This window comes from Enhydra lutris, unplaced genomic scaffold, assembly GCF_002288905.1.
Source record: "Enhydra lutris kenyoni isolate GAN:26980312 unplaced genomic scaffold, ASM228890v2 scaffoldscaffold25, whole genome shotgun sequence".
Classification (NCBI taxonomy): Eukaryota; Metazoa; Chordata; class Mammalia; order Carnivora; family Mustelidae; genus Enhydra; species Enhydra lutris.
The window spans coordinates 23,505,152-23,564,281 of record NW_019154109.1 but is presented as its reverse complement, the minus strand read 5'-3'; the positions used below and the strand labels follow the sequence as shown (position 1 = coordinate 23,564,281).

Genomic DNA, 59,130 nt, shown 5'->3' with positions numbered 1-59,130 from the left:
AGTCAAAAACTTACTTCCTGGCACCCTTTTTCTCACACCCAAATCCAATCCATCAGACAATCCTGAGCTCTCTTTATATTAATGGTTTTATTGGAAGGTAATTAGCATATTATATATAATAAGCTGCATATAATAACTTGTGTGTAACAAACTGCACACATTTAAAGTGTACCGTTTGGGGGCTGACTGAGTCTGGATGACTCAGTCAGTTACATGTCTGCCTTCAGCTCAGGTCATGATCTCAGGGTCCTGGGATCAAGCCCCACCCCACATTGGGCTCCCTGCTCAGCAAGGAGGCTGCTTCTCCCTCCTCCTCTGCCATTCCCCCTGCTTGTGCTCTCTTGCTTTCTCTCTCTCTCTCTCTCTCTCTCTCTCTCTGCCAATAAATAAATAAAACCCTTAACAAAAATTAAAAAACAATAAAGTGTACAGTTTGTACTGTAGACCTGAGTCTACAGATACTGATACCTGAGACCATCACTATGATTAAGATAATTAACTATATCCATCACTAATAAAAGTGTCCTCATGCTCCTTTGTAATCCTTCCCTCCCCTTTCCTGCCTGTCTCCAAACAACCTTCTGTTGCTATAGATTGATTTATAATTTCTGGTATTTGTTATAAGTGGAGTCATATAGTATGTCTTCTTTTTTTGTCTGTTTTCACTCAGCATAAGCATCGGAACTACATCCAGAATCTAACCACTCTCACCACCACCTATGTGAACACTGTATGACCAGGCCACCATTATCTCTCACCTAGATTACATTAGCTTCTGACTATTCTGCCTTTGCCTCCCAAGGTCTACTGTGTCAACAGCAACCAGAGTAATCATTTCATGTCATAAATTTGGTCATCTCTCTCCTCTGCTCAAAACCTTCCTACAGCTTTCCACTTCCAAGTAAAATGCATGGACAGCCCTGTCTTTATGAAGGACTACATTGTCTTACTTGATCTGACCTCGCTAATCCCTTTTACCCCCACTTCCTAACACTCTCGTCTTGCTCAGTTGGTTCTACTCAAACTCACTAAGCCCCACTCTTGCATCAGAGCATTTGTACTTGCAATTCATCAACCTGGAACGGTTTTCCCAAAGAGTCCACCGGACTAGATCCCTCACTTTATCAAGTGTCTGTAGCAAGACCATTTCTTGTTAGGCCTTTCTTTATCACTCTCCATAAAATAGAGCTCCTTCCAAGAATATGGAGTTCACCATCCAGCTTTGTTTTTCTTTAGAGTACTTCCACCAGCCTTACATTTGTCTATCTGACTGCCTTCCCCCACCCCAAATATAAGTTTTAGGGAAGCAAGGAATTTACTTTGTTCATTCCTAACATAAATGCCTAGAAAAGTGTCTGGAATGTATAAGATACTCAACAAAAGATTTGTGGGATCAACTCATGATAACTCACATAGTATAAATATTTTATATCATTAACCTACAGGGAGCCTCCATATGTTAATAGCACCAAGAGGAAACATGCTATAATAACAAGGCATTTTGTGTCTTCCCCTCAGCAGCATCCTCAACACCTGGAACAGAATCTGGAATACATTTATTGTTGATTGAGGGCATATTTATTATAGAGGGAGTGAATTAAATTGCAGTGTATTTTTTCCTATGTATTACTGGAATAGATAAAGCAGATAAAGGTAATTCTAATTTTTCTTATTTCTTTTTGGGATAGAATTAATGACAATTCATTGGTGGAAAAGCCAAAATTACAAAATGATCTAATTCAATATTATTTCACTAATATTTACTTTGACTAATATTCAGATATGCTTTTGTATGAAGGGTGAGAGCTCTCAGTTGCTGAAGAACTGCCTACTTAGCTTGTTGATTTTCTGGGATTTTCATTTATCTACATTCATTATCATTTTTGTTGTTATTATTATTATTGCCTTAAAGAAATATTAACAAGTTCAGTAGACAGAAAAAAATTCTCAGCTGACCACAATGAGGGTGGTTCTGCCAGTATATATGTATGTGTGTGTGTGTGTGTGTGTATATATATATGTATATAATGTATGTATGTGTATATATATATATATAATATATATATATAAAATTATAGTGGATGAATCAGCATTCATCATTAATAGCATTTGAGTATGTGGCCCTGATGCTTAACATAAATTCTAATCCCAGGTATATTATTTGTTAACACCTCAAATGGAATTTTTACTGGGTAAGGTTGAGTAAGACTTAAAAAAATAAATGTGTCTAGTTGGGGGGGTATAAAAAATAAGACTTGGAGGGTTTTTGCCCTTAAAGAATTGTCAGTCTGCCTGAGAAGGAAAGACAAATGCATTTGAAACAAAGAGGAAACAGAATAATAATATATATAATTGTAAACTCCATGGTGCCTGCCCAGAAACTTCTAGAAGGTGTAATACTGAAGTTACCAGAAAGAACACAGTCTACTGCCAACAATGAGGCCACTCAGAGTCCAGAGAATGGTGTAAAATATTTATTGAGGACAATGGCTTCCAGGCGAGATGGAGTAACGGGCAAGATTTACCCTCCCATGTTAAACATATGAAAAAATTGGGCAAAATATATGAAACAATAATTTTTAGATGTTGGACAACAAGCAGTGGTCTCTACGAAAAGTGGAACAAATGAGGGGAGTGCTATGATTTTCTCAGCTTACTCTCTGGATGAATTTTCCAGGCTACAGCCAGAGAAGGACATGCAAACAGGTGATATCCTTGAGTTGAGGAGAAAGATTTGAAAGTTTGGGGAGGTCAAGGCAGCTAGGGAAGAGAACAAGTGAAAAGAGAGGTGCATGGGAAAGACAACTGCACAGAGCTCCAGAGAACAGCGGAGGGTTCTGTCAAGTCTTCAACTGAACAATGATAAGCACCTGTGTGCAAAGAACTACCTGAAACCAGTGAAAGAATCACCAGAGAGGGTAGGAAGAAAACCGTTGGAGGAAAGAACAGTTTGTGCTCCACCAGCAAGAGAGGAAAATCTATAATAAACAGGGCATCTCGTAGATTGTTCAGCAAAGGGGAAACTGTCAGCTTACAACTAAAAGCTACCCTAACAAAGCTTTAAAACAAGCTTTGAAAATATCAATATATTTGGGCCACCTGGGTGGCTCAGTTAAGCATCTGAATCTTGGTTTTGGCTAGGGTCATTATCTCAAGGTTGTGAAATCCAGCCCCACTTCAGGCTCCACACTCAGCAGGGAGTCTGCTTCTCTCCCTTTCCCTCTCCCACTACCCTGCTCATTTGCGCTCTCTCTCACTCTCAAACAAAGAAAGCTTTAAAAAGAAAATATAAAAATACTTCCAAGTAAATTAACTGCATTCAAGAACAAAGTTGAAGAACATTTAAGTGCAGAACTGAAAAGGTAAATTCACAATGTCTGGAATCCAATAAAAAACTATAAGGCATTAAAAGAAGCAGGAAAATACAACCTATAATAAAAAGAAAAATCAGTCAACAGAAACTTTCACAAATGACACAGATGAAAGAATTATTACACAAGGATATTAACACAGTTCTATTCTGTATATTAGAGATGCTATAGAAAAGCATGAGCATGCAAAGTAGAGTATATAAAAATGACCCAAATTAAACTTGGTGAACAAAAAAATGGTTGAAATGAAAAATACAATGGATGGGATTAATAACAGATTAGACACTGCATAAGAAAACATTACTGAGCCTGAAGACATGGTAATATAAACTCTCCAAAAAGAAATGGAGAGAAAAAGAGACTGAAAGAAATGAATTGGGCACCAATGTGCACACTTCAGTCCAAAAGATGTGTAAATGAGGTCCCAGAAGGAGGTGGGAGACAGAAATATGTTTGAAGAAATAACAAAAGCATTCCAAATTTGCTGAAAACTCACAGATCAAGAAGCTCCACAAACCTCAAGCACAAGAAACGTGAAGAAAACAACACTAAGACACGTTAAATTGCTTAAAACCAGTGACAATGGAAAAAAAATGAAATTCATTTAGAGAAAACATACTATGTACAGATGAGCAAGGATAAAGTGACAAAAGACTTCTCATTGGAAAATGGAAGCAAAAAACCCCAGCTGTTTGACATATTTAATGTGGAAAAACGACACTCTGGAGTTGTATACCAAGTGAAAATATTTTTCAAAGATGAGGTGAAGTCTTTCAACACATGATGCTGGGACACCGGGATATCTTTATGCAAAAGAATGAAATTGAACCACACCTTACACTACAAACAGAAATTAACTCAAAATGGATCATAGACCTAAATGTAAGAAGTAAAACTGTAAAAATCTTAGAGGAAAACATAGGGAGAAATCTTGGGAGTAGGCAATGATTTCTTAGATATGACATCAGAAGCACAGCAACCAAAGAAAAAATAGATAAATTGGACTTTACCAAACTCAAAACTTCTGTTCTTCAAAGGATATGAGGAGGGAGAAGATTGGGGCACCTGGGTGGCTCAGTCACTTAAGTGTCTGCCTTCAGCTCAGGTTATGATCTCAGGGTCCTGTGATCAAGCTCTACACCAGGTTCCTTGCTCAATGGGGAGCCTGCTTCTCCCAACTCCCTCTCTCTCTCTGCTCCCTCTGTTCTCTCACTCTTCCTGTCAAATAAATAAATAAAATATTTTTTAAAAAAGAGAGAGTGAAAAGATAACCACACAGAAGGGAGGAAAATACCTGCCATTCCTATGTCTGACAAGGGATTTGCACCTAGAAAATATAAAGAACTCTTAAAATTCAGTAATAAAAAGACAACCTAATTTTTAAAAAAATCCAAGGCAAACTATTTGAATGGACATTACTCCAGAGAAAATATACAATGGCCAGGAGGGTAAAAATGTAAGCCACCTTGGAAAACAACCTGGCAATTCCTCAAGAGGTTAAAAATAGAGATAACATACAACCAATTAATTCCACTCCTAGAAAAATAACCATAGAAATAAAAACATATATCCAGGAGCCTAGGTGGCTCGGTCAGTTAAGCATCTCCCTTCAGCTGGGGTCATGATCCCAGAGTCCTGGGATTGAGTACCACACTGGGCTCCCTGCTCAGCAGAGAGCCCCTCTCCAGCTCATGCACATGCTCTCTCTCAAATAAATAAATAAAATCTTAAAATATATATATATCCACACAAAACTTTATACACAAATATTCACAGCATCATTATTCATAATAGTCTAAGCTATAAACAATACAAATGTCCATCAACTTAATAAATGAATAAATAAAATGTGATATATCAATACAACAGCAATAAAAAAGGAATGAAATATTGATATATGCTAAAACAGAAATGTCCTTTGAAAACATTGTGCTGAATGAAAAAGCCAGCTACAAAAGACCATATATTACATGGCTCCATTTATATGAAATGACCAGAATATTTAAATCTATAGAGACAGAAAGTAGATTATTGGTTGTCTAGGGCTTAAGGAGATAAGCGTATTGGAAAGAGACAGATAAAGAGTACAGGATTTCTCTCTGGGGGTGATAAAAAATGTTCTAAAATTGATTGTGGTAATGCAGAATTCTGTGAACATATGAAAAACCATTGAATTATACACTTCAGATGGATGAATTGTTTAGTTATGTGAATTATATGTAACACTATTACAAAAAAATAGATTCCCATCACAAAAAGCAAATATGCAAAACAAAGCAAAAAGATGTTGGAATACATTTTCAGACACACAAAAGCTAAAAGAATTCATTACTACCATATCTATACTGCAAGAAATGTTGAAGCTCTTTAGGCAGAGAGATATTACTGGATGGAAATCTGAATCTAACAAAGGAAGAATATAAAAAGTGTATATATGTGGGCAAATATGAAATATATATCTAAAGTACACACAATAAAATAATGTAAAATACTTTTTTCTTATTTAAAAAATCTCTTTAAAAGATAATTAATGATTTAAAGCAAAATTAATAACATATTGGGAGGTTCATAACATATATACAAATAAAATGTATGATCACAATTGCATGAAAGCAGAAGAGGAGAAATGGAAGCTATAACAGAAGTGATAAAATATCACATGAAGGTATACTGTAATAAGCTAAATGTGTGTATAAGCTAAAGGTACTATGGAATACAAACAACAACAAAATCACAGAGTTAGAGCTAGTAAGTCTACAGAGGAGATGACACATGCTTAATTAATCCAAAGGGAGACAGAAAAAGAGGAAAGGGGGAACATAGAACAGAAGATACAAACAGGAAGAAAAATGGTAAGACGACAAAGTTAAATCTAATCATATCATTAATTACATTAAATGTAAATGGTCTAAAAATTCCTTTAGAAGGCATAGATTTTCAGATTCAATTTTAAAAAGGCAAAACTGGTAAGCCTGGTGGCTCAGTTGGTTAAGTGTTTGCTCTCAGCTCAGGTTATGATCCCAGGGTCCTGGGATCGAGCTCAATGTCAGGGTTCTTGCTCCGTGGGACGCCTGCTTCTCCCTCTACCTATTGTTTCTCCTGCTTGCTCTCTCTCTCTCTCTCTGACAAACAAATAAGATATTTTAAAAATAAATAAATAAAAATAAAAAGGAAAAACACAGGGTGTCCAGGTGGCTCAGTTAAGCACCTGACCCTTGATTTTGACTAAGGTCATGATTTCAGGGTTGTGAGATTGAGCCCCGCACTGGGCTTCATGTTCAGAGGGGAGTCTGCTTGATATTCTCACTCTCTCCCTTGCCCTCTGCCCCTCCCCACTCTCACTAAAAAATAAATAAATCTTCAAAAAAAACTAAAAAGCAAAACTTAACTATATGCTTCCTACAAGAAAACACAATTTAAATAAAAAAGATAAACTAAGCTAACGCTAATCATAAGGAAGCTGGAATAGCCATATTAATATCAGACAAGGTAGATTTCTTTTTCTTTTTAAGCTTTTATTTTAATCCCAGTTGGTTAACATACATTGTTATATTGATTTCAGGTGTACAATATAGTGATTCAATAATTCTATACATCACCTGGTGTTTATCACACATGCACTCCTTAATCCCCATCGCCTTTTAACCCATCCCCCCCAAAACCACCAGTTTGTTCTCTCTAATTAAGACTCAGTTTCTTGATTTCTCTATCTCTCCCTCCCCACTCCTTTAAATAGTCACTTCTCTTCTTTGCCTTCGTTCATTTGTTTTGTTTCCAGAGAAAGTATATTTCACACCCAAGAATGTTTACCAAGGATAAAAGAAAACATTTCATAATTTTATGGAAATCAATTCATCAAGAGAATATAACAATTTTAAATGTTTATATACCTAATAAGAAAGCTTCAAAATACAGAAAGCAAAAACAGATGGGAGTACTGCACAAATTCATAATTATAGTTGGAGACTTCAATATCCCTTTCTCAGTGATTAATAGAACAAGTAGCTAGAAAGCCAGTAAGGTTGTAAAAGACTTAAACACCATCAGTTGACTTAATTGACGTCTATAGAACACTCCACCCAACAACAGCAGAGTATACATTCTTCTTGACTATGGAACATTTATCGTGATCATGGACCATAAAGCAATACATTTAAAAAATTTCAAAACAGGTGAAGCATGTTTTCTTACCACCTGGAATTAATTTAGAAATCAGTAACAAAAAAAAATCTAGAACATCTCCAGATTCTGGAAGTTAAGTAACAAACTTTTATTTTTTTAAGACCTTATTTATTTATTTGAGAAAGAATGCAAGTCGGGGGAGGGAGAGGGAGAAGCAGACTCTGCACTGAGTGCCAAGCCTGACTTGAGGCTTGATCCCATGACCCTGAGACTATGACATGGGTCCAAATCAAGAGTCAGGTATCTAACTAACTGAGCCACCCAGGCACCCCTAAGTAACAAATTTTTAAATAACTCAGGAGTCAAAGAACAAATCAAATTAGAAATTAGGAAGTATTTCATAGCAAATAAAAGTGAAAACACAGCATGTCAAAATTTGTGGGATATCATAAAAGACTTTTAGAGGGTTAGGAAACCAGAAAAGTTTCTAACCAACAACCTCAGCTTCTACCCTAAGAAACTAGAAAAAGAAGAGCAAATTAAAACCCAAGCAGAAGAAAGGAAATGATAAAGATAAGCTCAGGGGTTAAAAAAAAAAAAATAGAGAAAATCAATCAGACTCAGTAGGAAGGAAAAAAAAAGAGATGTGACACTAATTATCAATACCAGAAATGAGAGAGAAGACATCACGGCAGATAGTACAGACATTAAAAGAATATGGAGGGAGGGGCACCTTGGTTAAGTGTCTACCTTCAGCTCAGAACATAATCCCAGGTTCCTGGGATGGAGCTCTACATTGGGATTCCAGCTCTGTGGGGATCTGATGTGCTCTGCTTCTCCCTCCACCTCTGCCTCTTTCTTTCTCTCTGTCCCTCTTTATAATGAATAAATAAATAAATATCAAGGGAATATTATGAACAACTTTATGACAGTAAATGATCCAACTAGGATGAAACAGACAAAATCCATTAACCTCAACCCTTACCACATAACATACAAAAATTGACTGGTAATACATCATAGACCTAAATATAAAATCTAAAGCTATAAAACTTCTAGAAGAAAACATAGTTCTTCTATGTTTCCACGTTTCCTATGTTCTTGATCTTGGGTTTGGCAAATTTCTTTTTTTTTTCTTTTAAAGATTTTATTTATTTATTTAAGAGAGAGAGAATGAGAAGGGGGAGGGTCAAGGGGAGAAGCAGACTCCTCCTGAGCAGGGAGCCCAAGGCAGGACTTGATTCTGGGACTCCAGGATCATGATCTGAGCCAAAGGCAGTCACTTAACCAACTGAACTACCCAGGTGCCTCTGGTTTGGCAAATTTCTAAATACACACAAAAAACATGAACTCTAAAAGAAAAGAAATCAATACACTGTACTTAATCAAAACAAAAACTTTTGCTCTCACTTCTATATTCACTGTTAATGAAAATGTAAAGGTAAACTGCAGACTAGGAGAAAATTTTGCAAAACACATATCCAAAAGAATTAAGCCTAGAATATATAAATAACTCTTATAACTTACAAATAAGAAGACAACCCAATTTCCAAAAAGAGGGCACGATGTTTAAATACACACTTCACCTTACAAGATACACACATGGCAAACATGTATATGACAAGATATCCACCATCATTAACCATTAGGAAAATACAAATCAAAACCACAATGAGTACCTTTGACTATCCACTAGAATTACTAAAATAAAGACTAATCATACAAGTGTTGACAAAGATGAGGAAAATTGGATTTCTCCTGACACTGCTGGTAATAATTGGCAGTTGGGGGCAATTTCTTTAAAAATTAAACCACATCTACCATATGAACCCAGTTTTTCCACTCCTGGGTATTTAATCAAGAGAATAAAAGTTATGTCCTCACTAAGACTTGTTCACAAATGTTCATATTAGCTTCATTTGTAATAGTAAAAACAAACCAACCAACCCAAAAGCCAGCTGTCCATTGGCAGATACACAGGTATTAAATTTTGGAATATTGTTCATCAATAAGAGGCTATTGGGGTGCCTGGGTGGCTCAGTTGGTTAAGCAGCTCACTCCTGATTTTGGCTCAGGTCAGGATCTCAAGGTCCCAGAATCCAGCCTGGTGTGGGGCTCCATGCTCAGTGAGGAGTCTGCTTGGGATTCTCCCTCTCCTTTGCCCCTCTCCCCCAACTTGCACACATGCTCTCTCTCTAAATAAATAAAATCTTTAAAGAAAATAATAAGGAGCTATTGATACTAGCAATGGCAAGGAGATTCTGAGTGAAATAAACCACACCAAAAAAACACATACTTAAATAGGACAGGGAGACAAGGAACACAAAGAAACTTGAAGATGCTGGTTATGTTCCTTCCCTTGTGGTGATGGTCTCAGGTGTACATGCCTAGGTCAGAACTCAGAAAGTGAGAAAATTTAAATACTTAAATAGAATTTATTTATTTTGAAATAGCATTTATATCTCAATAAAGTAAAAAAATTATATGGGGAAAAGTAATTGACAGAAAGTAAAGTGTAATTGATAGAAAGAGATGAAATATGGTTATCTTTTTTGTTTGTTTTTTGGACTTAGTGTGTTGCTTTTATTCAGTGGTCACACCAGTAGGTGTAGGGGGAGTAAAGCTGCCTGAGCCTGTAAGCCCCCCAACCCCAACTCCCCCCAACCCCCCCTCCACCCCCCAGCTCCATGGGGCAAGGTAGTTACAGAGAGACATTCCATCAGATGACTTTTCTCTTGGGTGTTAATTTTTTGGTCCACAAACTGGAAAGGAAGGCTCAGACTGAAATAAATACATTTATTTTGAGTAATGGCCTTTACTGAGCACTATATGGTTATCCTGAAAGGTAACTGGAGAGTCATAAACCAGGTAAATCCTAGTAAAGGTCTTAAACATGAAAACACTGTGATTGGTTACAATATAGTGAGTCAGAAGAGCAACAAACACATTTTTGTTTTATTCTGTCAGGTTAGCTTTTGCACAGTATCATTTCCTGCTGGACACCCTGAGTTCTCTCTTCCCAGATTTCTGACTTTTTGTGTCCAGTGTCATGCGTTGTGGACAGTGTCCAGGAGATAGGTCTACTTGTTATACCTGTGCCCAAGGAGGCCCAGTCTTGGCTCCTACCTTCAAGGGTGCAGGAGGACTCTGGATCCTATTATATTCTTTAGAGTGGAAACTCCTAAAAGATAAACAAATCGCTCTTGTTAACACCAGTCACTTTTCTTTTAAGTACGGGGTGGGGGATGGGAGGCAGACGGCGAATCCAGCCACATAATTATTGCTAAAATGAAGATGCATTTTCACATTCAAAACAGGTACAAATACTAAGCACCAAAGAATTAAAAGAAGGAGGATAGTAAATGATAGTGGTGGAATTTGAGTTAGGTCTTGTGAGTAGGTAGGATTTAGATTCTAAAAAGAAAGGAACGGTAGGTGAAGAAAGTGACATGAGAGAAAAGACAGCAGAATGTTTAAAGGACAGTAAGGGGATCTAATATTTCCAGAGTGAAATGATCCTAGTAAAGAGTAGTGGTAGCTAAATTTGGGCAGTTGGAGGAGGTCAGATTATATAAGCCCTTGAAAATCAAGCACAAGAATTTAGACTTAATAGAGTTAAGAAAGAGAAAGCTGCCGTCTGGTCAAGGAAAGTGATCATAACTGAAGTGGAATGTAAGCAAATATCCTGTTCTGAAAGCCAAGGAGGATGGAGTTCTGTGTTGGGCACGGCCAGTAGGGTTTGATTCTCCCCCACAATCAAAAAGCCATGTCCAAGTCATGTCAAAGGGTATTTTGTACTGGGAGTGAGTCATATACAAGGCAACTATACCTACCAGCATGTACTATTTGCCTAGTCCTGACAAATATTATCCTAATTTCTATTGTACGGAGAGAGAAACTCAAACATCTGAAATGGCCACTAGAATACAGTCTTCTATGTAAGTTCCTGTTTCCGGTTCTGCCTGATTTACCCTGGCATCATTTTCACAGAAGTCAAATATTTGATGTTTTGAAACAAATGCAGAACAGATTCCAGGGTGGGACCTGTTCAACCCAAGATCTACCACGTAGACTCTCTGGCTTCATCCATTTATAGTTTTCAATACAAATTACTTCCTTGCTAAGACAACAGCAGATGCAAGGGAAGTAATCAGAAGCGCTAACCTAGGTAAGAGAGGTCTAATTGTGTGGCCCTAGGCAAGTCATCAATTTTTGAGTCTAAGATTCTTCATCTATAAAATTGGGGCTGATATCAAAACCATAGTGTTTCTTTAAGAATCAAATCAGATAATATATTAAAAGGTGGCCCCTTCCTGTTGTTTAAATAATTAAACAGCAACATACCTGGCTCTCAGCCAACAGAGCCAATTAATGGTACCACAAGAGTCTCCACTTCTTTGTGACCGTCACAAAGGACACCTTTTTTGATACTAACTTCCCTAGAAACTTTTCTCTTCTCGGTAAAAATCCACAGGGCAGGTAACAGTCTCCCGAGTTGTGCTTGGCAGGTCAAACGCGCCTCCTGGAGGAGACCTTAAGTACTGAGAGGGAGAAAATACATTCTGGGTAACATACTATCACAGCAGTCCTATTACATACAGATCACTCAACAAGACAAAGCAAATCTCCTGAATAATCAGCATCTTAAATAATACAGGCAGAATAAAACTAGGAACAGGATCATAAATACCTTTATGAAGACTAATCAAGTGTGAATACCGAGCAATTGCATATAGAAGGGGTAAGAGTTCTCTGCAACTATGAAGGCTCATTCTATTTAAATCTATATGGGATATGAAATGGTATGGAATACATAAGAGGATGAATGAATGACATTAAACCAGAGTGATTAAACAGAGAATCTAAACATAATCTGATATTTCCCTTATGTCTCACGAATTCTCTAGATATGTTGTCCAGTAGCAATATGATGCCAGCTACAAGTATAATTTAAAATTTCTACAAGTCGGGGTGCCTGGGTGGCTCAGTGGGTTAAGTGACTGCCTTCGGCTCAGGTCATGATCCTGGAGTCCCAGGATTGGGTCCTGGGATCGAGTCCTGCATTGGGCTCCCAGCTCATCAGGGAGTCTGCTTCTCCCTCTGACCCTCCCCCTTCTCATGCTCCCTCTCATTCTCTCTCTCTCTCACATAAATAAATAAAATCTTTTAAAAAATAGGTAAAGCAAAACAAATGAAATCAATTTTAATAATACATTTTATTTAAAACAGTATATCTAAATTATTATCATTTAACTTGTAATCAATATAAAAATGATTGAGACATTTTACATTTATTTCAGATGAAATCTTTGAATTCTGGTGTGTATTTTATACTTACAGCACATCTCAATTCAGACTAGGTACCTTTAAAGACAGCAACGATCTAGAAAGCAGAGATTAAAAATTAACATTAGATCCACACCATATAATTGTACACTTTTGTCATACACTTAAAGAAAAGCAAAGCTTAAAATTCTGTTACAGGATATAAAAATTTTTGGCCAAGCCCTTTTGGAACTTTTGCAAAAAGAGAAAGAATTATGGTGATTATCTCAAAACCCCCAATATTTTGTTTCTTTGGAGTCAGAGGTTGAGATTTCTGTTGGAATATCTAAGAATTTCATTGCTTCTTCAGATGAATCTGAAATCTTTAATGAAAAGCATAAACTATGATCATCATTAAGCTCCTACACTAGTCATGCTTTTATCATTTATTTATTTTTATTTTTTTTAAAAGATTTTATTTATTTATTTATTTGACAGAGAGAGATCACAAGTAGACGGAGAGGTAGGCAGAGAGAGAGAGAGAGAGAGGGAAGCAGGTTCCCTGCTGAGCAGAGAACCCGATGCGGGACTCGATCCCAGGACCCTGAGATCATGACCTGAGCCGAAGGCAGCGGCTTAACCCACTGAGCCACCCAGGCGCCCCTCATTTATTTATTTTTTAAAAAGATTTATTTATTTTAGAGAGAGAAAGAGCATGAGTGGGGGGGAGAGGAAGAGAAAGAATCTTAAGCAGACTCCCCACTGAGTGCAGAGCTGGATTTCACGACCCATGAGATCATGATCTGAACCAAAATCACAAGTCCGACTTGAGCCATCCTGGTGCCTCTTTATAATTTATTTCTTATAATTATCTTAAACACGTTAACCATTCTTGACAAACATAAAGAAACCAAGAATGATGTTTATATGGGTAATACAACAATGAGACTGCACAAGAGCCCTTATTCCTTCATTTAAATTGTAGAAAAACACAATTATGGGGAAGTAAGGGACCAGAGCATGTTACTAGTTTAGGCAATGTTTCTTGCTAGACTCTCTCAGCATTTTGGGTGGGGCAGTCCAACCAGCTGCAGGATATACAACCTTGAGTCTAGCCATGAAATTTCAGTAGCATTTTTAGTCATGGCAACAGAATAAAAAATTGCCCCCATGCACTCCCAAACTCCCCTTGGTAAGAATGGTACCACCCTCCTACTTGAGATGCACTGCTTAAGACTTTTGTTAAAATCTGATCAGTTAGGGGTGCCTGGGTGGCTCAGTGGGTTAAGCCTCTGCCTTCGGCTCAGGCCATGATCTCAGGGTCCTGTGATGGAGCCCTGCATCGGGCTTTCTGCTCAGCAGGAAGCCTGCTTCCCCCTCCCCCTCTTCCTGCCTCTCTGCCTACTTGTGATCTCTCTCTCTCTCTCTGTCAAATAAATAAAATTTAAAAAAACTTTAAAAAAACATTTTAAAAAAATCTGATCAGTTAAAAAGCACCCATGTTTGGGCACCTGGCTGGCTCAGTCGGTGGAGCATGTGACTCTTGATCTTGAGGTTGTGAATTTGAGCTCTACCTTGGGTGCAGAGGTGACTTAAAAATATAATCTTTAAAAAAATGCACCCATGTTTACAAAAATTCTATATTTTGTGTTTTGTAGTTTCATCTGCTAAAAGAAAGATTATGCCCTCAACCTAAAAAAAAAAAAAAAAAAAAAAAAGAGTCACTACAGATCTAATTGACTTTGCTCTACAGTTTGGTTGTCATTAAAGGTAATACCACCTTCATAGACATCTCATATTTCTGAATTGAATTCATATTTTTCTTCATCCAAGAAGGGTTGTATATTGTTCTATTTCCACCTTCTCACACTTGTTCCCTCTTCTACACTGTCTTATCTTAAATTTAGATCTGAATAAACTGTATTGTTTTTCTTTGTGTTAATAGTCAAATCATGGGCACATGTTGAATTATTTGGAATGGATGTAGAAGGTTTTTATCTTAATGAAAGAACTTTTTTTTTTAAAGATTGTATTTATTTACTTTGGAGAAAGAGAGAGTGCATGAGCTAGGTGGAGGGGCAGAAGGAGGGGAGGGGAAGTAGACTCCCCACTGAGTGTGAAGCCTGACACAGGGCTCAATCCCAGGATGTGAGATCATGACTTGACCCAAAACCAAGAGTTGGACACTTAACTAACTGAGCCACCCAGGTACCCCAAGAACATGCTTCTTAATTAAAACTTAGGGGGATATAGGTTGAGATGACACATGAAGATGTATTAGGATAATAATTATAATAAATGTATATCATCTTCATAATGGCTAATCTCATTTACAGAATTATAACCAAGTTTCTCCACAATAGAACAGTACAATTACTTGTCAGCATTAACATCTACTGACTGTATTTAAAGTACTCAGATGAAACACTAACTATCTAGTCCATGACAGTCATAAGGACTGAGGTGTATGATGGTATCAGTAATTGTGTTTTAGTAGGTCTCTTTTTGGATGCAAAAATTAACACTAGTGTGAGTATGTATTTTTAAAAACTATATATATATATATATACATACAATGTACTTTAAAATATAATATAAATATATTTAATATATACTTTATATATATTAATGATATATATCATATATAATAATATAATAGATATTTGATAGATATTTAATATAAATGTATTTATATAAATATATATATATAAATACTTTAAAAACTATATACATGTATATAATGTGTGTGTGTGTGTATATCACAGCCAAATCTCTGTTGTGAGACTAGACTTCCATTAGTACTCTAAAGCAACAGTTGGCAAACTGTGGCCCACGGGCCAAATCCAGTTTGCCACCTGTTTCTGTGAATAAGGTTTCACTAGAACACAGATAAGCTCATTTGTTTATCTGTTCAAGAGTGGTGATAGAAACTGTATCACCTGAAAAGTCATAAAATTTGTATTAACTCTTTACAGAAAAAGCTGCTGATCCCCACCATAGATGAAAAGTTTAAAAAAAATCAGCAGAAAATATGCACAAATAATTTTTTAAAGATTTTATCTATTTACTTGCCAAAGCAAGACAGAGTGCAAGCTGGGGGCGCGGCAGAGGCAGAGGGAGAAGCAGGCTCCCCTGCTGAGCAGGAAACCTGATGCAGGACTCGATCCCAGGACCCTGAGATGTGACCTGAGCCAAAGGCAGAGGCTTAACCGACTGAGACACCCAGGTGTCCCAGTTTTTCTTTTTTATGGCTAGAATGGGTTTATGAAATGAGATGAAGGAGCTGGTATTTTCTGAGACCAATGTCTCCTCCTCGTAAAAGGTGTATGTTTAGGACTAGAAAGCTTGACACTGTGTCATGTCAGAGGTGGAAAAAAACCTAGTGAAGTTATTTTGATAAGATTTAAGAAATGTCTTTTCTAGAGAATTTTGAGGTGTATCTAATTTTTGGCACACAGATAATGACAGTTTTTCAACATAGGTGGGAATAATGTCTTACTCCATGAGTCGAATGTGCTCATTATTATGTGTAATAATTTTTTTAAGATTTTATTTATTTATTTGGAAGGGGGAGAGAGAGAGAATGTGCACACACACAGACATGCACATGGGGGAAGGAGCAGAGGAAGAGGGAGAAGCAGGCTCCCTCCTGAGCAGGGAGCCTGACATGGGGCTCGATCCTAGGACCCTGGGATCATGACTTGAGTTGAAGGCAGATGCTTAACAGACTGAGCCACCCAGGTGTCCCAATATGTGTAATAATTTCACAACTATCATCTAACATATGAAAATATCATAAGAGGCTGTCTACTGGATTGTAAGAACATTTTATAAACCTAACATTAACTTCTATTTTTTTGCTGATTTTAGATCTCATACTCATAAAGGTAGGGGTAAAATATATGGTCAGTTCAGTCTGATTGCCTTACAAGTTTTGGCCAGTTTATTTTCCAGAGACCTATTTTGAAACATATTTTTTAAGTTGATTTTGGACTCCAACAACAATGAAATTGTTGTTCAATCTGTGAGACATTACATTACAAGCTTTCTATGTTTAATTTGGCCTAAGTGGGTGTCTATCACTATGATGAACAAGGATATAAGGAATGTAATATTTTTATTTTGAATTATGATAGAGTAACTGCATTAGACTTACTTTTTGCCACAAAAGAGTATAAAACTAGACAAACTACTTAGAGCAAATATTTTCAGGCATTGATAAATAAGCAGGCCATGATTGTCATATCTGAGAACAAAACACACAAGGTAAACTCCATAATTAGGGAGGTGAAACTCAAGTAAAGTAGTGGCCTGCCTGAGAAGAGGATAAAGTTATCAGAGGTCAAAGTTTCTGAAATGGCTGGAATTTTGTGGGTTAGAATACCTGAGTTGTGTCGTGTGTGTGTGCGCACGCATACATGTGCACGTGCGTGTGTTAGGGTGGCGGGACACAAATGTGTCAGGAAGTTTGCCTGTTACAGGAGGAAGCCTGAAGAGTGATACTAAAAATCATGCAGTGCTAAGAGACATTGGATTTCCAGCCCGACCTAAGAGCAGCAACCTCACTAATACTTCAGGCACTCAACTGAGAATCCAGAACCAAGCCCTAAGAGAAAGAACTATACAAGGAGAGACACATGCTAGGGCCAAGTATAAAACCAAAATGGACACATGCTGCTAATAATAGTACCAAGGCTAACAGAACAAAAAAACCCACCAGTAATTAATTTTCATTATGCACAAATATAATACCCTTTAAAGGAAGACAACAAAATCCAGACTCCCTATAATGTATTCTCTACAACTATCTAATGTATAATTATTTATTATCAAACATACAAAGAAATAGGAAAATGGAAACCATATGAAAGAAGTAGTCTATAAAGAAATTTCTGTGAGATGACCCAGATTTGGGGATTAGGGGAAAAAAATTAAATAACACTCATAAATATTTTCAAGGACTTAAAGGAAGACATAGTCATAATGAATGAACAAATAAGGGATGTCAACGTATAAGTGAAACTTTTTAAAGAAAAAAAAAAATTCCAAGAACTCAGATATACAGTAATTAAAATGGAAAAATTCACTAGATGGGCTTATCAGCAGATTGAACACTGTAAAAATAACAAAAAGTTAACTGGAAGACAGATTAGTAACAATTATCTGGTTTAAAGATCAGAAAGAAAAAAATAAACAAAGACTCAGTAACCTATCAACATCAAGTGAACTGACATACATCTAAATGGAATCCCAGAAGGAGAGGAGAGGGATAATTGCATGGAAAAAAAAAAAAAAACAATACTTGAGGCAATAATTGCTGAAAATAATGCAAATTTAGTGAATAAATTATACACATATAGGAAATTCAGTGAATACCAAGTAGAACAGATAGAGAACAAAAACAAGACCCATACTTAGACACAGTAGAGTCAAACTGAAAATCAAACAGTGAAAAATAAAGTCTTGAAGGCAGCCAGAGAAAAGTGATACATTACACACGAGCAAAAATAAAAAGAATGATAGCAGACTTCTCATTAGAAACTAGAGATCAAAAGAAAGGTACCTGGCTGGCTCATTTGGAAGAGCATGTAACTTGATCTTAGGGTTGTTAGTTTGAGCTGTACATTGGGGGTAGAATTTACTTTAAACAAAAGAGCAAGATCAAAAGACAATGGAAGGGCTTAAAGTATTGGAAGACAAAAACTGCCAATTCAAAATTTTATATCCAGAAAAAAATATCCTTTAAGACCGAAGGCACAATAGACATTTTTAGGTAAATGAAAACAGAAAATTCAATACCACAGACCTGTAGCATAAGCAATGTTAAAAAATTTCTTCAGGATTAAAGATGATGACATACCTGATGGAAACTGAGATATATAATGTTTTAATTTCCTCTACTGTGTAGTGAATTTAGTGGTTTAAAAGGACATTTATTATTTCTCCCTATTCTGTGCCTTAGCTAGGCTTCACTGGCTGGTTCTTCAGATTTGGGTGTTATTGACCTTGGTCACTCAGGTGGCTGCATTCAGATGGGAAGCTGGCTAGGGTTGAAACTTCCAAAATAGTTTCATTCACATGTCTGGTGACAGATGTGGTGGCTGAAATGGCGGGACAGGTCTTTTTCTTTCCAAATGTTTCTTGTTATTCAGTAATCTAGCTCAAACTTATTTACTTTCTGGCTGGATTTCTAGAAGATAAAAGTACAAAATGCAAGGCTTCTTAAAGTCTGTATCTAGAGCGGCCACAGCATCACTTTTGGCATATTTTGTTCATCAAAGCAAATCAAAAGACCCACCCAAATTCAAGGGATGGAGAAATAGACTCTACCTCTTTATTTATTTTTTTAAGAGAGGAAGTGGGGAGGAGCAGAAGGACGGGAAGAGAGAGAATCTTAAGCAGGCTCCACACTGGGTACAGGACTCACTCTCACAACCCTTAGATCATGACCTGAGCTGAAATCAAGAGTCAGACCATTAACTGACTGAGCCACCCAGATACCCCTAGACTCTACCTCTCTTTTTTTTTTCTTTTTAGGTACTTTTTTTTTTTTTTAAAGATTTATTTATTTAAGAGAGAGAGAGAGAGCACATGCAGCTGGGAGAGGGAGAGAGAGAGTTCCAAGCAGAGTCTGCACTGAATGCGGAGCCCAATGTGAGTCTCAATCTGATGACCCTGAGATCATGACATGAACTGAGACCAAGAGCTGGATGCTTAACCAGTTGTACCACTCAGGCCCTTCTTGACTCTGCCTCTTAATGGGAGAAGCTACATGTACATGCAGGCAGGCAGGGATGGGAAGGATTTCTGGCAGTTATTTGAAGATAATCTATCTGAAGGAATGAAAGCACTGGAAATAGTAAACAAAGGTAAATATATAAGGCATTATATATATATATAAAGAAATGAAGAGATATGTATTGCCATATATATGTATATATATGTACACATATGTGTATATATATGGCAATACATATCTCTTCATTTCTTTAAAGTACCTGTGACTGTTTAAAGCAAAAATGATAATGAGTATAGATGTAACATATAAGACAATAAGACACAAAGGACTTAAGGGTGGTGGTAAATAGAACGATATAAGGTAAGACTCCTTATTTTATGTGAAGTATTACAATTTTAACTCTAAGTAGATTGATAATTTAAGAATGCTTATCATAATTCCTAAAAATATTGCTAAAAGAATAACACAAAAAGATAGTTAAAAGCCAACAGAGGGATTCAAATGGAATACTAAAACATTTGATTAATCCAAAAAAATTGGCAATTAAGCGAGAGCAGAGGAACACAAAACTAATAGGACAAATTGGAAACAAGTATCAAAATGATAGACTTAAATTCAACAATATAAATGATTACAATTAATATAAGTGGACAAAACACACCAAATAAAAGGTGGAGATTGTCAGACCGGAATAAAAATAGGAAGATCCAACTAATTACTGTCTATAAGGGAATCACATTAAAAAACACACATAAGTTGAAAGAAAGATGGAAAAATATAGAACATACAAACAGCTAAGAAAGCTGCAGTGACTGCATTATTGTAAGAAATTTCATTTAAAGATAAGGGTTTATTGGGGCACCTGGGTGGGTTCAGTGAGTTAAAGCCTCTGCCTTTGGCTCAGGTTCTGATCTCAGGGTCCTGAAACAGAGCTCCACATCTGGCTCTCTGCTCAGCAGGGAGCCTGCTTCCCCCTTCTCTCTGCCTGCCTCTCTGCCTACTTGTGATCTGTCTCTCTGTGTCAAATAAATAAATAAAATCTTAAAAAAAAAAGATAAGGGTTTATTGGCAACAGACAATTTTTCGTAATGATAAAATGGTTACTTAATCAGGAAGACATAAGAGCCATTGATGTTAATGTGCTCAATATCAACACTTCAAAATACATAGGGGAAAAACTGACAAAACTAAAGGAAGAAAGAAACGAATCCACGGTATATGCAATTTTAACTCCCCTATTACAGTAATTAAGAGTACCACTGTATAAGAAGTCAGTGATGATACAGAAGATCTGAACCAAACTACCAACTACCTTAACCTCATTGACATTGACAGAATACAATGTGCAACAATGGCAGAACACATGCTTTTTCACTGCCCATGGAACATTTATCAAGATAGATCATATTGGGGGACAAAATAAGTACCAACAGTTTTCAATCTGTCCGATGTCAACAATATGGACATCTGACCAAGTTTGTTTTCTGATCACAACATAAATAAATTGGTAATCTCTAGCTAGACTGATGAAGAAATATGGAAGATGCAAATGAACGGTATCAGTGTTTTAGTTATCTATTGCTACATAACAATCTACTCCAGCATTTAGTGGCTTAAAACAACCACCATTTCATTGCCCACATTGTGAGTCAGGAATTTGCACAGTTTGGTGAGAATAGTTCACTCCTCCTTCACATGGTTGCAACTAGACTCACTCCTGCAGTTGCATTCAGCAGTTGACTGATCTGGGTCTCAAGGTCTGGGAAAGCCTGTCTCATATGTATGGAATGAAGATGCAGACTGTTGGCTTCATGTGGCTTCTCTCCATGTGCTGTTTCATCTGTCAGGAACTCTTTCTTCACATGGCCTTTCTCACCAGTAAGACTGCTTGAACTGGGCAAGAAAATGAAGGCATGCGTTTGAGGATATAGCTTTTTTCTCTTCTCAATTCGAAGTCTGGGATGGGATCCTAGCCTATGCATTTTGGGGAGTTTGTAGTTAGATAATATTTTTCTCTGTGTTATTATGTAAGCTGTCTTTGTTTTATGTTTTCATTTTTGTTACACTCCTTTTTTTTTATCTTGTTCGTATTATGAGCTGTGATATAGTATAGACTATTTATAATGATGTCTTTTTTTCCAACTGTTTGGTTTTCTAAACAACCTCCCCACTCTGCCCTCTGCCCCTCCCCCATCTCATGTGCACACTCGCTCTCTCTAAAATAAATGTATCTTTTTTTTAAAAAAAGATTCATTCTTAACCTTATCTACAGTTACCTCAAGTTGTCTGAGGATGTTAAATAGAATTTTTTTCCCACTTTTGTGAGAGTATAGATTTGTAGTTTTACCAAATCAGTTCTGGGTTGGTTTGAGTGAAATTATACCTTGTGAAATTCAAGAAAGGAAACCTTTTTTAGGCGGAGCTGGGAGGCCAGAAAGGGGAACTCTCCGGCCCTACCTCTCATTGCAGCCCTTTGCAGACCCATCAGGAAGAGATGACCTTGCCTTCCCAACAGGAAAAAACCCACTTCACTAACCCAGTAGGAAAAAGGAGGATTTTCTCCTTGCCCAGTAAAGGCCCAGTCAATGAAAAACTGTCACAACTCAGCCAATGAAAAGCCACCACACTTCAAAGTCTCAGTTTACTCCAATGGACTTCTTGTTTATAATGGCTCCTCCCAACTCTCCCCTCTCCTATATATCAGAGTGGTCCTCTCCTTTGTTTTCTGGACTTGGCTATGGCTTTTGCTATAACTCTCTTGTCCCAAACTGCAATTCCTCCGCTATTCCTACACTTGATCTTAGCCAAAAGGCCGAGAAGTGATCCTCTGCTATTCCTGAAAAAACACATTTTGCTGGTAAAATAATAAGCTCATTTATCTTCAAGGTCAACAACCTCATGACAAAGGAAGAAATGTAGCCAGATCAAGCCTCTAGACTAGAAGATTATGGCCATGTTATTTCGTTTGTGTGCCCTGCTGGACCACATCACCTCGATCAGCCTTGCTGTAGAGCACAGTCTTGAGTGAGGCAAATGGGTTACAACACAAGGAACAGCCGTAGGAACTTTTTTTTCTTTCCTTTTTTTTTTTTTTAAAGTAATCTGTATGCCAATATAGGGCTCAAACTCACCACACTAAGATCAAGAGTCGAATGTTCTACCAGCTGAGCCAGCCAGGCATCCCTGGAGCTTTCTTGCAAGCTCGAACCTAACTGCATGGTGTTCGCGAGGAAAATGCAGAATCACATATTTCTGGCATTTTAAGGAATTCCTGTAGAAATTCTTACTACATCCTTTAATCAGTTCTACAATACTCTGATTCTGTCCAAGTGGTTCACTTTCAGGAAGAGGGAAAACCCAGAGATTCCTGTGGGAGCCTATGCCATTATTTGTGCAGCCTTAGGTATGAACAAAATCTTTGCGATGACTTTAAAGCTACCTCCTTTTAACTTTTTCTCCTCGGTCCGAGTTCTGTTCTCTGATGCACTGCGAAAATGGTCTGACCCTTCAACAGACCAAACCTCCAAAACGCGGAGATACATATTGTGTTCCCATGAGTCTCTGCTTCTTCCGGGTCATCTTCCCCAGAACTCCTCAATTTTCCCTATTTCACATTTAATCCTCTTACTTTTGACCCCTCTTTCATGTGAGTTCATCAATGTTCCTCATGCAAAGTGACACCAGTGTGTCCCCAGAGCCACCTCTTCTGCAAGGGAAAAAGACACTGTTGCCCAAATTTGGGGGTGGTGGTGGTGGTGTCAAATCCCTTAAACTCAAAGCTAAAACTTAAAGAGAAAAAACGATTTCGAGGAAGCAATTAAGAGGTTAAGCTGATTTATTTTGGTCAGGACCACTAGCCACGCCCCGGAGGCTTGCGCAGTGCGCCCTTGAGCTAAGCAAAAATTTGAAGGTTTTGTACCATGAATTACTAGAGTAAAGTGACATTGTTTCACATTCTCCAAAGTGACATGTCTTTTTGACTGCTCACCTCATCCAGCCACCAACCCCTCGTCCCGGTCTCCACTTGCCTTTAAAGCCTCGCATCTTCCCACCCCGGCACACTAACGCGTAAAACCCGGACCAACCCAAAGGCAGGGTAGCACACCACCGTCACTTCCGGGGTCGACCGCGCATGGCGTCGCCTCCGCCGCGGAAGGGGGAGTTAGGGGCGGAGCCGCGTCTGCGTGCAGCCAGAAAGCGCCGGCGGACTTTGCGCATGCTCGCACGAAGGCGTCTCTAACTTCGCTTCCGGTGGCGGGTAGCTCATACCTTGCTTGAGTTACGGAATTACGTTCAGAGCTGCGGGAAGGATTGTGCCGCGTCTTCTGTCCATCAGTCATTGCCAGCATTCAAAGTAGAACCTGAAGGTCTGTGGTAGGATTCACCAATGTTCTGCTGATACTTTCTCCTGATGTCCTGAAACCTTTATTTCTGAGAACGTGGCGGAAGGGGGGAAGAAGCACCTATGGTTACCGCGGCAACTGCGCGGCACCTACTCAGTTTTTGAGAATTTGGGAAGGGAGAGCTTATGTAAGGGCTCGTTAAAACACGTGGGCGTCGGATGCAAATTTAACTTCAAACCCATGCCCCTAAACCACAGAATCTGCCTTTAAAAGGTGTACTCTGTGATGTGGAGTAGCACAATTGGAGGCGGGATAACTAGTTGGAAAGCTAATTAAGTGATGGAGACACAGTTTGAAGATTCCCTGAACTTGGGTAGTGGTTAGGACTGCGGAGAAGAGGGGAAACTGGAGTAATTCCAACAAGTAGTATCAGCAGGACCTAATAATCAGTTGGACGTGGGGAAAGAGGGACAAGGACCCTGAGCATCTTGAGGATGAAGTCCACACTCAGCTGGGTGTGTGGCTTTCTGGATTCGTTTCCCTTCATCCGTTCTGTCTTCTGACCCCCTCCTCTCCGCAGATGCGAGACTCTATTCATGCCAAGTAGTTTGATGTTCTAGTTCCTACAATATTGTCCTCACCTTTCTTAGGACGTTGGGTCAGGTTATGTAATTTAACTAAGCCTCTCAGTTTTTTCAACATGAAAATGGAAGAAAATAATAGTACTTTCTTAGGATATTTATAAGGATTAAAAGATAATTTAGGGGCGCCTGGTGGCTCAGTGGGTTGAGCCTCTGCCTTTGGCTCAGGTCATGATCCCGGCTCTGGTCATGGTCCCAGGGTCCTGGGATTGAGCCCCACATCTGGCTCTCTGCTCAGCAGGGAGCCTGCTCCCCCCGCCCCCCGCCTGCCTCTGCCTACTTGTGATCTCTGTCTGTCAAATAAGTAAAATAAAAAAAAAATAATTTATATCCTTGGTGTGTAGAGAGGGATTGATATATTAACTACTACTCCTATTAATATGCTTGTATTTTATTATGTGTCATTTTGCTGTTACTTCCTCTAGACTTATGTGTTTTGTTTTTTTTTTATTAAGAAGCAGTATCTTAGTTATCTTTGTATGTTCTTGTAACAGGAGTAAAGTTTAAAAATTTTTTTAAAAGATCATTTATTTTGGGGCACCTCGTTGGCTCAGAGGGTTAAGCCTCTGCCTTCAGCTCAGGTCATGATCTCAGGTCCTGGGATAGAGCCCCGCATTACATCGGGCTCTCTGCTCAGCAGGGAGCCTGCTTCTCCCTCTCTCTGCCTACTTGTGATTTCTGTCAAATAAATAAATAAAATCTTTTAAAAAATCATTTATTTTGGCTGTTGCTGACATAATTTTATTTCTTACTTTAAAGAAGCTGTCTGGTAGAATTAATTTCACTGAACAAATGTTATTTATTAGGTAAAAAGGTGGCAGTATTTCTATATAACTAAGAAGGCTGTGGAATAAGATGTACAGAAAGTAACTGATATTCTCAATTTGAAACAGGTATGAGTGATTTCAGTGAAGAATTGATAGGGTCCAAGACAGAGGATGACCAGGAGGAATCGTGTGTATTCTCTGGTACAGGAATGTCTTTTCCTTGGCTCCAAAATCATATAGGGACTATTGGTAAGTAAAATAATGTACAGCCATCTTAACTTTAATGTAAGGAGATGATAAGATTCAATATGGATACAAAGTGAATAATCAAGTTGCTTTATTCAGTTTTCAAGATGGGACTATATGAGGGTTTTTGAGGCTGTAAGCAAAAAAACCATAAAAAGAATATTTTTTTTTTTTTTTTTTTTTTTGCTACTTTTCCTTTGAACTAATAACAGTCTGTATTATGGTGCACTTTTTTTTTCCTCTAACAATACTGGGCACTGATATGCCTAGCATTGGCCTAATACTAGAGATATATAGATGAAGAAGATATGGCCATTGAGGAGCACATACGTAGGAAGTGTTTTTAAGAAGTTTGTGTTGAATTGCACTGAAATTATGGGGCACCTGGGTGGCTCACTTGTAGCCTCTTCTACCTTGATGCTTTTAAAATACAAACTGAGCCAAGAAAATACTCTTTAAAAAGGCACTGTTTGGGGTACCTGGGTGGCTCAGTTATTAAGTGTCTGCCTTTGCCTCAGGTCATGATTCCAGGGTCCTGGGATTGAGCCCTGCATCGGGCTCCCTGCCCAGTGGGAAGCCTGCTTTCCCCTCTCCCACACCCCCTGCTTGTATTCCCTCTCTCATTGTCTCTCTCTCTGTCAAATAAATAAAATCTTAAAAAAAAAAAAGAATTGCATTGAAATTATTCCTAATAGAATTGATCTATAATAGGTTTCCAAAAAAGAATATTTCCCCATATAAATATAAGTATAAACAAGTAAATATAAATAAGAGTTTTGTGGGCTATCTTTCCTGTAAGAATATATAAAAGAAGTGGTTATCTGTATATGGGCATGTTGGATGGTGTAGTTGTGGGAATATATTAGAATTGACGCTTATTGCCTTCAAATACATCTCTCCTAGCCTAGCCCTCTTTCCCCTTGACTGAGGTTCTTTAGCTCCTAGAACTTGCCCCAATTTCTTTATCTTTTAGTGTAAATATTATGTCATTTAATTATCTCAGGAAATTCATCCTCAAATCCATGCGCTGGGCATTTTAGAGATGAGAGAAATGAATTTCAAAGAAGTTAAACTCTATTATGTTGGTCTCAGGAGTTCAACCCAGGTCTGTTGAATCTCAGAGCTTATACTTCCAATAACAAATATATTTTTTAAATGAGATAATATATGTAAAGTGCCTAGCACAGAGTCTCACGTGTAGTGAGTGTTGGAAAAATAACTTCTTTCCTCTCATTTTATTTTTGCTAATGAATGCATGTGGTTCAAACAAGGTGTGAATGGATGGCCCTCAGAGGGAGTGCTGTTTTCTCCCATAGTAGGGATAGTCCCATAGTCACTGAAGTTCCTGCTAGTTAAGACATAGTTGGGCATGTTTCTGTTATCAGTGTTCTACAGAGAGCTTGTGTAAGTCTAAAGCAGATAGGTTTAAGACCAGAATTTATATGCTTAGAAATGTTTCATAAGTTACGGATAGCCTGTTAAACCCAAAAAACTTCATGTCTGCAATGAGAAAATAATTTCAGGTAATATTGACATTGTAGTAATCAATAACCATAATAGGAAAACAAAATTGCCTAGCAATTTTTTTTCTTCCTAGTAGATATCTTTCAGGGTTCTGAAGAGTATGCCCTCTACACTACAAACTTTGAAAGCAGGGGCCAATCTGGATTAAAACTATATGTTGAGTACCTAGAAGAATTGAGTACCTGGAATAGAACCTGATTCAAAATAGTGTTCAAAAAATACTTGTTGAGGGCACCCGTGTGGCTCAGTCAGTTAAATGTCTGCCTTTGGCTCAGGTCTTGATTCCAGGGTCCTAGAATCGAGTTCCACATTGGGCTCCCCGCTCAGGGGAGAGCCTGTTTCTCCCTCCTCTGCCCCCCGCCCCCACTGCTTGTGCTGTCTCTCTCTCTGTCAAATAAATAAGTCTTAAACGTATTCGTAGACTGACAAGTTTCCACGTTCTTTCAAGGGCATTAGAGATGGGTTGATGGCACTGGCTCTTTATTGTACCCTAGTCCATGTCAAAATTTCTTTTCCTAGGCAATTATTTTTGAAAGTGTATCAGCAGCAAATAGGATGATCTTTTGCTCATAAAAGAATGAAGTGAGAGATATTCCTGAGGTAACTAGGCTAAGTTGGAAGGCAGAAGGGGAAGTCCAATTTCCAGTCTGAGTGGTGAAAACTTGAGGGGGTAGGTGGGAGCGTGGCCTGAGGTCAGTTCTCCTTTGTGTGAATAAATGAGGTTTTAGAGAAGAAGTGCTCTGTCAGTTTTCCAGACTACCTCCCTGGTGCTGCTGCTGGTCCTGGGCAGCTCGTTTGTAGGTCTTGCTAAATGCAGCTTCTTAGAGAGCTAGGGCGGCGTAGTATTCTGCATTCCTGATAAGATCCCAGGGATCCTAAAGGCTCTTCTTTCCAGGACCACACTGAATAGCAAGCATCAGGATCCCCAGGTGATGTGTTTGTATTTTGAGTTTGAGTTTGAGAAGCACTAGTGTAGAGCAGTAGTCTTCAAACTTCTTTGCTCGCTTTTCCTTTTTTTTTTTTTTTTAATTATGTATTGCCTTGCATAGTTTTAAGATGCCATCAAAAAATCATATTGGAAGTTTAATAGTTGCCAAAGATATGATTTCTAACTTAGGTTGGCATTTTTAAATGATATTAGATTACTACTTTTACATATATATCCAGTGGAATCTAAACAGCATAGGAATGTGATATGCCTTTCATCATCCACTTAAAAATATTTATGAAGAAGATTTTAATTGATGGAGATTTTATACTGTTTATTTTCCTTTCATACTTCTATCTTTGTGATAAAACTGTATATTTACATTTAATTATTTTTTGTTAATATTCTAAAAGGCTTTAAGTATTAAAACTTCACCTGGAGTGGCACATCATAATTAGTAGTTATACACAGCTGATGAAAATAACATAAGTATTAAAAGTTGTATTAAAATACTCTCTCTCACCCAGGGTCCTGGGATCGAGTCCCGCATCGGGCTCTCTGCTCAGCAGGGAGCCTGCCTCCTCCTCTCTCTCTGCCTGCCTCTCTGCCTACTTGTGATCTGTCTGTCAAATAAATTAAAAAAAAAAAAAATCAAAGCAAATACGGTTCCTCCATTTAAAAAAAAAAGGGGGGGGGTGCCTGGGTGGCTCAGTGGGTTAAATCCTCTGCCTTCAGCTCAGGTCATGATCCCAGGGTCCTGGGATCGAGCCCCACATCCGGCTCTCCGCTTGGTGGGGAGTCTGCTTCCCCCTCTCTCTCTCTGCCTGCCTCTCTGCCTACCTGTGATCTCTCTCTCTCTGTCAAATAAATAATAAAATCTTAAAAAAAAAAAAAAAAAAGACCCTGGGTGACTCAGTCTGTCCATCTGACTTTGGCTCAGGTTGTGATCTTGGCATTCCTGGAATTGAGCCCCAAGTCTGGTTCCCTGCTCAGTGGGCAGTCTGGGTCCCCCTCTGCCAGCCTCCCACTCCTGTTTTCTTGCTCTGTCTTGAATATATAAATAAAATCTTTTAAAAAATTCTCTCTCAAATAAAAAAATAAAATCTAAAAAAGTGGGGTGGGGGGTGCCTGGATTGCTTAGTCAGTTAGGTGTCTGCTTTGGCTTGGGTCGTGATCCCAGGGCTCTGGGATTAGCCCTGCGTTGGGCTTCTACTCAAGTGAGGAGCTTGCTTCTCCCTCTTCCTCTGCTGCTCCCTCTGCTTATGGGCACATTCTCTCTCTCTCTCCCTCTTAAATAAATAAAGTCTAAAAATAAATAAAAGTTTTGCTAAAATTTAAAAGTAAATTTAAATTTCTTCTTTGTTTTGATAAACATGGTGATCCCTTTTTTCCAATTATTTCATAAATCTGTGAAGGAATATTATGTACTTCCAGAATGAGAAAAGATTTAGGGGCGTCTGGATGGCTTAGTGGGTTGAGCCTCTGCCTTCGGCTCAGGTCATGATCTCAGGGTCCTGGGATCAGCCCCACATCCCTCTCTCTGCTCAGCAGGGAGCCTGCTTCCCCCTCTCTCTCTCTGCCTGCCTCTCTGCCTACTTGTGATCTCTCTGTCAAATAAATAAATAAAAATCTTTAAAAAAAAAAAAAAGGAAAAGATTTAGCTTCAGTTCTGCTTTGTTTTCATTGATGTAATTCTGAGAAATCTTAGTTACATAAGTAAGTAGATGGCACTAGATAGAGTGTAATTATAGCAATGTATCAGGTTTTTGAATTCTTGAAATGCTTGTGAAGAAATTGCATAGTGCTCTATTATAAAGAATTATTAGATCCTTTCACACTTTTTTTTTTTTTTAAAGAACTATTTATTTACTTGAGAGAAAGAGAGAGAGTGTGTGCCAGCTAGGGAAGGGAGAGGTAAAAGAGAGAGAATCCCAAGCCCACTCCCCGCGGAGCTCAGAGCTGGATGTGGGAGCGTTTGTTTCAAGTGAAGCTAGCTTTGATATGAGGGATGGGCTGGGTTTAGTAATAACTACTGTTCCACTTGTTAAAACTTCTGCTTATCAGGGTGCCTGGGTGGCTTAGTGGGTTAAGCAAATGCCTTCAGCTCAGGTCATGATTTTGGGGTCCAGGGATCGAGCCCCACATCAGGTTCTCCGCTCAGCGGGGAGTCTGCTTCTCCCTCTCCCTCTGCCCTTTCCCCTTGCTTGTGTGCGTGCGCTCTCACTCTCTGCCAAATAACTAAATAAATCTTTGGGGGGGAAGAAATGACTACTAGAAATAACACGGGAGAGAACTCTGTTAAAAAAAAAAATGAGGGGCGCCTGGGTGGCTCAGTGGTTAAAGCCTCTGCCTTCGGCTCAGGTCATGATCCCAGGGTCCTGGGATCGAGCCTCACATCAGGCTCTCTGCTCAGCAGGGAGCCTGCCTCCTCCTCCTCTCTCTCTCTGCCTGCCTCTCTGCCTACTTGTGATCTGTCTGTCAAATAAATAAAAATCTTTAAAAAAAAAAAAAAAATGAAACCTGCTTATCCGAAATTAGTTTTTTAAACTTGAATTGGGATCGCTGTGGGTAAAAACTCTTCTCTTTTTAATCTATAGCAAGTGGAGGAAAAAAGGAGAAGGATTTTGCCCAGACAACAAGTGCTTGTTTGAGTTTTATCCAGGAAGCGCTGCTGAAGCACCAGTGGCAGCGAGCTGCCGCGTACATGCACAGTTACCTCCAGATCCTGGAGGACTCGGACAGCCACAAGAGGCAGGCCGCTCCCGAGGTAAGTGACTAACGGATGTGTGAGTCTGCCAGGGGCCATCACAGACCCGGGGCCTTTCTGCCTGTGCAGCTCTGTCCTGAAGTGTCTTTGCGGAATCTCAAATTGATTTTTCTAGAAGTTACTTAAAGTAGTTTTGGGTGGAGAGTTTGTATTGGGATGTAATTTCTCGCACTTCTTTTTACTTACTAGGATTTTAAAGGCTACTCAGAATAGTTTGAACTCTCGGATTCCCCTTCCTTCCTTCCTTCCTTCCTTCCTTCCAGTATTCTTCCTTCTTTCCCTGTGTCATTATTTTCCCCTCAGTGGAATGATGGTCCCTATCCTACAGACATGGTATTTCTGCCATCTTAAAGTCTCTTGACACCCCACTTCCTTCACAGGTGTGCCCCGGTTTTCCACTTCCGCTTTCAGCAAAACTCCTTGAAAGAATGTGTATACTGGGGCGCCTGGGTGGCTCAGTGGGTTAAGCCTCTGCCTTTGGCTCAGGTCATGATCTCAGGGTCCTGGGATCGAGGCCCGCATCGGGCTCTCTGCTCAGCGGGGAGCCTGCTTTCTCCTCTCTCTCTATGCCTGCCTCTCTGCCTACTTGTGATCTCTCTCTCTGTTTCAAATAAATAAATTAAAAAAATCTTTTAAAAAAAAAAAAAAAAAGAATGTGTATACTGGTTCTCTCTAACCCCTCTCCAGTTAGGCCCCCCGACAGCCAGCATCACCATTTCTTCCACATTATCTTGTCAAGGTCAACAGTGCCCAGTTCTCAGTGCTCAGTATAACCTGCTCTGTCAGCAGGATTTGAGATAGTAGGTTGCTCCCTCCTGTGTGATAAACTGTTCATCCAGCTACCAGGACACCGCAGTCTCTCTCGGTTTTTTCTCGCCTCACTGGCCTTCTCGGCCTCCTGTGAAGGCTCCTCTTCTCCCTGGCCTTTGGACTTGGGAGTTCCCCAGAACTCAGTCCTTTGTCCTCTTCTTTATCTGAACTCACTCCTGATGAGCTCATTCAGTTTCATGGCCTTATGATAGATGATTCCTATTTGTATATCTGTGGCCCTGACATCTTTTCACATCCACGTTCCTGCTTCCAGCTGTCTTTTCCCCATCACCGCTCGGATATCTAACAGCCCTATCACACTGACATCTCTAAAATGATCTTCTGTTCTTCACCATCAAACCTAATTTTCCTCATCGCAGGTGATGGTTATTTTACGTATCTAATCACTGAGGCCAGACTCTGAAGTTCTCTTTCTTTCATACCCCATATCCAAACCGTGAAAAATCCTGTTGGCTCTACATTCAGAATTCAGTCTGAGGGGCACCTAGGTGGCTCAGTCGGTTAAGTGTCTGACTTCGGTTCAGGTCATGATCCCGGGGACCTGGGATTCAGCCCCCATGTCAGGCTCCCTGACTCTGCTTGTCCCTTTCCCTCTGCCCCTCCCCAACTCATGGGCTCTCGTGCATGCCCTCTCTCTCAAATAAATAAAATCTTAAAAAAAAAACGCAGTCTGAATACTACCCGACACCTACATTGCCGCACATTGATCCAAGCCACTGTCCGCCCTCCCTTAGGTGACTGCTTGCCCTCCTGCACCCCCGAGTCTCTTTTTTACATAGTGACCAGGGTGATCCTTTACAAAAAAAGTTTTATAATTAACACACCATACAGTTCACGTATTTAAATTGTACAATTCAGTATTTTTTCACGTATCCATGGAAATGTGTAGCCTTTACCACCATCTAAATTTCAGACATTTTTGCTCCCCTGTCCCCAAACCTGTGCCCACTTGCAGTCACTTGCTGTTCTGCCCCTCCTTACCCCACTCCCCAGCCCTTGGCAAGCACTAATCTACTTTATATTCCATGTAAGTGTATTTTATCATATATGGCCTTTGCGCATGACTTCTTTCCTCCAAACAATGTTTTCAGGTTTAGCCTTATTGCAGTATGTATTAGTACTTCATTCCTTTATTTATTTATTTATTTATTTCTGAGAGAGCAAGAGAGTGTGCGCGTTCAAGGGGAAATGGCAGAGGGGGGAAGAAGAGGGGCATGCAGACTCAGGGCTCAGCACAGAGCCCAGTGCACGGCTCTGAGATCATAACCCGAGTGGAAATTGGGTTGGACGCTCCACTGACTGAGCCACCCAGGCGCCCTTGTACTTCATTCCTTTTTTATTACGAAGTAATATTCCATCACGCTTTATGTATTGCTTTATCAGTTGTTAGGCACTTGGGTTGTTTGCACTTTGGGTTATTATGAATAATGCTGCTATGAACATTCGTGTACATGTTTTTGTTAGGGATGTTTATTGAAATTTCTCTTGGTTATGTTCCTAGGAGTGGAAGGCTGGGTCATATAGTAACTGTGTTTAACCTCTTAAGGAACTACCAGACTGTTTTCCAAAGTGGCTGCACCATTTTACATTTCCCCCAGCAATCTGTGAGCATCCCTTTTTCTCCACATCCTTGCCAACTTTTGTTGTTGTCTGTCTTTCTGATGATAGCTGTCCTAGTGATTGTGGAGTGGTATCTCATTGTGGTTTTGAGCTGTATTTCCCCAGTGACTCAGGATGAAGCATGATCCTTTTAAAACATAGGTCAGGTCATGTCACTTTTGTGCTGAAAACTACAGTGACTTCCCATTTCACGCAGAGTAACAGCCGACGTCCTCACGAGTGCCTGCAAGTTCTGTATGGTCTGCTCACTCCCTCTCCCCCTTTGACCTCTCTAACCTCTCTAACCTCATGTCCTATTACTCAGATACTTGCTTGTTTTTTTCCTCCAACCTCACTAGCTCCTTGTTCTTGCTTGGACGGGGCCGTATGTACTTTGGCTTGATTGCCTTTGCCTTACTTGGAAAGGTCTTTCTTCAGATGTCACTTTGATATCCATCAAGTCTCATTTTCAGTGAGGCCTGCCATGACTGTTTAAAATGGCAACTCCAGGGGCCCCTGGGTGGCTCAGTGGGTTAAGCCTCTGCCTTTGGCTTGAGTCATAATCCCAGAGTCCTGGGATCGAGCCCCGCATCTGGCTCTCTGCTCAGCAGGGAGCCTGCTTCCCTTCCTCTTTCTGCCTGCCTTTCTGCCTACTTGTGGTCTCTGCCTGTCAAATAAATAAGTAAAATCTTTAAAAAAAAAATTAAAAAAAAAATAAAATGGCAACTCCATACCACGCCCCCCCACTTTCCAGCTGTCACTCCTGATCCTCTTTGCCTGCTCCGTTCTTTTCCCACAATACTTGCAATTTAATTATTCTGTTTCTTGGTTATTGTCTGTCTCTCTACAGTAGAATGTAAATTTCATGAGGGGAGGGGTCTAGAACAGGGCTTGGCATATACACTTTTAAATTTGTTCAGTAAAATACGGTTTATCCATAAATAACTTCACATGAATATCTCAAGTAGCTTTTACTAATACAGTAAACATTACACCATTTAGATATTTAGTAGAGCCAAAAAAAAAATCTGATCAAAGAAAATTTAACTATTGGTTGAAAATTTAGTTTATGGACAAAGCTGTGTGCATCCATGAAATACTGGACAAGTTATATGTTCTTTCTGTTGAAAATTTGTGTTATAAAATGAAGGATTTTAATCATTGGTGTTCAGACACTTGTCTGCCTCTTTTTTTTAAACACTTTATTTACTTATTTGAGAGAGAGAAAAAGGGATAGAGACGAATGGGGGGGTGGGCCAGAGGGAGAGGGAGAAGTAGACTCTCTGTTGAGTGCTCTGCCCCACAGGGGGCTCCATCCCATGGCCCCAAGATCACAGCCTAAGCCAAAGTCAGCCACTTACCCAGCTGAGCCACCTAGGTGGCCCTGTCTGCCTCTAACTGAGTTAGCTGAGGCTTTTGTTGAAAATACAGATTCTTGGGGCACCTGGGTGGCTCAGTTGGTTGAGTACTTGCCTTGGGCTCAGGTCATGATCGCAAAGTCCTGGGATGGAGCCCCACATCAGGCTCCCTGCTGAGCGGGGATTCTGCTTCTTCCGCTTCCTCTTCCCCGCTCCCCTGCTTTCATGCATGCCCCCCTTAATAAATAAATAAAATCCTTTTTTAAAAAATGAAATACTTTAAATTGGGGTAAGAGAAACAGAGACTCAGTTCCATGAAAAAGAAAGGCTCCAAGTTCTGTCACCGCCATTTTGGTGCTTTGGGGAGAAAATATATTTTATTAAAATTTGACTGTAGCTGATAACAAATTTTAAGTTGTAGTTCTAAATATAGATTAAATATAGTCAAGAGTTATCGAGCTTGATGGATCTCAGGAAACATCTAGTCCATTGCTCTCATTTTGTTGATAATAAAGATGAGACCAAGAGCAGTGGAGAAGCCAGTGTTAATAGAAACCAAGTTTTCTGTCTTAAATATTCTTGTCCTCATACTAATTAAAAATTCTATCTTCAATATGGGTCTTAACTTCTTACCTTCTTTAGACTACCAACTTTAAAAGTGCACTAGTATAGCCATCTGCTATTTTAATTTAATGGATGGAAGAAGCTTTACCACATAAGATATAATAGTTTTACTGGGTGTAAGGAGAAACAGCAAAATGTCGACAGTAGTGGTATCCAGGGAAATGAATTACTGGTTGTAAGCAGAGAAAAATATAGCATTCTTAGACAAATTTTTTAAGGCAAGGATTTTACAATTTCATTCGTAATTTCTGTTTTGACAGATTATTTGGAAGCTTGGAAGTGAAATTCTATTTTATCATCCCAAAAGCAACATGGAGACTTTCAATACCTTTGCTGACAGGATGAAAAACATTGGTGTCATGAATTACTTAAAGGTGAGAATGCGGGTTTTGTGAATTTACATTTGCAGTGTTCATTTTTTAAAGAAATTGTCTCAGTAATAAGGTAGATAATAACGTAAAAGGTATGGAAAAGGGTAGGACACCTGGAAAGATAAAAGAGGATGAAAGGAAGTGTGAAAACCATTTGCTTCTCCATTTCCTGCTTCCGTACCTTGTTCTCTGGGAGAAAATACCTTCTCTTTGTATATCTGTGGGGGCCAAAACCAGTCCTTGAACAATGGCCCTCATGCTTTATTATGGTGATGGGCCAAATCCTAACCTTTTAGCTTTAGTCATTTCGTCATTTGCTTATTAAGTCATTCTCTAGGAATTGGTGCTTTTGGAAAAAGGAAAGAGCTAAAACAAATTGGGAATTTGAATGTGTGGGAATGGGTTTTTCCCCAGCCTTATGAAGATAATAGTCAACATATAACATTGTGTGAGTTTAAGACTTACAGTGTGATGATTTGACCCATGTGTGGTTTGGTTTTTTTTTTTTTTTTTTTTGATTGATTTATTTATTTATTTGACAGAGAGATCACAAGTGGGCAGAGAGGCAGGCAGAGAGAGAGGGGGAAGCAGGCTCCCTGCCGAGCAGAGAGCCTGATGCGGGGCTCGATCCCAGGACCCCGAGATCATGACCCGAGCCGAAGGCAGAGGCCTAACCCACTGAGCCACCCAGGTGGCCCAACCCATGTTTTTATTGTTAAACGTTTACCGCATAAGGTTAGTTAACACATCCTTCACCTCACATAGTACCATTTTTTGTCATTGCTATGGTGAGAACATTAAAGCTCTACTCTCATAGCAACTTTAAAGTATCCAATCCATTGTTATGATGATGGTTACCATCCCATTCATTAGATCCCTGGATCGTATTTGTCTTCTCACTGAAAGTTTTGACTTTGACTTATATCTCACCATGTCCTCTACCCCCCAGCCACCATTCTACTCTCTCTGAGTTTGATGGTTTTAGATTCCACATGTAAGTGGTGAAACTGTAAGAGTGGGTTAGTATAAGAAGGCCGGGAAGCCATTTTACTGAGCATCCCTAACCAGCCCACAGGGCGTACGTGACTTGAGACAAGAGAAAGTAGCTAAAACCTGAAAAAACAACTTAATCATATACCCCCAGGGCGGTTAAGTGATGGCTACGGGGACCAAATGTTGAAGAAAAACAAATAGTTAACTTGTAGAGATCACAATCCTGCTAGACTGGAATCTCCTTTGGTTTGCAAATGTCCTGGTGATTTACAACAAAAAGGCCATCCCTTCAATGGCCCAATTTCCAGAGACAAATGGCTCAGTGCCTCGAGGCCAAAGGTCGCCCTCCCCACCTCAAAACTGTGGGAGGCTGAAGCAGAAGGAAATGTAGTTAAGGGGAAAGTTCTTCTAAATCTCACTTAACCGCCAGGGTGACACCGGGGTGGCAAAAAGGTTAAACGAAGTTAAACTGTCAAAGTGGGTCGCAAGAGATGTATGTAGCCATGAAGAAGTGCCTTGTAGATGCTATATAAACCCTCGGCTTTGAGTGCTCGGGGTCCTTGTGGAAACCCACTGCGCCGGGCGGATACTTGGACCCCAGCGAGCTGGAGATCAACCTCGCTGTGTGACCTGCATTATCGAGAGTGTTCTCTGTCTAAGTGAGGGGTGGTCGACTCCGTACCCTAACAAAAACATGCAGTATTTGTGTTTTCTCTGACTTATTTCACTTGACATAATATCCTCAGAGTCCATCCACCACTTGTTAACCAAAAATGGCAAGATTTTCTTCCTTTTTTTTTTAACTGAATAATAATCCATTGTGCATATGTATTTATGCAGACATATATGTTATTTTATGTATTCATCTGTGAGATGGACACATAGCTGTTTCCATGTCTTGGCTATTGTGAATAACACTACAGTGAACGTGGGAGTATGGAAATCTCTAAGACAGTGATTTCATTTCTTTTGGATATAGACCCAGAAGTGGAATTGCTGGATCATATGTCGTTCTACTTTTAGTTTTTTTGAGAAACCTCTATCCTGTTTTCCATAGTGGCTGTATTTATATTCTTATCAATAGGGTACATGGGTTCCATTTTCTCCACATTTTAGGCAGCGTTTGTTATCTCTTGTTTTGGTAATAGCCATTCTGATAAACGTATGATGATAGCTCATTCTGGTTTTGATTTGCATTTCCCTAATGGCTGGTGATGTTGAACACCTTTTTATGTAGTTGTTGACCAATTGTGTGTCTTTGGAGAAATGTCTATTCAAGTCCTCTGCCCATTTTTGTAATTGGATGTTTAAAATAAATATGTGTGTGTGTGTGTGTGTGTGTGTGTGTGTGTGTGTGTGTGTATTTATTTATATTTATAGATATATTTAGGTTTTATTTATTTATCTCTACACCCATCATAGAGCTCGAACTCACAACCCTGAGATCAAGAGTCGTATACCCCACTGACTGAGCCAGCCAGGCACTCCTGGTTTTTTTTTTTTGCTATGGCATTGTATGAGTTCTTATTTATTTTGGATACTAACCCCATATCAGTTATGTGACTTGCAGGTATTTTCTCCCAGTCCGTAGACCACCTTTTCATTTTGTTGATTGAGTCTCTTGCCGTACAGAAGCCTTTTAGGTTAATACAGTCCCTTATGTTGATTTTTGCTTTTGTTGCTTGGGGTTTTGGTGTCATATCCAAAAAAAAAATCATTGCCTGGACTGATGTCAGGGACCTTTTTTCCTCTGTTTTCTTCTTGGAGTTTTATGGTTTCATGTCTTAACATTTAAGTCTTTAATTCATTTTGAGTTAGTTTTTGTGAGTGGTATAAGAGAGAGGACCAATTTCATTATTCTGAGAATGTCCCGATTTTCCCATCACCTTTTATTGAAGAGACCATCTTTTCTCTCAAGTATTCTTGGCTTCCTTGTCAAATATTGTTGACCATACATGTGTGGTTTTATTTCTGGGTTTTTTATTCTGTTCAGTTAGTCCATATGTTTGTTTGTTTGTTTGTTTGTTTTTTAAAGATTTTATTTATTTATTTGACAGAGATCACAAGTAGGCAGAGAGGCAGGCAGAGAGAGAGGAGGAAGCAGGCTCCTTGCTGAGCAGAGACCCCGATGTGGGGGTCAATCCCAGGATCCTGGGATCATGACCTGAGCTGAAGGCAGAGGCTTTAACCCACTGAGCCACCCAGGCACCCCCATATGTTTGTTTTTATGCGAGCACAATACCACTTGAATTACTATAGTTTTATAATATAGTTTGAACTAGAAAGTGTGATGCCTCCAGCTTTGTTCTTTCTCAGGATTGCTTTGGCTATTTGGGGTCTTTTGTGGTTCCATACAGATTTTAGGATTTTTTTTCCCCTGTTTTTGTGAAAATGCCACTGGAATGTTGACAGGATTACATTGGCTTCATAGATGGCTTTGGGTAGTATGAACATTTTAGCAATATTAACTCTCATTCCATTCATAAAACTGTGTTAATATTCCTAATGTGTAGGTGGAACTTCCTCTCCAGATTTTTTTTTTTAATTAAAATCTCATCCAAAAACATTGAGGTGTTTCCAGAATGTTAGATACCTCCCTCTTTGTAGTATATATTTGACTGAAAGAGTACTTTTTCAATAAAGCTTTAAAATGCTTTGCTTTTTATTTTTTTTTTCAATATCTCTAAATAAAGTTATTGAAACACAGCCATACCCATTCACTTTGTTGTCACAGCTGCTTTTAGCATGACAGATGACAGAGTGGAGTAATTGTGACCGAGACCATATGGCCTGCAAAACCTAAAATACTTACTCTGTGGTTCTTTGTTTTGTTTTGATTTTTCCTTTCTAATTTTTTTATTGCAGTAAAATATGTATATACATATTTTATACATACCATACATAAATAACATAATAACATATTTTATGTTTTATGTTTTATGTTTATAACATAAAATATGTTATTTTAACCAGTGTAAGTGTACAGGTCAATGGCATTAATGACATTCACAGTGTTGTGCAACCATTACCATCATTTCCAAAACTTTGTCATCGTCCCAAATGTAAACCCTGTACCCATTAAGCAATTACTCCTCATTCCATCTTACATAATAGGAGGGTCAGATTTTAACTAAATTATTGGTTGGGTTCTTTTAAACCCATAGAATCTATTCAGTTGAAGTGAAGAAACCTGAAAGAAACCTATTTCACACTCCAGAGTCTGAGGATGATAATTAGGATAGGCAGTTAAACATTTCTTGTTAATAATTTAAGAAAACCACTTACTGCTATCTTCCAGATAATGTGCTAGACTTAGACCTTGCCGCAGAGGGAGACAGCCATGTACGTGGAATAAATTACCCATATCAGAGTAGAAACGCCAGATACAGTGAGAAGGCAAAGGAGGGGAATGGTCAGCTCTCTGGAATTGGGGAGTGCTGGGAGTAAATGAGTAGGGGAGTCAGGGAAGGAAGTGATGTTTCAGAAGAGGCTGAAAAAGTGAGTGGGTGTTCACTGTGAGTATTAGGGGAGAGGATGGGTGGGAATGGCAGGGTTGACAAGAGTTTGATAGCCCTGCATCCAGTGCTTTGGTTACTCTAAAAGTCACTGGGTAGAAGCCAGTGGAAGTCGGCTGGGCCCTCTGTGTCATTCCCAAGGAGCTTAGATTTTATTCTGTAGGCAGTGGGAGCCATTGAGGGGTTTTACACAAATGAGATTTCTTTGGCAGCCACATGGAAGTGGATTGTAGTGGAAGCAGGAGTGGAGAGAGACCAGCTGAGAAATCGTTGTGATAGTTTGTGATGAAGGCCTTGAACTCTGACCCTTCTCACATGATTAACTGTACTTCCCATTATTCCCCTCTTTAGTGTCCTCCCTACCTGGGATGCTCATCCTTTGTGTATTTATTCTTATGGTTTCTGTATCAGGCACTGACTTTTCCATCTGAACCAATGCCATTCTTTAATGCTCCTTCTTAAGATGTTTTCTCTGAGCTTGTATGACATGTATAGAATAATCCTGCTATGGGCCAAAGTAGGTACTAGGTGGTATGCAAATATCTTATTTAATTCTCATAACAGCCCTCTGAAGGGTTAATAATTGTTCCATGTAACCCGTCAGACTCACAAAGGGCAAATAATAATATTCAGCTATATGTAGTTTTAGGTAGCATCTGAACCAGGAGCATCTGTCGTGAAAGCCCCTGTTTGTTTCACTAGATCACACTGTCTTCTGTGAGTGTATATAATTTAGCTCATTTCCATAGTGTTAATTATTTCATGTATCTTTCCTCTTTGCTAAATTGACATTTTTGATGACAGAGACAATGTTGTTACATCATCTGTGTGCTACCAGGGTCTTAGCCCAGCATCTGTATTCACTGAGTTTTTGGATTAATGGCTATCTAATGACTTGTCTGTCTGGGCTTTTTCTTAAAATTGCAGATCTCCTTACAACATGCTTTATACCTTGTGCATCATGGAATGCTTGACGATGCAAACAGAAATCTCAGTCACGCAGAGACATGGAGATACGGTGAAAAGTCATCTTCCCAGGAAGTGTTAATCAACCTTATTCAGGCCTATAAAGGGCTTTTGCAGTATTATACTTGGTCTAAAAAGAAGTTGGAATTGTCTACACTTGGTAAGTGAAGAGGAATGTATGTGTGTCGATGACACTGAATCACAGGGACAGTCAAGATATTGACAGTCAAGATATTTTTTTAACTTAAATTCAATTAATTAACATATAGTGTATCACCCAGTTACCCTCTTCCCTCACCCGCCTCTCCTCCAGCAACCCTGTTTGAACAAACTGAAACCAGTTTGTTTCCTATGATTGAAAGTCTCTTATAGTTTGTCTCCCTCTCTGATTTCATCTTGTTTTGTTTTTCCTTCCCTTCCCCTATTATCTTCTGTTTGGTTTCTTAGATTCCACACATATGATAATTGTCTTTCTGTGATTGACTTATTTCTCTTAGCGTAGTACCTGCTAGTTCCATCCATGTCATTGCAAATGGCAAGATTTCATTTTTTGATGGCTGCATAGTATTCCACTGTATATATATCTATCTTCTTTATCCATTCATCTCTTGATGGACATCTGGGCTCTTTCCATTGTTTGGCTATAGTGGACATTGCTGCTATAAACACTGGGGTACAGGTGCCCCTACAGATCACTACATCTGTATTCTTGGGGTAGATACTTAGTAGTGTGATTGCTGGGTCATAAGGAAGCTTTATTTTCAACTTCTTGAGGAACTTCCATACTGTTTTCCAGAGTGGCTGCACCAGCTTACATTCCCACCAACAGGGTAGGAGAGTTCCCCTTTCTCTGTATCCTCACCAACATCTGTTGTTCCCTGACTTGTTAATTTGAGCCATTCTGACTGGTGTGAGGTGGTATCTCATTGTGGTTTTGATTTGTATTTCCCTGATTCCAAGTGACATGGAGCACTTTTTCATGTGTCTGTTGGCCATCTGGATGTCGTCTTTGCTAAAATGTCTGTTCATGTCCTCTGCCCATTTCTTGATTGGATTATGTGTTCTTTGGGTATTGAGTTTGATAAGTTCTTTATAGATTTTGGATATTATCCCTTTATCTGATAAGTCATTCACAAATATCTTCTCCCATTTTGTCGGTTGTCTTTTGGTTGTCTTTTGGTTTTGTCTACGGTTTGCTGCACAAAAGCTTTTTATCTTGATGAAGTCCCAGGAGTTATTTTTGCCTGTTTCCTTGCCTTTGAGTGTTTCTAGGAAGAAGTTGCCGCTGCTGAGGTCACAGAGTTTACTGCTTGTGTTTTCCTTTATGTTTTTTTTTTTTAAAGATTTTATTTATTTATTTGACTAGAGATCACACGTAGGCAGAGAGGCAGGCAGAGGGGGTGGGGAAAGCAAGCTCCCCGCCAAGCAGAGAGGCTGATGCAGGGCTCGATCCCAGGACCCTGAGACCATGACCTGAGCTGAAGGCAGAGGCTTTTTTAATATATATATATATTTTTTTTATTTGTTTGACAGACAGATTACAAGTAGGCAGAGAGGCAGGCAGAGAGAGAGAGAGAGGAGGAAGCAGGCTCCCTGCCGAGCAGGGAGCCCGATGCGGGGCTCGATCCCAGGACCCCGGGACCATGACCCGAGCTGAAGGCAGAGGCTTTAACCCACTGAGCCACCCAGGCGCCCCTGAAGGCAGAGGCTTAACGTACTGAGCCACCCAGGTGCCCTTCCTCTACGATTTTGATGGATTCCTCTCATATTTTTGTCTTTCATCCATTTCGAGTCTATTTTTGTGTATGGTGTAAGGAAGTGGTCTAGTTTTTATTCTTATGCATGTTTAAATATAAATACCATCTGTTGAACAGACTGTCTTTTGCCTGTCTTTTTTTCATTGGATGCTCTTTCCTGCTTTGTTGAAGATTAGTTGACCATAGAGTTGAGGGTCCATTTCTGGGTTCTCCATTCTGTTCCATTGATCTCTGTGTCTGTTTTTGTGGCAATACCATACTGTCTTGATGATGACAGCTTTGTAATAGAGCTTAAAGTCCAGAATTGTGATGCCACCAGCTTTGGTTTTCTTTTTTTCAATATTCCTTTGGCTATTTGGGGTTCCTTCTAGTTCCATACAAATTTTAGGATTATTTGTTCCAGCTCTGTGAAAAAAGTTGATGGTATTTTGATAGGGATTGAAGGATTTACATTGAATGTATAGATTGCTCTAGTTAGCATAGACATTTTAATAATATTTGTTCTTCCAATCCATGAACATGGAATGTTTTTCCATTTCTTTGTGTCTTCCTCAGTTTCTTTCATGAGTTGTCTATAGTTTTCTGAGTACAGGTCCTTTGCCTCTTTGGTTAGGCTTATTCCTAGGTATCTTATAGTTTTTGGTACAGTTGTAAATGGGATCGACTCCTTAATTCAACTTTCTTCTCTCCTATTGTTAGTGTATAGAAATGCAACTGATTTCTGTGCATTGATTTTATATCCTGCCACTTTGCTGAATTCCTGTACGAGTTCTAGCAATTTTGGGGTGGAGTCTTGGGTTTTCCACATAGAGTATGATACCACATCATCTGCCAAGAATGAGAGTTTGACTTCTTTGCTGATTCAGATGCCTTTTATTTCCTTTTGTTGTCAGATTGCTGAGGCTAGGACCTCTAGTACTATGTTGAATAGCAGTGGTGGTAGTGGACAACGGACACTCAGGATCCTAAGGAGTAACCTCATACCCCCACTCTGAAGCCTGGTTCTTCCCAAATACCGCAAAGAGCAGACATTTCTATTGATGTAAACTTCCTTGATCATCCTTTATAATATTTCATTTTTATCAAACTTTTCAGACAAAAATTAGATGTTTCATAAATTAAGTCTGTGACCATCTTAGATTTATTGCTTTTTAAAATATTTTAGAAAGATTACTAATTTTTCCTGTAGACATTATTGCTTATAATAACTATTTCTTCCTGTGTGTTTAGAATGGAGTTTAGTTTGTTTTAAAGATGTTTATTTATTTATTTTTAAGTAATCTCTACACTCAATGTGGGGCTTGAACCCACGACCCTGAGATCAAGAGTTGCAGGCTTTTCTAACTGAGCCAGCCAGGCGCCCTGGTTGTATAATATTATTCATCAGAATAATATGTTTAGAGAATAGGGCAAGGTAAAGTTGTTTTATTTCTGTATAAAGGTCATAACAGATAGTTTTCTTGATTGACCACACCAAGAACTGGCTGTGTGTCCTTTCTTCTCAAATGGAGTTCCCTTTCTCTTACTTCCAATGGTAGTGGTGTCCTGTCCTCTCCACAGATTCATGTTCGATTCTCTGCATCTTCCTTCCCTTGTATAGTTTTTCTCCAAAGCTTTTCTAGGATTAATCCTTTTAATTTTCTCATCCTCCATCCCAGTCTCACTTTCTGCGTATATTGGCTCATAAGTATAAGCAGTGGTTCCTTACTATTCTGCTGCCATAAGCAGTATTTCCTTTGTGTTGTGGATGTGTAGGTTCCTGAATCTTAAAAATTCCTTCCCCTCTTTCTGAGTAGGATCTCTTCCGGGACAATTCTGAAATACTGTCTTCATCATGATAAGCTTGCCTCCCCATCTGGAATGCCATCTGCCCTGCAGGGCTCGTTAGACCTGTCATTCCAGTGCCACACCCTCATGTGTTAGCTGCACGTTCAACGTATATTGATCAGATCTTTACCACTTGCTCTTTAATTAATTGTCCTAAGTTTTTTCATACCTGTTTTATGTTGTCTCTCTTCTTCTAGACTAATCAGTCTTCTGAGGTCACGTACCTATCTTATGTCTTTTGTTAACCTTGCCATAACTCCTGGAATAATATTTCTTTTAAAAAAGGCTTGTTGAGGGGCGCCTGGGTGGCTCAGTGGGTTAAGCCTCTGCCTTCGGCTCAGGTCATGATCTCAGGGATCATGGAATGAAGCCCCACATCGGGCTCTCTGCTCAGTGGGGAGCCTGCTTCCCCCCCCCCCCGCCTGCCTCTCTGCCTACTTGTGATCTCTCTCTCTTTCTCTGTCAAATAAATAAATAAAATCTTCAACAACAACAACAAAAAAAAATAAAAATAAATAAAAAAGACTTGATCTTAATTGATGAGATGAATTTTAAAGTCAATATTTACCTTTTTCTTACACCCAATGGGGTAGAACTCAAGTAAACATTGATTAAAGCAGTTGGAACATGACATTTACACTGGTGGATGATTCAGTACCTTTCGGCAGCTGACACTTTGTTCTGTAGCAAGAAGAGATACAGATAGGGTAATGTCTGGAGCTCTTTACATGATCTTTAACCCTGAATGTCTGTTTAATAAGAAAAAAAGGCTAGGACTAGTTCTGTATAGCCAAACTCATGAGAACGTAGCACATGAATATATATGTTTAGTGTTGGTTTGGGATTTGTCTCAATTGCTTTGGCCTGTCCTGGTTGGGTTTGACCCCTTCCATGGTAAATTAACACTCAACTATTCTGACTTAGGTTTGCTTTTTTTTCTTTTAAATTTTCTTTTTATAAAGTAGTTAGGTAATTTCTTACCTACTTTCCCTTTCTCACCTTATTTCCAAGTCCATATTGATATTTACTTAGTTGGTCCTCTGGGAGGAGAATACCAGTGCCTTTTGGTGGGAGGGGAGAGCTGTTTTTTGCCCAAAAAGTGGCCAAAACTCAAAAGTATTTTGTTTCTGTAACTGTCTCTTTTGAAGGACTAACTTTCCTTAATTTAAACCTTTAAGATTGAAATAAAACATGCAGAAAAAGCGTTTAAAACAAATGCATGATTTGGTGTCTGGGTGTCTCGGTTGGGCATCTGCCTTCGGCTCAAGTCATGATCCCAGAGTCTTGGGACCGAGCCCCATGTTGGACTCCCTGCTCAGTGGGGAGTCTGCTTCTCCGTCTCCCTCTGCCTGCCACTTCCCCTGCTTGTGCTCTCTCTTTCTTTCTCTGTCAAGTAAATAAATAAAATCTTCCAAAAAAAAAAAAAAAAAAAAAAAAAACCAAAAACCAAGCACATGATAAAATGAATAATTTAAAACAAGTATCTGGGGGTGGGTGCCTGGGTGGCTCAGTGGGTTAAGCCTCTGCCTTCGGCTCAGGTCATGATCTTAGGGTCCTGGGATCGAGCCCCGCATCGGGATTTCTGCTCAGCAGGAAGCCTGCTTCCCCCTCTCTCTCTGCCTGCCTCTCTGCTTACTTGGGATCTCTCTCTCTGTCAAATAAATAAATAAAATCTTTTAAAAAAATAAAACAAGTATCTGTGTAGCTACCACCTAGATTCATTCTTAAAGTTCCCCATGTGTGTACTTCCTCCCATTCTGTCTTTTGGGGGGTTGGGGGCAGGGAGAGTTTGTGAAGAATTAGTATTATTCTTTAAATGTTTAATATTTAATAATAATAAATAATTTAAATATAAGTTATTCTTTAAAATTCTTTCTTATTCTACTAGCAAATTCTTATTCTACTAGCAAAGCCATCAGGGCCTGAGCTTTTCTTGTGGATAGTTTATTGATTGCTATTACTATGAACAAAGCCCGCAATAATGAATGACTTTTAAGAGTCTCTTGTCTCTGGACAGATGAAGATGATTACGCTTACAACACAGCATCCCAGAGCATGCTCAGCCACAGCTGCAAGACATCTGTAAACCTCGGTGCATTGATTCAAACTCCTGGAATTTGGGACCCTTTTGTCAAGAGTTACGTAGAGGCAAGTAGCCTTCTCATAAACTTTTATTAGTGTTGTTTTGTCATAGCCTTATTTTTATTGATCAGATGGTAACTAAATGGAGAAAATTGTTTTAAAAAAAAGAGGGGTGCCTGGCTAGCTCAGTCAGTGGAGCACACAACTCTTGATCTCCAGGTTGTGAATTTGAGCCCTGCATTGGGTATAGAGAGTCCTTAAAACAAAATCTTTAAATAAAGAAAGAAAAATTTGTAAAAATTTAAAAGAGAGAATATGTCTCTTTTTGGTCTGAAGAATTTTTATTTTACTAATACACTGTAAATGTTACTTTTTTTTCCCCCTTCATCACTGGATAATGTGTCATGGTCAAATATTTATAAAATAAATAGCAATATAGTTTGTAAATGTTAAATTTATATTACTCTTACTGAAGTTAGAAGAAAAGCAGAGAGATACTTTACGATTTGGTGTGATAGAGAAGACCAGGGGACAAAAATCTGAAAGTGGGTCACAATATGTGGGATGGATGAAGACTGATGGCTTTTAGGAAGTTCATTAGGGAGCCATGCCACGTCCTCTCAAAGTCAGTGTGAAAGGACAGGGAGCCTTGGCACGGGCACTAGGAATAAATCTTCAAAGTAACTGGCTTTTTGAGAGTTTCCTGGATGCTAACATGATAATTATGTTGTCAAAAGATGATCTCTGAAACCACATGCCGCATATGGGTGGGAACGAAGGGAAAGGAATTGTAGTTCTCATGTGTTCCCTTTGTGGCTGAAGTTATGTTGGGCACAGAGGTTAGTTGTGTCACATGGTCTTTTTCAGTTGTTTGTATGCCCTCCTTGGGAGACTTTGTTTCTGAGAGGAATCTGCATTTTTCAGTAACAAAAATGTGATAAGGAGGGTGTGGGAACCCACATAGGTCTTTGGTGTAAGTGATCTGTGTTCTATAGAGGTCATGACGTACGTTGGTGAGAGCAACCAGTGACATTACTATTTTTCCTTTACAGTAAGTACTTTTCATCATTTTAATTAATTTTTGTTCCCATCAATAGAATTAAGTTGTGCATTATCTTTCGTACAGCTGTCTTACAGGATTTAGCTAAGACATTTTGACTTATTTTATATAGATGCTGGAATTCTATGGGGATCGAGATGGAGCCCGAGAGGTGCTCACCAATTATGCCTATGATGAAAAGTTCCCATCAAATCCAAATGCTCATATCTACTTATATAACTTTCTGAAGAGAGAAAAGGCACCAAGAGAGAAACTGATAAGTGTGCTTAAGGTATAAAATGTTTATTTCAATGTTCGAACATGGTTGGGGATCTACTTTAAAACATCCTGGGGCGCCCGGCTCACTCAGTCGGTGGAGCATGCAACTCTTGATCTCAGCCCCATGTTGGGTGTAGAAATTGAGAAGGAAAAAAAAAGTAAATTTTGGAACATCCTTAGGTCATGCTTTCTAGCTCTGAAATTCTAGCACTCACAGCAAATGATTGTGTGTGCCCTGAGGTGGACATGTGAGGCTTGGGTGACCCTCCACTGCCATTCCCCCTCTACTCTCCCCAAGTTAGGCTGAGGGCAAAGGATCAGTATTTTGGAAACCCTTTGTCAACCTTTTGGGAACATTCTGCTTTGATACTTTTTGAAAATCAGCTTTATTAAAATTTAATTTATGTACAGTAAAACACTTATTTTAAGTATACACTTGAATGTATTAAAAACAATTTATTGGGGCGCCTGGGTGGCTCAGTGGGTTAAAGCCTTTGCCTTCAGCTCAGGTCAGGATCTCAGGGTCCTGGGATTGAGCCACGCATCGGGCTGTCTGCTCAGCAGGGAGCCTGCTTCCTCCACTCTCTCTGCCTGCCTCTCTGCCTACTTGTGATCTTTCTCTCTCTGTCAAATAAATAAATAAAATCTTTAAAACAAAACAAAACTATTTATTTATTTATTTATTTATTTACAGAAGAAGAGAGGGGGTGGGGAAGAGAGGATCTTTCATTGCGTGGAGTGTAATGTGGGTTCAATCTCATAACCCTGAGATCATGACCTGAGCTGAAATCAGTAGTCAGGTCATGTAGCCAAATCAGTAGTCAGGTCAGTAGCCAACGGGGCCCCAAGAAAAATTCTTACCTTTCAGTCTTCTTTTATTTGTTTGTTTGTTTGTTTTTGTTTGTTTTTTTTAAAGATTTTATTTATTTGACAGAGAGTACAAGCAGGGGGAGTGGCGGGGAGAGGAAGAAGCAGGCTCCCGCTGAGCCAAGAGCCCAATGTGGGGTTTGATCCCAGGACCCTGGGATCATGACCTGAGCTGAAGGCAGATGCTTAACCAACTGAGCCACCCAGGCGCTGCCAGTCTTCTTTTAAAAAATACATTAGCTGGGACACCTGGCTGGTTCAGTCAGTGGAGTGTGCGACTGTTGATCTTGGAGTTGTGAGTTGAAGCCCACATTGAGTGTAGAGGTTGCTTAAAAGTAAATAAATGCCTTTGTAATGTATACAAATTACAAGATTATTTTTTTCTTCCAGATATTGTATCAGATTGTACCATCTCATAAATTGATGTTAGAATTCCATAGATTACTGAGAAAATCAGGTAAATAGTTTTTGTTTTGTATCTCTTTGTGCAGACAAGCTATAGACTAGCCAAACCCACCCCCACCTGTTTTTGTAAATCAAGTTCTCTTGGAGCACTTTTGTGTTGTCTATGACTTTTGTACTACAACAGCAGAGTTGTGTAGTTGTGTAGTTGTGACAAAGACCATACAGCTCACAAAGCTTAAATATTTATTGTTTGTCCCTTTATAAGAAAAGTGTGCTGACTTCTGCTGTAGAATATTAGGTAATAGCACAAGAGAAATGGCTTTAATTTGTAAAATTCACCTCGTTTTAATCTTTACTGCATTTCAGCTTGGTATAGAAAAGCACATACTTCTTCATAGAAGGAAGTCATCTTAAGTCCAGTAGGTACTGGGGCTACGTCAGTCCCTTATCTGTTAGAAGAGAGGGCAGGTTCTTTAAATAGTGTCCTCCCTCAGTCGAATGTAGCCCATTTAGAAATCAGATCCACCACTCTGACTTCATTAGCTGGAACTAAATTACTAAATTTTTCAGTAATTTACTGAAGAGTATGAATTTCAAAATACTGAAAGAGGTAAGAGTTCAGTAATTTACTGGAGAGTATGAGCATAACGAATTATTTTAAACTGCTAACCAAACTAGAAGGCTTACAACTTAGTAGTATTTTATTAACCAAATACATATTTTTAGCCTTGTGCACCTCAATACCTTGTGTAAATTCTAATTGTGCCTATTACAGAAAAAGAAGACCACCGTAAACTGGGATTAGAGGTCTTATTTGGAGTCTTAGATTTTGCTGGATGCACTAAAAATATAACTGCTTGGAAATACTTGGCAAAATATCTGAGACAGACTTTAATGGGGTAAGTAAAAGACACAGTGTTTATTACTGGATCAGATCACTAAAATTTCCCAGTATTTTAGCTGATACCTTTTACTGTTTAAGTAAAGTTCTTTGCTTATGTTTTTTCATTTCTTGAACTGAGTACATCAGAAGCAAGAAAATACATTCCCAAGTGAAACATACAAAAATACTGTCAAGATTTTTTATGCTGTCAAAAAGTACCGTACCTTACCACTGTGGTATTGGGGAAGATGTATGTTTTCAAGTTGGAAATGTTGGCAAACAGTGGTCACTCCCACTCTTCGCCGGACGCTTCGTGAAGCTCTTGGTGATCTGTGTCATCATCTTATAAAATCTCATAGGAAGCAGCTTTTCTCCCAGCTGTTTTTCAGTAGTTCTCAGTGGGGCTTTGCAGGCCTCATAAGATCATCATAGGTTGTGTTCATTCAGCAAATATTTGTTAAGTCCACTGTGAGCTGGATATCTGAAACTACACCTGTGATCATGATGTCATTAGTGCCACATTTCAAGTGAAAACAGGAGTGGTCCTAGTCATTTTTACTTCGTGAGAGGAAGGGGTTAACTTTGTGATAACGTTAAGGGTCATTTGTTTATCATATCCATTTCAGTTGGTTAGAATCTTTAGCATCGATGGGAACTTGTGTCAGGCTTCAGATATGACTTGACCTTGGAGACAGAAGAGGGCTGATTATAAAGTGTTTTGGTGTGATAACTGTAAACCACTTTTCACATCTACAGCAGCATAAAACCCCCAGCTAACCACAAGATTTGTGAAGGCAAAGAAGTGTACTCTTCCTTTTTTTAAACCTCTAGAAGTTCTGCCACAGGGCACACATGGGTGCTGATAAATATTTGCTCAATTAAGTTATTGACAAACACTTAGCATTGTCTGGGTTCAACTGTCAAACCTGTGTGTTCACATATTTGTATAATAATGGCATCTTAATTTGAGTAGTAATTTGTAACATATAAAGTAAGGTTTTATAGTAATTTTTAAGTAATAATCATCATATTTAACATTCATTGAACATTTAGGAAGTACCAGACAATATGCAAAGGTCTTTATATGAGACCACTATACTCCTGGGCCAGTTTAATGACAATGCTTTGAGATGGGGACCATTAAAAGCTTCATGGAAACTCAGGTTCAGAGAGCTTAAGCAACTTGCCCAGGATCACATAGTAAATGGGAGATTGGAGATTCAAATCCAGGATTTTGAGTTCCGGGCATGTGCTGTTAACCACTGTGCATACCAAACTGGCTATTTGATTAAGTGGAAAGCAGAGATCAAAGAGAACTAAAAAGGATTTGCTTTCACGCATGTGCTATACCATGGATGGCCACACTAGAAAGTACTTTGAGAACATCTTCCTTGTCATCTTTCCACAGACGTGTTTTGTTTTTGTTTTTGTTTTGTTTTTTTGGTGAGTGGGAAAATAACTATTTTCTTTGGGGGTGTGGACAGATTCCAATCTCAGAATTTCTGGAATTGCTTCTTGGTGCCAGTGGCCTTTATGACTTGGAGCACGTTGAACCACACAGTCTTTCTCAAGGGCTGGCACTCGCCCACTGTGACCATGTCCAATCTGGACATCCCTGACGTGGGGGGACAGGTGCGTGGACATGTTCTTGTTCCTTGTCCCATGTTTCTTGAGGAAGTACTTTTGGATGTAGTGGAGGTAGTCTCAGCAGGTGACAGTGGTCTTCTCAGCTTCATCTTGGTCAGTCCCCACACCAGCCAGGATCTGCCCGCGGATAGGGACATTTCTTGTCTGTGTCGGTGCCCTCAGTGGCCTCCTTGGGCGTCTTGAAGCCCAGACTGATGTTTCTGTAGTATCACAGGTGCTTCTGCTTGCCCGTCACTCCAAGCAGGACCCCCTTCTCATTTTGAGAGATGGTTGGCTGCTTTGGTAGGCAGCCTCAGTCTGAATGTCTACCATCTTCCCAGCCGCGTGACAAAAGGGCTTTCTTATGTACAAATTCTGGCAGTATGGTCCACCTCCCATCACTGACCTTCCCGTTTAACATTTCTTTTCTAGGAATCACCTTGCCTGGGTTCAAGAAGAGTGGAACTCCAGGAAAAACTGGTGGCCAGACTTTCACTTCAGCTCCTTTTGGGCAAAAAGCGACTGGAAAGAGGATAAAACATTGGCTTGTGAGAAAGCTTTGGTAGCTGGAATATTGTTAGGAAAAGGTACGAAGGTTTGTTTTCTTCTTATCTAGGCAGAGCTTTGGGATGATTTTGAAATTACAAGGTGTGACCATTCATTCGTGCCACAGGTTACTGGGTATAGTGCCCAAGGATATTAGAGGCTGGAGAAATAACTGGGGAATGGGAAAATGGATGTTGAGTTGGGGCCAGCTGATGGGCTAGTCGTGACTGTCCATGACCTAGAAGAAACGATTTCATCTTGTTAATTGTGGTGGTTGGTTTTTATGCTGTAACTTGAGTATCTTTAGGGGCCAATTAAGATAGAGGATGCGGAGTGTTTTCACAGCAACCGACATTGCCTACCTTACAGTATTAGAAAGAGAAGAATATTCTCTGGTGATTTCATTGTTGTATAATTGCTATTATATTTAGTTGTCTGTTCTTACAAGGATGAAACATTTTTCCCTATAAAAAATTATACCCCCTGTAACTTATTTAAAAATCCTCTTAAAAGAAAGGGAAATTGATCTTTTCTCTGTGGTCTGTCTTGACTCTGAAAACTCTTACTGCTTTGTGCCAATGCCCTGTGAGGACAGAGATGGGACCACTTCTGGGTCTGTCCAGAGATGAAGTGAATGTCCGTGTTCATGAGTAAGTAGTCTGTTGCTAGAGAATTCAGAGTATCCTAAAGAGCATCTTCAGCTTTGCTTTAGATATGGTCGATACTATTTTGGAGTTAGTATTCTCAGTGAGTGTTTCAGATGGTTACTAAGGTTAATAAAGTGCCAGTTTCTCAGAGGAAAGGGACAAATAAAAGTGAAAGCAATCATAAGATTTCTGAACACACACCAAGGAACAGAAATGTGATTCAGACTGTGATTTCCTACTTCCTTATGAGCATAGAGGCATCTAGTACAGATACCTAAAGGTGTCTGTGTTTGAGCAGAGTCTGAAAACATGGGCTGATTTTCCAGTTCTGTCATCTTGCCCTGTCCCTTAGGTCAAACAGTTAACCTTTGGGAGCCTTCTCCGAGTGGGCTTTGTTAACACCTGTCCTTGATGCTTACAGGACGGTTGCGAGCATCAAGCGAGCGTCACATCGAAGTGCTTGATAAATTCAGAAGTACTCTCTGAACATTAGCCATAACCATGCCTGAAAAGGGGTCCATCTCTTGTTTCGGGCCTTAGTGTCGGGCTTCAGTCAGTCTGGTCAGGAGTTGAGCTGGTTATGCTCATTATATCACAGGAGTCAAATTCTGGTCATGGTCTGCCTTTGTTCCATGCTTAAGAGTCGGGTGTGGTAGCTGCCTGTCTTCCCGTCTCTGCTAAGGCAAGCCAGGCCCTGTCCCCTCGACTCCATGTCTGGTGGCTCGTGAGGAGATAGGAGTTTACTGTAGTTGATTTGGCTTTTTCTCTGTGTTCGGGTGGGAGCAAAATTCTTTCCATCTTTCAGTATTCTAGATAGAAGCAGAGGTCTGTGTACAAAGCATTTTGTTTTTGCTGAAGTGGTAGGTGTGTTTAAAAATACAGGTTATTAACACCACAGACGCCGCTGCTTCCCAGCTAACAAAATAGTAGTCATTCTGGCACACTGTTGTCAGGGACGATAAAATGGTTACTGGAGGTACAGTATGTTTCCTAGCAATTTCCCAGAGATGATGGTTGGATTAGATACATTCTGAGACTATGATGAAATTAGTTTTTCTTAGGTGATTTATGGTCTCACTCATTTATCAAATTAAAAAAAAAAAACTTGTAATATCTAGTTTACAGTTTTTTAACAGAGATTTGATTCATGTGTGAAATACTTAACCAGTGATCTGCTTAGCACTGTAAGACTGTGACAAGCAGGTAGAAGAACTTGTCATGAGCACGAGGCCCCTTTCTCAGAGCTGCAAGGTCACCGCCCCACTGCTCACTGGGTGCTGGAGTGACTAGCCAAGTCCTGATCTCTTCTGACCTGTGAGCTCATTCTAATCCTTCACCTCAGGGTTTTCTTACAGAGAACTTTCTTACTGTTACTGATGCCTCTTGGGCTGTTGTTCAAGCTAACCTTGAAAGGGAAGCAATTGTAATTTGCTTTTGGAGAAGGCATATTCAATGCATGAGTATGTGATAATACACATATCACCTTAACTAGGGTTTGGGAGGCAGGGTGGAAAGCCAGATGAAGTGTGCGCTCGAATTATGACGGGTCGGAAGCATTTTTGTGTGTAGGAAGCATGCGTACATTTTACCGGCCACGGCTCTCAGAATGTGCTCGTACTGGTATACCTCATACAGATTCCCCCATTTTCATAATCATTACTGTGTCAGAGCTGAAGCACAATTTTTTAAAATGTAGAAATATACTTGAAGCATTGGTAAGTATTAAAACGCTTTGTTTGTTTTTTAGATTGCAGATATTTGCGGTTTATTTCCAAACAAGATGATGAAGTCTTAAGGAAAAAAATGAAGCGGATAAAGAAGTCAGTGGAAAATCACAGTATTGTAAATCCAGGACTCTGATATTGAATACTCGTTATTTCAGATGAGTAGCTATAGAATAGTAGCTCGGTGGGTAATTGTTGAATGTATTATTTATTTGGTGTTTCTAGGAGGGAGTTTATATGGCTGCCAAAAGGTTATTTTTATATTTTTCTGTATTTTCTTTTATTATAATTATATGTAAAGAAACAGTCTCAGTGCCTTTGTTCTTTGTAAGTACATATTTTTCCTTTCTTGTACTGTGAAATATAATATTTATAATGGAGTAACCTCCACATAAGAAATAAATTTGTTTAATGTATAGAGAATACAGCTGTATAGCAGTGACTGCCATTTGCAAATAATTTGCTTCTGACTATTGTATAATAAAACATAACTTTAGTATTGTTAAGTGAATTTATATTCTTCTTTAAGATTTTTTTTTTTTATTGATTTATTTGACAGAGATCACAAGTAGGCAGAGAGGAGGAAGCAGGCTCCCCGCTGAGCAGAGAGCCTGATGCAGGGCTCGATCCCAGGACCCTGAGATCATGACCTGAGCTGAAGGCAGAGGCTTAACCCACGGAGCCACCCAGGCGCCCCTCTTCTTTAAGACTCTGAATGATCCATGTTAGGTTTGCCATCATAAAGAATATAGTAGAGGACGCCTGGGTGACTCTGTAGGTTGAGTGTTTAGCTCTTGATTTTGGCTTGAGTCATGATCTCAGGGTCATGAGATCGAGCCCCTCATGGGGCTCCGCACTTAGTGGGGGGGTCTGCTTCTCTCCCTCTACCCCTTCCCCTGCTCCCAGGTGCTTGGAAGCTCATGCATGTGCATGCTCTCTCTATCTCTCTCTCTCAAATAAATTTTTAAAAATTATATATATGTCATGAGTTCTGTTGAGGATTTTGGAAACAGAGAAGGATTTAGGAAAGGAATCCACTTCCTTTTTTGGTATTACGACAAGGGGCAAAGGGCACCTTGGCCAAGTGTGAGGTCTCAAGTGACTGGTCAGCTTGAATTCTGGGTTTATCATTAGGTAATTCTGTGACTTCCTGGGCAGGTTACTGAGCTTTCATAGTTCCTTTACCCATAGATGAGAGACAGTAGGATTTATCTCATCAGATTGCTCTGAATAATGAAAAATATAGTGAACACCTAGGGTAATAATTAATACTTAACAAATCTTAAGTAAGTGACCATCCTTCATCCTGGTTTTAGACACTAAGTAACAGGAACTAAATAAAGATAATTTAAAGTCTTGTTTTCTCCTAGAAACCTCTGAAATACAGAAATCGTGTAATCGTTGGGTTAATGCTTCCTACTAAAACACCCCTGTCTTTCAAGCTGCTTACCATCCAGCCATCAACCTTGGACTTGAGGGCTTCACACACATTTGCGATCACTCAGTCTGCACAGGTCCTCCTTGCTCACCTGCCCCAAACTCTGATCTCTGGCTCACCAGCTTAGTGGGACTGTCATGCTTTGCTTGGACTCTGACGCAATGCACTGCCCATGAGAAGTCCCAAGACAGGGAAGTTAGACTATTATTGTAGAACTTATTTTATGAGTTTCAGTTTAGTAATGCCAGTCTTGTGTTGTCTGTTGCCCACTACTTTGAAAACAGTTGTCTCATGTATTTTATCTAGATTAAATGATATGTAAACTAACTAAATTAAAATTAGGACCTTTTTCCTATCAAAGATACCTTTAAGAAAATTAAGTACAGCCTATTAAAAGAAAAATATTTGTGGGGCACATGGCTGGTTCAGGCAGTAGAGCATGTGATTCTTGACCTCTGGGTTGTAAGTTTGAGCTCCATGTTGGGTATGGAGATTACTTAAAATTTTTTAAAAAAAGAAAAAAAGTCTTGTTGAGAAAAAGATATAAACATATACATTCAACATATACTTTGGTTATGACTAAGATGTTTATATGTGTATGTATTTGCAATGCATGAACTGACAAAAGATTAAAATAAATTCAAATCAGTAAACAGGACAAAGAACCCAAGAGAAATAGTGGGCCAAGCTCATGAACAAGTATTTCACAGCAGAGGGTAAACATGGACCATAAACACATAAGCCAAGGAGATGCAAATCCAGAGTGGAGTGGGATACCAGTTCTGACCCGCTCAGTGAGCAAAAATGGAGATACTGAGGTTGAAGAGAGGTGGATCCACAGAGTCTCTCATAGTAGCTGATGGGATGTAAAATACTGTAGTCATTTTGGGAAACACTTGCTTTACCATTTACTAAGACTATCCTTGAGTGTTTACTTGGGAAATGCTTGTACCTGTAAGCCAAGAGACAGTAGCACTGTTCATCATAGCGGGAAAACTAGGAAAAAAACCCCACAAATGCCCATTGGCATGAGATTGGACAAATTGTGGTAGAGTCACGTAAAGAAAAATGAATAAACTGTAGCTTTATACATCAGCATAGGCGGATCTCAGTAACCTACCGGGTGGGAGAAATGAGTCCCAACTTACTGCTTTATGCCTCCCTAGAGTTCAAACTATAAAGTTCAAACTGATGACTAAAATGTTTATAAATGCATACAGATTGTGATGAAACCCCATATAAATAAAACGGGGTAAACAGGTGGTTACCTCTGGATGGGAGAGGCAGAGCAATAGGGTGGAGGAAAAGCAGGGTAAGGGATGTGAATTACTGCTAATGGTCTAGTGTTTTAATTAGGCGGCAGGCTTTTCCTGGACTAATGTTGACGGTGTATCATGGGCCAAGGATTGTGATTTACCGCATTTGGTGCACTTCAGGCTACTTTGAACAATGAAAAGGACCATACAGTATAGATTCCATTTATATGAAATGTCCAGAGTAGGCAAGTCTACAGGAATGGAAGAAAGTACATTAGAGATTGCCTAGGGCAGGGGAAGGGAGGTGGATGGGAAGATAAGGTGGGAGTGATAACCAAAGGGTACAGGGTTTCTTTTGGGGGTGATGAAAAATATCCCCAATTTGGGGTGATGGTTTCACAATTCCCTCTGTTGAATATATTAAAAAGCATTTAATTGTACACTTTAAATGAGTTTACCATATGGTGTGCGAATTTTATCAATGACACTTACCAAAAAGAAATAAAACCAAAAAACCAATAAGCTTTATGAAGTCAGAAGGTCTAGATTCAACAAAGCACCTCACCTAACTGAGCCTCAGGTTTATTCTATAAAATGGGGTGATCTGAAAAATGTTTAGCTTGAGTCTTGATGTTGTGTTTTGCTTAATAAATGGTAACATTTGTTATTATGAACAAAAAAAAAGGAAAAGAAACTGAACAACGAACACAAGACCAAACTATTCTTTTTTTTTTTTTTTAAGATTTTATTTATTTATTTGACAGAGATCACAGGTAGGCAGAGAGGCAGGCAGAGAGAGGAGGAAGCGGGCTCCCCGCAGAGCAGAGAGCCCGACACGGGGCTTGATCCCAGGACCCTGGGATCGTGACCTGAGCCGAAGGCAGAGGCCTAACCCACTGAGCCACCCAGGCGCCCCAAACCTAATGAAGGAGTAAATGTGGCCTTTTTGGATCTAGCTATTTATCCATATTTATAGCACAAGGGGTTTTTTTGACTGGATTGGATTAGAATGTATTTTAAATATTTCAAAAGGAAATAAGCAGACCCTTGATGGATGTGGTCTATAGATCCCATGACTAACATCTGATTAAGTTAATTTTTAAAATTAATCTATTTGAGGGGTGCCTGGGTGGCTCAGTGGGTTAAAGCCTCTGCTTTTGGCTCAGGTCATGATCCTGGGGTCCTGGAATCGAGCCCCACATCGGGCTCTCTTCTCAGCGGGGAGGCTGCCTCCCCGCCTCTCTCTGCCTGCCTCTCTGCCTACTTGTGATCTCTGTCTGTCAAGTGAATAAATAAAATCTTTAAAAAAATTTAATGTATTTGGGGTGCCTGGCTGGCTCGGTGCTTAGAGCAGGTGACTCCCTATCTCGGAGTTGTGAGTTTGAGCCCCATGGTGGGCGTGGAGTCAAGTTTAAAAGAAAAGAGAAAGTTTAAAAACTGTTGTTTGAAACTCTTCCTCCATCCAAGATGCATGCTTCCCAAAGAAATAATCACACACCAAATAAAAGTCCACTCCTCTTCAGTCCTCCAAAGAACCTTCTCTGTGGGTCCACACAGATACAGATGTATGCTTTAACTCAGCAAGTAGAGGCAGATCCTGAGTTTCTGTCCTGTCAGCCCCACGATAACAGTTGCCTGCTGTCTGCTTAAAGCTCCCCTTATGCCTGTACCAAGAATTCACATCATCTTACCAACATACTCTTCAGTTGGCTGGCTGTGTCTGGCGCACATGTTTTCCAAATGAAGATAAACAAGTAGAAGTGATTGCTCTGCTCTCATGTTTT

General features: G+C 39.4%; 1 protein-coding gene and 1 pseudogene across 1 annotated transcript; one reads left to right on the top strand and one right to left on the bottom strand.

Moving 5' to 3' along the window:
- The first annotated feature begins 23,739 nt into the window (after positions 1 to 23,739).
- On the top strand, positions 23,740 to 55,195 carry LOC111151062 (TATA-box binding protein associated factor, RNA polymerase I subunit A). The gene is made up of 11 exons (XM_022508799.1): positions 23,740 to 23,864; positions 25,375 to 25,497; positions 30,544 to 30,713; positions 35,386 to 35,499; positions 40,932 to 41,130; positions 46,572 to 46,702; positions 47,809 to 47,967; positions 49,212 to 49,278; positions 50,002 to 50,125; positions 52,168 to 52,322; positions 54,676 to 55,195. Exons 2-11 carry the CDS (start codon positions 25,377 to 25,379, stop codon positions 54,786 to 54,788), a joined length of 1,353 nt encoding a protein of 450 aa, XP_022364507.1. The 5' UTR covers positions 23,740 to 23,864; positions 25,375 to 25,376; the 3' UTR covers positions 54,789 to 55,195.
- LOC111151064 lies at positions 51,603 to 52,068 on the bottom strand (annotated as a pseudogene).
- Positions 55,196 to 59,130: the final 3,935 nt, after the last annotated feature.

Bases quoted from the DNA above. Each gene is read 5' to 3' on its own strand.
- LOC111151062 (XM_022508799.1), top strand. From the start codon at position 25,377: ATGAGTGATTTCAGTGAAGAATTGATAGGGTCCAAGACAGAGGATGAC. The intron at 50,126-52,167 runs GTAAGTAAAAGA...TTTCTTTTCTAG, and splicing joins CTGAGACAGACTTTAATGGG to GAATCACCTTGCCTGGGTTC. The intron at 52,323-54,675 runs GTACGAAGGTTT...TTTGTTTTTTAG, and splicing joins TGGAATATTGTTAGGAAAAG to ATTGCAGATATTTGCGGTTT.